The sequence below is a fragment of the Nicotiana tabacum genome, chromosome 13, assembly GCF_000715075.1.
Source record: "Nicotiana tabacum cultivar K326 chromosome 13, ASM71507v2, whole genome shotgun sequence".
Taxonomy (NCBI): Eukaryota; Viridiplantae; Streptophyta; class Magnoliopsida; order Solanales; family Solanaceae; genus Nicotiana; species Nicotiana tabacum.
The window spans coordinates 29,016,880-29,085,957 of NC_134092.1; the positions used below are offsets into that span (position 1 = coordinate 29,016,880).

At 37.9% G+C, this 69,078-nt stretch overlaps 3 protein-coding genes across 3 annotated transcripts; 1 reads left to right on the forward strand and 2 right to left on the reverse strand.

The window, feature by feature from the left end:
- Positions 1-25,591: 25,591 nt before the first annotated feature.
- Positions 25,592-38,964, forward strand: LOC107765649 (U1 snRNP-associated protein usp106-like). Its single transcript, XM_075227860.1, has 13 exons — positions 25,592-25,878; positions 29,632-29,684; positions 30,242-30,410; positions 30,535-30,598; positions 31,027-31,106; positions 31,251-31,404; positions 32,460-32,521; positions 32,695-32,757; positions 34,649-34,707; positions 35,054-35,135; positions 37,445-37,488; positions 37,593-37,811; positions 38,728-38,964. Exons 1-13 carry the CDS (start codon positions 25,732-25,734, stop codon positions 38,744-38,746), a joined length of 1,215 nt encoding a protein of 404 aa, XP_075083961.1. The 5' UTR covers positions 25,592-25,731; the 3' UTR covers positions 38,747-38,964.
- Positions 38,965-40,465: 1,501 nt separating this feature from the next.
- Positions 40,466-46,871, reverse strand: LOC107765648 (biotin carboxyl carrier protein of acetyl-CoA carboxylase, chloroplastic). Its single transcript, XM_016584317.2, has 7 exons — positions 46,593-46,871; positions 44,338-44,391; positions 44,099-44,244; positions 43,712-44,021; positions 43,429-43,500; positions 40,840-40,905; positions 40,466-40,744 (listed from the first exon to the last, which is right to left on the reverse strand). The coding sequence occupies exons 1-7, from the start codon at positions 46,782-46,784 to the stop codon at positions 40,721-40,723; spliced, it is 864 nt and encodes a 287-aa protein (XP_016439803.2). The 5' UTR covers positions 46,785-46,871; the 3' UTR covers positions 40,466-40,720.
- A 1,690-nt stretch (positions 46,872-48,561) lies between these two features.
- On the reverse strand, positions 48,562-51,724 carry LOC107765647 (thioredoxin F-type, chloroplastic). The gene is made up of 3 exons (XM_016584316.2): positions 51,321-51,724; positions 48,951-49,050; positions 48,562-48,863 (listed from the first exon to the last, which is right to left on the reverse strand). The coding sequence occupies exons 1-3, from the start codon at positions 51,611-51,613 to the stop codon at positions 48,729-48,731; spliced, it is 528 nt and encodes a 175-aa protein (XP_016439802.1). The 5' UTR covers positions 51,614-51,724; the 3' UTR covers positions 48,562-48,728.
- Positions 51,725-69,078: the final 17,354 nt, after the last annotated feature.

A 69,078-nucleotide genomic window follows, 5' to 3' on the forward strand; every position in this document is an offset into this window, starting at 1 on the left:
AGGAGGCCCAGCTCAGCAGAGGAGCCAGACTATGACTTCAACACCAGTTACATCACCACCCGCCCAACCAGCTCGGGTGGGGCTCAAGCAGCTAGGGGTCGCCCTAGAGGGGGAGGCCAATCAGGTGGCGGTCATGACCAATTCTATGTTATTCATGCTAAACCAGATTTTGTTGCTTCATACACAGTGATCACATGTACTGTCTCAATATGCCACAAGGATGCTTCAGTATTATTTGACCCTGGTTCCACTTATTCGTATATATCATTGTATTTTGCTCATTATCTAGGTATGCCCCGTGAGTCTTTAGTTTCATCATTCATGTATTTACGCCGGTGGACGATACTATTATTGTGGATCGTGTATATCGGTCGTGTGTAGTGACTATTGGGGGATTAGACCCGAGTTGATCTCTTATTGCTTAGTATGGTTGATTTCAACATGATCTTGGGTATGGATTGGTCGTCTTCATGTCATGTTATTCTGGATTATCACGCTAAGAACGTGACGTTTGCGATGTCGGGGTTGCCAAGGATTGAGTGGAGAGGTTCTCTAAACTATGTTCCTAGCAGAGTAATTTCCTATTTGAAGGCCCACCGGATTGTTGGGAAGGGTTGTTTATCTTATTTATCCTTTGTGAGGGATGTTGGTGTTGATACTCCTTCTATTGATTCTGTTCCGGTGGTGCGAGATTATTTGGATGTGTTTCCTGCAGCCCTGCCGGGCATGCCACCCGACAGGGATATTGACTTGGTACCGGGCACTCAGTATCATATGGCACCAACTGAGTTGAAGGAATTGAAAGAGCTACTTCAGAAACTTCTTGATAAGGGATTTATTAGACCCAGTGTGTTGCCTTGGGGTGCACCAGTCCTTTTTGTGAAAACGAAGGATGGTACTATGCGGATATGTATTGATTATAGGCATTTGAATAAAGTTACAATCAAGAACAAGTATCATTTGTCCCACATTGATGATCTATTTGACCAGCTTCAGGGAGCGAGAGCATTCTCTAAGATTGACTTGAGGTCTGGGTATCACCAGTTAAAGATTCGGGACTCGGATATTCTAAAAACGGCATTCAGGACCCGTTATGGTCATTATGAGTTCTTTGTGATGTATTTTGGACTGACCAATGCCCCAGCAACATTTATGCATCTGATGAACAATGTGTTTCAGCCTTATCTAGACTCGTTTGTCATAGTATTAATTGATTACATCCTGGTGTACTCTCGTAGCCAGGAGGAGCATGCCTAACATTTGAGGATTGTGTTGCAATGAATATGGGAGGAGAAGCTTTATGCCAATTTCTCCAAGTGTGAGTTTTGGCTTAGTTCAGTGGCGTTCTTGGGACACGTGGTGTCCAGTTAGGGGATTCAGGTGGATCCGAAGAAGATTAAGGTGGTTTAGAGTTGGCCCAGACCGTCCTCAGCTACGGAGATTCGGAGCTTTCTCGGCTTGGCCGGTTATTATCGTCACTTCGTGGAGGGCTTCTCGTCTATTGCATCGCCATTAACCAAATTGACCCAAAAGGGTGCTCCTTTCAGATGGTCGGATGAGTGTGAGGAGAGCTTTCAGAAGCTCAAGACTACCTTGACCATAGCTCTAGTACCTTTAGCTTCTGGCTCTTATACAATGTATTGTGATGCTTCTTGGATCGGTATTGGGTGTGTCTTGATGCAAGGGGGTAGAGTTATCGCTTATGCTTTGCGTCAGTTGAAGCCCCATGAGAAGAACTACCATGTTCACGATTTGGAGTTGGCTGCCATCGTTCATGCATTGAAGATTTGGAGGCATTATCTCTATGGTGTGTCTTGTGAGGTGTTTACAGATCACCGGAGTCTCCAGCACTTGTTCAAATAAAAGATCTAAATTTGAGGCAGCGGAGATGGTTAGAGCTGCTAAAGGACTATGATATCACTATTATGTATCATCCCGGGAAGGTCAATGTGGTGTCTGATGCCTTGAATAAAAAGGCGGTGAGTATGGGTAGCCTCGCATTCATTCATGTTGGTGAGAGACCTCTTAAAGTTTATGTTCAGGCTTTGGCCAACCAGTTCGCGAGATTATATGTCTCGGAGCCTAGTCAGGTTCTAGCTTGTGTGGTTTCTCGGTCTTCCTTATATGATCACATCAGAGAGCGACAATATGATGATCCTCATTTGCTTGTCTTTAAGGACACGATTTAGCATGGTGATGCTAGAGATGTTACTATTGGCGATGATGGGGGTATTGAGGATGCAGGGTCGGATTTGTGTGCCTAATGTGGATGGGATACGTGAGTTGATTCTTGAGGAGGCCCACAATTCGCGGTTTTCCATTCATCCGGGTTCCGCGAAGATGTATCACGACTTGAGGCAGCATTATTGGTGGAGAAGAATGAAGAAGGATATAGTGGGGTTTGTATCTTGGCGCCTCAACTGTCAGCAGGTGAAGTATGAGCATCCGAGACTGGGCGGATTGCTTCAGAGGTTAGAGATTCCAGAGTGGAAATAGGAGCGGATCACCATGGATTTTGTAGTTGGACTCCCATGGTCTTTGAGGAAGTTCGATGCTATTTGGGTGATTGTGGATCGGCTGACCAAGTCCGCGCACTTCATTCCAATTGGGACTACTTATTCTTCAGAGCGGTTAGCTGAGATTTACATTCGAGAGATTGTTTGCCTGAACGGTGTGCTAGTGTCCATCATTTCAGATCGGGGCACGCAGTTTACATCGCAGTTTTGGAGAGTCGTGCAGCGAGAGTTGGGTACTCAGGTTGAGTTGAGCAGAACATTTCACCCTCAGACGGATGGACTGTCTGAGTGCACTATTCATATATTGGAAGACATGATACGCGCTTGTGTCATCGATTATGAGGGTTCTTGGGATCAGTTTTTGCCGCTCGCGGAGTTTGCCTACAACAATAGCTACCAGTCGAGCATTCAGATGGCTCCGTATGAGGCTTTGTATAGGAGACAATGTAGATCTCCGGTGGGTTGGTTTGAGCAGGGTGAGGCTAGGCTATTGGGTACTGACTTGGTTTAGAATGCTTTAGTTAAGGTTAAATTGATTCAGGAATGGCTTCGCACGACGCAGTCTAGATAGAAGAGTATGCCGACAGTAAGGTCCGTGATGTTGCTTACATGGTTGGGGAGAAGGTGCTGCTCAAGGTTTCATCCATGAAGGGTGCTATGAGGTTCGGGAAGAAGGGAAAGTTGAGCCCCCGATATATTGGGCCGTTTGAGGTACTTCAGAGAATTGGGGATGTGGCTTACAAGCTTGCCTTGCCACCTAGTTTGTCGAGTGTGCATCCAGAGTTTCATGTTTCTATGCTCCGGAAGTATGTCGGCGATCCGTCTCATGTTTTGGATTTCAGCACGGTGCAAATGGATGGTGATTTTACTTATGATGTGGAGCGGGTGGCCATTTTGGATTGGCAGGTTCGAAAGTTAAGGTCAAAGGACATAGCTTCAGTGAAGATGCAGTGGAGAGGTCAGCCAGTTGAGCAGGCTACTTGGGAGACCGAGTGGGAGATGCAGAGCAGATATCCACACCTATTTGAGACTCCAGGTACGTTTCTAGACCCGTTCGAGGACGAACGTTTGTTTAAGTGGCAAAGGATGTAATGACCCGGCCGGTCGTTTTGAAAGTTATAGCCTCGTTCCCCCCATTTAATGCTCATTTTCAACTTTATAGATGTTATGTGACTTGCCGAGGTAGTCGGTTCGGGTCTGGAGAGATTTCGAAATGAAATGAGACACTTAGTCTTATGGTTGAACGCTTAGGTTGAAATGGTTGACCGGATATTGACTTACGTGTAAATGACTCCGGAATGGAGTTTTGATGGTTCTGTTTGCTCCGTTGGGTGATTTTGGACTTGGGAGTGTGTCCGAATTATGATTTGGAGGTCTATAGTGGAATTAGGCTTGAAATGGCAAACGTTAGATTTTTAGGAAGTTTGATCGGGAGTGCACATTATGATGTCGGGGTCGTATTCCGATTCTGGAAATTGGAGTAGGCCCGTAATGTTATTTGTGACTTGTGTGCAAAATTTGGGGTCAATCGACGTGATTTGATAGGTTTCGGCGTCATTTGTAGAAGTTAGAATTCCTTATTTTCAATAGGCTTGAATTGGGGTGCGATTCATGTTTTTGAAGTTGTTTGATGGGATTTGAGGGCTCAACTAAGTTCGTATGAGGTTTTAGGAGTTGTTGTTAGAGTTGATTACGGATGGCTAACGGCTCAAAAGTTGAAGTTATGAGATTGCTAAAACTGGGCTCTGATTCATGTTTTTGAAGTTGTTTGATGGGATTTGAGGGCTCGACTAAGTTCGTATGAGGTTGTAGGACTTGTTGGTATGTTTGATTGAGGTCCTTAGGGTCTCGGGTTGATTCCGGATGGTTAACGACTCAAAAGTTGAAGTTGTGAGATTGTTAAAGTTGGGCTCTGCTGGTGTAACAGCACCTGCGGAGCTTTAATCGCAGGTGCGAGCCCGCATGTGCGACTTGGAATGCACAAGTGCGAGTTTGGAGGGGGTATGCAAGCGGCCGCAGGTGCGAGGGAATTGTCGCACCTGCGTGACCGCAGATACGGCAGGGAGGCCGCAAAAGCGGAATTGGGCAGGTGAGCTTGGTTCGCAGAACCGCCTTGGATGCCCGCAAAAGCGAGTCCGCAGAAATAGAGTGAGGGACCGCAAGAGCGGAATGAGCTGCAGATGCGGGTGAGAGGTTCCTTCTACGATGCCGCAGAAGCGGAAGTGCTGGCAGAACACTTAAATACAAGGGTTCGCGATTTTGCTTTATTTTAAACATTTTTAGCTCGGGTTTTGGCGATTCTTGAGAGGATTTTCGAGGGTATTCTTGAGGTAAGTCCCTTAAGGTGTAAATTGAAGGTTTGAGGCTAGGTATTTGGAGTGGGGTGGGCATAATACCGGCCGAACCTAAAAAATCTGCTGAACCATAAATTTTGGTTTTTCGGTGTCGGTTTAATCGGTTATTCGATCGGTGTGCGGTTTATATATTATTAAATTTCGATATTCGGTGCGGTTAACGGTTTTGGTATTTCGGTTTTTCGGTTAACCGAAAAACTGAAAGTTTTGGGTATGAGAATTGAGAAATATAGGATATTAATTATTGGGTTTGGGTTATCACATTTGAACATATGGGCTCACCCACCTGGCCACCTCCTTTTTAGCCCAATTTACCCAATACCATCCACAAATCTAAAGCCCAATTTACCCAAGTCTACTTACGTTACTTCCTAGTCCTACTTCCTTAAAAATTAGAAATTGTCTTAGTTCTAATTAAGGTTCTTGAGTCCCGACTTCCTTCCTCTTCTTGCTGGCTGCTGCTGCTATGCCTGCTGTGCCGACTGCCGCTAGTCGCCTGCTGTTGTTGTGCATGCTGTTGTTGTGCCTGCTGTGACGCCTTCTTCCTCTTCCGCCACTCGTTTTGGTGTTATTTTCAATTTTTGGTCATCTTTCCTAGACTTATTTTGGTTATCTCTTGCTAGGTTTGCATATTATTGTTTTTTGTGTAACATATTAGTTTTCCAGACTTATTTTAGTTATTGTTTTATGGCAGTCCCTAGCACCCTGTAATCAGAGGCTACTAGAACCTAACTGCTCTACTCTTGCGATCAGCCTTCGTCCTTACTGTAATCTGGTGGTTGGAATGGAATGATAGAGTTGACTATATGAATAAGAATGGAATGGAATTCTTACAAATTCTGTGGTAAGGCACATGGAATGAATAACAAATTACGTAGAGTTCAGTTAACTATATGAATTGTACATAATAAAAATACGGATAAGTTTGTAACATGTATTTGATATGGTCTTTCTTATTCATTTCTCATCTTAGCTAGTTCTTAAATTCAAGGTTCTTGTCCTTTCCAAGGCAAGTAATATGATTCTTTAAACACCTACTGATATTCCTTTTGAATTTGGTGTTTTGGGTCAGTTAGTTAGGCTCTTCCTTGTATTAATGAGCACCAATTGACTCAATTGAATGATTGATACATAAAAATCTTGCACCGGTAATAATCGAAAAACAAAATCGGAAATAACCGAACCGAACCTTGAAAAAACTGTACCGAACCGTAAATACTTTGGTTTGATTTGGTTATTAATATTATAAAATCGAAAACCGCTAAATCGAACCGTATTTTTATACTAACCGGCTGAACCGACCGACGCCCACCCCTAATTGGGAGAGTTCGATTTAGAGATTGGGTGACGATTTAGTGTCGGATTTTGATAAATTTGGTATGGTTGGACTCGTGGTTTAATGTGCTTTCGGTTTTGTAACTTTTATCAAATTTCGAGACGTGGGTCCGGGGGCCGACTTTTAAGTCGATTTTTAACTTTTGATTAATAACTTAGCATTTTCTTTTGGAGTTGATTCCTCTAGCCCATATTGATTATATCGAATTGTTTATGGCTAGATTCGAGGCATTCAGAGGTTGTTTCACAAGGCAAGGATGTGTTGGAGTAGAGAGTTGCTCGGACTGAGGTAAGTAACACTTCTAGACTTGGTGCTGAGGGTATGAAACCCCTAATTACGTGTTATATAATTGATGTTGAGGTGACGCGCATGCTAGGTGACGGGCGTGTGGGCGCGCACCGTGTGAGTTGTGATTTAGTCGATTCCATGGAACTGTGTAGCCATCTTATCTGAACATTTTTACTGTACACTATATGTTAGAGCACTTGAGCTGTAATTTATGCTAGAAATCATGTTTAGGCTATATACTAGTACTATTGGGACCCACAGTGGTCATTGTTTGCTGTTGAGTTATCTGTTTAATTGCAGTCGTGAACTCAGTCAGATTCATTATTACATGTCATATCTCAATCTCTGTTATCGTATATTGTCACATCTCGTATCATTGATTAGGGCTGCTTAGCATGAGTGTTGTGAGCCCGAGAGACTGGAGAGATTAGTGACTGAGTTGGGGGCATGAGTGTCGTGTTGTGAGTGATATCTATATATTTACATATGTGGATCGGGTTGCACGCCGCAATGAGCCTCTGGCCATATATTGTGCTGAGTGACTGAGTGTGGTGAGCGAGGATTGAGACGGGCATATTGAGCGCTCTGAGAGAGTGAGTACTTGGGATTTCACTGTGTTGCATCACATATGGTATTCACCTTGGCATGTAGTCATATAGATGTCATTTTCATATTATCAGTCACACTTGGTCTCTTTTTTATCAGTGCTAAACTTAACTGTTGAACCTGGAACCATGTCTATTTTCTGCATTGTTAAATTATGTATCTTTACTGTATTTTTAGAGCTCGTCACTGCTTTCAGACCATATGTTAGACTTGTTACTTACTGAGTTGGTTGTACTCACGCTACACCCTGCATCTCGTGTGCAGATTCAGGTGCTTCCAGTCACGGCGGTTGCTGAGTCGCGGAGTTCGGACATTTAGAGATCATCGAGGTAGCTGATGGGCGTTCGCAGACCTTGACTCTCCTTCCTTACCTTTCATGTTATTTATTTCAGTTTTATTTTCTAGACGGAGTACCAGATTATATCTTTATGTAGATGCTCATGTACTCGGTGACACCCCAATTTTTGGGAGAGATTATGTATTGAGTTATGACTTCCTATCCTATTTTAAACGATTTTCCTTTAATTAAGTTGTTTTCATATCTTTCAAAGGTTTAAAGTGTTGGGAATGTTTGAATAGTCGGCAGAAAATGATACCAATAGTTACTACCAAGTAAAATACTTAAATACTTTAATACCAAATGGCCTTCTACCATACATGTTTGTTGTCAAGTTTGTTATTTCTTATGTATGTTAATGTCACCGTATATATAATAGACTAAGTTAAAATTGATCTTCCATTGTATATAGGTTGATTTTGAAAGAAAATATGCATGTCATGTTACTAAAAAACTTAGATACGCCGAATAGCTTATGTAATAGCACACTGATGGTATATATAAGTTTTGAAAATAACATTATACATACAAAACTTATGATACTGGTCAATGTGCTTCTAAGTATATTCTTATCCTTGAATTCAACTTTCGTCTTCCGAAACTAAGGAATATCCTTTTAAATTTGTGTAAACATAATTTTTACTTTGTTTGTATTTTGCAAATATAATAAATAAAGCATAAGAACAAACATCCTAAATATTAGACTATATTTATCGCAATATATTTTCTTGCACGAATAATTATATGTTGCACTTTCAAGATGGATATCAAGATCGACAACAAGAGTTCTGGTTAAGACACAGCAACTAACGCATTAGGAGGAAACATACTGGTGTCGCCCAAATTCACACCACTAATTGAAATTGTGAAGCGGTCGATGCAATTATAATTACCCAACGTTAAGTCGGGGTCGATTCCTCATAGAGCTTATATTGGATTAGGTATATAATTGGACTAGGTGTATGACGTGCCTAAAATGCACTTCCACATACTTGGTTGTTTCTTTCTACTTCTCAAATTTATGCTATTGTTTGTAAATGTAAAGCTATAGAATGATATTTTTGGTGTTTTTGTTTTTCAAGTTTATAAAAGATCTAGGGTCGTGACTTCCACCTAGGTGGTTACCTAACGAGTTGTGGGCTTTAGGGCACATTTCGTTGGTCGGGGTGTAATATAGCAATCAACACGCGATTTTCCACTCGATACCTCCCGGTAGTTAGAGTGGTTTTGCCCAATTTGGCTTTCTTAAGTCCAAATGGGTAATTCAAAAAATCGTTGATATATGCTCAAGTCGGGTCTTACTATCTCTAGATTCAACCCTTTAATTAGGGCTATCAATTTCTTGAGTTCACCCTAATTTCTTGTTAGCCAAGTTTTCCTAAACTTAGTCTCTGTTTCTCAAGTAGAAACTAAATTAATTAGGCATGAATCAATGTTTGCAACCATTAATTCCTAAATTCAAGCAAGAACTAGGCTAAATATCATACACCCAACCTTAAACAAACCCTAAATCAAACACCCATTAGGTACCCACAATAGGGTTGCGTCACAACCCTAGCTAGAGATTTAGCTACTCATAGGCAAAAATAAAGAAACTAGGGAAGAAAATAAGATTAAACTCATAATAGATGATAAAGGGATGAAATTCCAATGTTAAAATGATAAACTAATACAAAATTTCCCAAAGCAGTAAAGGTAAAACGGCTATCTACTTTATGGAGTTCAAAACTTAACCTAAATTTGACAAAAAGAACTATTTATACACAGCTAAAATTATCGGACAAAATTGCCCCTGCGGAGGTTCTGAGGCCGCACAATTCTATGTGCGGTCCGCATTTTGAAGCTAGGCTTGACAGGATGGACTTCTACGGTCGCACAATTCTGGGTTGCGGCCGCACGTCTTCAGATCCTGCGGACCGCACATTTCTGAGTGCGGCCGCACTCTTGAATTTGAGCTTGACAGGAGGGACTTCTGCAGACCGCACATTTTTGAGTGCAGCTGCACTCTTGAATTCTACGGCCGCACAATAATAGTGCAGTCCGCACTTATTCATGGACTTAGAACTCCATCTCTCTGAACCTCATCTTCTGCGGTCGCACAATAATTGTGCGGTCCGCACTTTGCAAAGGAATTCTATCAAAGGTCCTTCATAGTCTGCAGCCGCACTCAATATTGTGCGGTCCGCACTTTGCTCTTTTTCCTTGATTTTAGTCCTTGTCCAAAAATACTCCTTCTTGAGTTGAATTTCATCGTTTTGGCTCTTTTTTCAATGCTCCTGCAAGTAAGTACATCTTATCAGTTTTCGGGAATACCTTTAAGCTTTTTTGAGCTAAAACTAAAGTAAAAGAGTGCAAATAAGTAGTCAAAATTCCTACTTATTAACTCCCCCAAACTTAAACTTTTTCTTGTCCTCAAACAAATAAGGTAATTCTCACCTCCACAAGAAAAGAGCTATTTCAGCTGGCCTAAGTTGAATCAAACACACATCAATTGGGACCAACAATTACCCACACACTCATGAATTATCAACAAGGTCGTGTTTTGAATGTTAAAGCATAAATAGCTCTAATGTGACACTTGAGCATCAAGAGTTGGCTTTACTCATTAAGAAAGTTTGCACTTACGTGTAGGTCATTGTGGATCCCAAACTCCCCCTCCTATACTCTCTGTAAGCTCATCTCACTCAAGAATGTAGCACTCAATTCAATGATTCGTGAAAGGTTCGCTCATCACTCTCAAAAGAATATCACAAATACGACTCTAAGTACCATATACTTGCCCCTCATGTAGATCACCACTAATGTAAGCTTACTCGACTTGAAATCACGTAGTGTTTTTTCGGCTTGTAATGAGGGCTTTTGGACTAAGGAGGAAAATGTTGGAATGGAACGGGTTCATCTTTCCTTTAGCACTTTATTTTCTCTTTTTGGCCCATACTTTGCCGACTCTTTGAGTCATTTTCTTTTTCCTTAGAGAAACTAGAGAGACTTGACATCACTCTTTCTTGGTCATGATATTCAAATTCTCCTTCTTTATTTTCTGCATGCTTTGCACTTTTGCTTTCTTTTGAATCCCTTCAACCCTTCAAATTATTCACTTTCTTTTTGTGTTTATCTTTTGTTCTTTCTTTCTTTTTCTTTGCCTTTCCTTTTCTTCATTTCTTCTCTTCTTTTGCTTTGATACCACTTTCAAACTCCTCATCTCTCCCCCAAACTTATGTTTTCGCCATTTGTTTCTCATGAGTACTAAGGAAAGCTCGGGTGCCAAGAGAGGGTCACTATAGAACGGGTAAAGGCTTGTAACATGGTTATCGAATGAAAAAGGCTTTAGGCTCAAAAGGGTTGACTAAGGATAACATCATTGGTGGGCCATGGAAGGTTTCAAAACGGGTCAAGGAGAGCCTACAATCACTTCTCAAGCCAAGCAAACTTAGAATTTCGTCTAGAAACACATTCGGGGCAAGTTTTAGACCATTCGCACAGGTACTTGGACTTGTAACAAAATATCTCACCTATCACACAACCGGATTGTTAAAGAGGATAGAGGGCCCACAACAATTGTATTCAAGATTGAATATCGCTAATGGTTCAACTAAACCACCAGATGATTGCCTAAGTCAACACAAGAGTCACAAGGTCACTAACTAGAGCTATTTCTTTCCAAAAGCTTATTTTTAACCATAAGCATATAGTTAAGTATGTTGGTACCAAGTGAAGCATACTTGACCATTTTTTATTCATTAACACTACTCTTTCTACGTAAACATCAAAAACAGACTCAATCTCTTAAGAAGGTTGTCACTTCATCCATCGTTGGGAAGAGCCACCCGGTTCACACAAAATTTACCTTTGGAAAGAACCGTGGCATTAAGAATACCAAAGGCTTATTGCTCACTTAAACATAAAAGAAGATACAGAATAAAAAGAAGCTATTAACATAAATAAGAAGCTAGGCTACTAAGTAAACAAAATAAAGAAGCTATGAAATAATCTACTGAAAGTAAGACAAATGAATATACAAACCGAGGGGAATAGAATATATACATCAAAAGAGAGGGAGGAATACATACATAATGAAAGAGAAAATAAACCACCCCCTGAATAAAAATAAGCATTGTCCCCAATGCTTAGCAAAATCAAAATAAGGGAGGGTAGAGAGTAAATAAAACTCCCTATGTGGTCTCAAGGTGCATGGCAGCATCACCACCCTCGGGCTCTTCCAACTGGATCTCATCATCCTCTGCTCGGGGAACAACGGGGTTGGTGAACATCTGAAGCACCTCCTCGGCAGAATGGGCAGCAAGGTTTGGCTCGTCAGACTGGCCAGATGGTGCCTTTGCTGATGGTGCTGCTGGATATACTGGTACTGATGGATTTGTCTCCATCAGTAGGTCAAATGATAAATCACCAGCTACTGCAATATTTGTCACCTCCTTTCTCAATCTCTCCATTGATTTCTTCGAGGCTTGGTATTTCCTCATCCTCTTCACCTGTTTGCCCAACTCCTCAATAGCTCCCCCATGAGACACCAGTGTATCCATAATGGTCTTCTAGTTGTCCAGGATCTTCTTTAATGTTTCCTCCACTGACGGAGGAACCTATGGTGCTGCTGGTGTAGAAGATTGTGTTGTAACAACATTGGATATGTTAGACAACTTTGAAGTAGTTGTCTGCATCCAGTTGTTGAGACTCGCCAATGTTTGGGAGACTCGCAACGCAGTGAGTGGATATGTGGATGAGGCAGGCACTGGTACTGATGCTGATGGTCTAAAGGATGAAGATGGTGACATGTCAGCTGTCTCGGTGGAAGGACCGGCTGCTGTAGAAGGCATCGGAGTTGTAGAAGGCTCAGCAGCTGACTCTGTAACCACCACCGATGGTAGTTGCCTTACCCTTGAACTTTGGGTTTTCCGGACCTTGCAAGAAGTACAATGAGAAGGGCTTCTTAGCCCGCCCTTTTGTATCAAAACTCCTCGGCTCCACCTTTGCATTTGTGAAATATTCTGTGAGGGTGTTGGGATATAGGTAGGAGCTTTCACTTTTTTGGACAACCACTGATATGTTGGCCGACATGATAGCACCCACATTGATTGGGTACCCGGCCACAATAGACGCCACCAAAGTTGCTTAGGGGATTGGAAGATTGTTCTCATTCCGGCTTGGGTCAGTACGGCTGCACACAAAAGTTTGCCACACTTTTGCTTCAAAATTTAGGGTGGCCTGTGCAATAGGAACCCTTGTTGTGATCCACGATGATGGTGGTCCTGGAGGAGCCAAAATCTCTGCTAACCAAGGGCGATCTGCATCACCCATAGCAAGCTTCACCAAGTACTGGATTGCCTCTATCTCCTCGAATCCCAAGTAAGTGTTCAGAGTGCTTGGGTCGAATCTGACTTTCAAATTTCTTGCTTTGGTACCCTTCTTGATGTGTGCCACATTGGCATAAAACTCTTGTACCAAGTGCTCTTTGGCATCCATAACACTCTGGGTGAACCACATCCACCCTTTACGCTCCCTGAACTACTTAAGGACATTTGGATTGTATTTATCCAAATCCTTCAGCAAGAATTGTCGCTCAAGTGTGAGCGATCTCTGGGGCCACCACTCTCTAAACTTTGTGAAGGCGCTCAAACTCACGAACCTATCTTCCCACACTTCCTTCTTCTTCGACCTCTCTAGGCCGCCCACTCTAGTGTCACCTCCCCTACCATCATCAGGAACATCATCATCATCTACTGCAACTGGTATAGAGGGAGTGTGTGTAGAGGAGGGATCTGAACCCTACTACCGGCATCGGAGCCCTCAGAAGAACTTGTTGCGGTGGAGGGTTCGTTGCGCAGTTGGTATCTCCCAGTGAATTGTGGTGGTTAGGACTGGGCCTCAACTTGTACCTCCACTGAGTGACCCTTGGAGGCTTCCCTAAACGGGACATACGAGCTTGATTCTGAGGGCTCTGAGGCCCTACCTCTCCCATTAGTCGGCTTTTTGGCTATTGCTTTTGATTGCACTCCCAGAGGTTGAGTGACCTTTCCTCGGCCTCGGGAGGGTTCACCCCTCCTTTTAGATGTATCACCTCTGCCTCGTGATCAAACTATTGTCTGCAATACGAATCACATAAGTCAGTTAAAGTTCAGAAGCATGTTAACAGTTGCAGGAAATCAGTGTACAAAAGAGACAGTGCGGATCGCACAATATATGAGTGCGGCCGCCCACTGCCTTGTGCGGACCGCACAATTTCAAAGCGCGGTCGCACATGCTGAAGCGCGGACTGCACAATTTTATTTGCGGCCGCACAAAACCAGGTTCAGACTACTGGTTCTCTGAAGTTCTAAAGTGCGGTCGCACATATTTTTTCGCGGACCTCGCAATTTTTCTGCGGACTGCATAATTTTGAGTGCGGTCCGCACTTTTCATGTATCACATTTTGCCCTAACTCAACATCTGTGGACTGCACAATTATGTGTGCGGCCGCACAATTCAAAAATAAAATGGCACTAACTTAGGTTTTGTAGTTTTTGCACAATTTAAACATGGTATTTGCAAATTAAACATGATGAATGATCTACCGAGTCCCCAATGAGCACACATGAAATTACCTACATAATTTCAAGCACACATGAAGAACATTTGACATTTTAGGCCTAAAAATAACTATATTAATTAAGAACAAAAACTAAAATAAAAGAAAAAAAATTGAAAAATCTAAACATGAATTGAACATACCAGTGATGAAGAATGCAGGTAAGAATCTACACTGATGAAATGAATGTGGAGTGTGAGGTACTTTGTGTGCACTGTGCTTGCTTAGGTCTCAAAAGTTCAAAGTGTGTAAAGTTGTGAATAGTGCAATGAGGTCCTATTTACAGGTTGACCAAAGTCGGTCAAAATTGAATCTGAGTGCGGCCGCACAATTTTGAGTGCGGCCTGCACTCTTTACCTGAACCTTGCTGAAGTTTTGCGGTCCGCATAAAAGTGAGTGCGGCCACAGACTCTTTACGTGAACCTTGCTGAAGTTATGGGGTCCGCACAAAAGTGAGTGCGGCCGTAGAAATTTGTGTGGTCTGCACAATTTTGTGTGCTACCGTAGAATGGCCTTTTCTCTACAATTCAAAACTTTACAGAGTTAGATTTTAGGGTCTCCAGTTATGCGTCCGCACAAAGAATTGTGAGGCCACAGATTCTTCTCTGCTGTGACATACAAAATTGTGCGGTCCGTACAATAAATGTGCGGTCCGCATTATTTTCAACACTTGGCCAATTTTTTGAACACATTACCTACAATGCACACTCATTCCTGCAGTTAGCTCAATACAAAACCTATCTAAAAAAAAAGAAAATAAAAAATGCAAAAAAACATGAGTTGCCTCCCAAGAAGCGCTTGACTTAACGTAGCGGCACGACGCAGATTACCATCAATCACTTGAAATTAATTAACGCCACGATGTGGCCATCATCAACTTTGCCAAGATAATGCTTTACCCGGTGACCATTGGCTCTAAACACTTCATCATTTTTGTTCTTCAAGTCTAATGCACCAAAGGGTGTCACATTCACAACCTCAAACGGACCACTCCACTTAGACTTCAACTTTCCCAGGAACATTAGCAACCGAGAATTGAACAATAACACAAGATCACCTTCTTTGAACTCCTTGTTTCGGATGTACTTGTCATGGAGGTACTTCATCTTGTCCTTATATAAGGACGAACTTGTATAAGCATGGTACCGAAATTCATCAAGCTCATTCAATTGTGTCACCCTTAAGTTGGCGGCGACATCCCATTCAAGATTAAGCTTCTTCAATGCCCACATAGCCTTGTGCTCAAGTTCCACCGAAAGGTGACAAGCTTTCCTGAACACTAACTGGTATGGAGACATACCAATCGGTATTTTGTAAGCCGTCCTATAAGCCCAAAAAGCATCATCAAGTTTCTTTGACCAATCCATCCGGTTGGCATTCACTGTCTTTGACAAAATACTCTTGATCTCCCGGTTGGAGACTTCCACTTGCCCGCTTTCTTGAGGATGATAGGGGGTCGAGACTTTGTGAGTGACACCATACTTGGTGAGTAAAGTATCAAAAGCTTTGTTGCAAAAGTGTGATCCTCCATCACTAATAATGGCCCTTGGAGTACCGAATCTTGTGAAGACGTTCTTTTTCAAAAATGCCACCACACTTCGAGCTTCATTATTGGGTAAAGCCATGACTTCAACCCACTTTGACACATAATCCTCAGCCACCAAAATGTAAGTGTTCCCACAAGAGCTCATGAACGAACCCATGAAATCAATGCCCCACACATCAAAAATGTCAATCTCAAAGATGGTGGTGAGGGGCATCTCATTTTTCTTAGAAATCCCACCGGCCCTTTGACATTCATCATAATGCTTGACGAGATCGCTAGCCTCCTTGTAAAGAGTAGGTCAATAGAATCCATAACTCAACACTTTTGTTGCCATTCTAGCTCCACCATGGTGACCACCATATGGTGAAGAGTGGCAAACCTCAAGAATTTCCATTTGTTCTTCCTCCGGTACACATCGTCGAATCACACCATCGGTACAAATCCCGGAAGAGATACGGCTCATCCCAATAATAGTCAAGGCAATCCCGTTTGAGCTTCTTCCTTTGGTTTGAAGAGAACTCATTCGGTACAATACCACTCATAAGATAATTTGCTAAGTCGGCGAACCATGGAATCCCGGTCATTGGAATAGCTAGAAGTTGCTCGTCGGAGAAGGAATCATTTATCTCAAGGCCGTCGTGTGGCCTCCCCTCCTCCTCCAAACGAGACAAGTGGTCCGCCACTTGGTTTTGACTACTCTTGCGGTCTTGAATCTCTATATCAAACTCTTGCAATAGAATCACCCACTGCATTAACCTTGCCTTTGAATCCTTTTTGCTCATTAAGTACTGAAGCGCCGCATGATCAGTGTGGACAATCACCTTTGTACCTATCATGTACGTGCGGAACTTCTCCATAGCAAATACAATAGCAAGTACCTCTTTTTCGGTCACTGTGTAATTGACTTGGGCATCATTCATGGTCTTACTAGCATAGTAGACCGGATGGAAGATTTTGTTGATACGTTGCCCCAAAACTGCTCCAACCGCCACATCACTTGTATCACACATGAGCTCGAAAGGCAAGCTCCAATCCGGTGCGGTGATAATAGGAGTAGTAGTCAATTTGAACTTGAGCAATTCGAATGCCTTCATATAGCCCTCTTTGAAATGGAACTTGGCATACTTCTCCAACAGTTTACACAAGGGGTTCACCACTTTGGAAAAATCCTTGATGAATCGGCGATAGAACCCCGCATGACCCAAGAATCTCCTCACGGAAGTAGGGGTGGGAGTTTAGAGATCACCTCTATTTTGGCCTTGTCGACCTCAATACCATGCTTTGAAATTTTGTGACCGAGGACAATGCCTTCCTCGACCATAAAGTAATATTTCTACTAATTCAAAATCAAGTTTTTCTCCTCACTTCTTGCCAAGACCTTATCCAAGTTGTTCAAACAATCATCAAAAGAATTTTCGACCACGGAAAAGTCATCCATGAAGACCTCAAGAAAATCCTCCACCATGTCGGTGAATATGGCCACCATACACCGTTGAAAAGTCATTGGTGCATTGCATAACCCAAATGGCATTCGCGAGAATGCAAAAGTACTATAGGGACAAGTGAAAGTAGTTTTCTCTTGGTCCTCCGGAGCAATAAAAATTTGATTGTAGCTGGAATATCCATCAAGGAAATAATAGAAAGCTCGACCGGCCAACCTATCAAACATTTGATCAAGGAATGGGAGTGGGAAATGATCTTTCCGAGTGACTTTGTTGAGCTTCCGATAGTCCATACACACTCTCCACCCGGCCACCGTTCTTGTGGGGATCAACTCGCTCTTGTCATTTGTGACCATAGTCATGCCCCCTTTATTTTGGGACACATTGTACCGGAGAGATCCACCAGCTATCGGAAATGGGGTAAACAACCCCGGCATCCAACCATTTTATGATATCCTTCTTCACAACCTCTTGCATTGCTTTATTTAATCTTCTTTGATGTTTAATTGAGGGTTTGGCATCCTCCTCCAAAATAATCTTGTGCATGCAAAAGAAGGGGCTTATACCCCGAATATCTGCCAATGTCCATCCTATAGCTTTCTTTCTCTTTTGTAGCACCACCAAAGTAGAGTCTACCTGCACGTTAGTCAAACAAGAGGAAAGAATAACCGGTAAAGTAGAACATAGCCTAAGGAATTCATACCTGAGATGTTGAGGCAAAGACTTTAACTCCAAAGTGGGAGGCTCATCAATTGAGGGCTTTGTTGGAGGAGTCTTCCGATTCTCAAGATCTAAGGACAATTTTCGAGGTTCATAAGTGTACGACCCCATTCCTTGAAATGCATTTACACATTCCACATAGCCTTCATTCTCATCATCATCATGATTAAGCAATACGGCCTCCAAAGTATCATCATCATTCATCATGGCACTAGCATCATCAATAATCACCTCGGTCACTAAGTCCACAAATGAACAAACTTCATTGCTATTCGGTTGCCTCATAGATTTGCATACATGGAAAACCACCTTGTCATCGCCCACCCGGAAGGTAAGCTCACCGGCTTCCACATCAACAAGAGCCTTCCCCGTAGCAAAGAAAGGTCTTCCCAAGATAATAAGCACCTCATAGTCCACTTCGTAATCAAGAATCACAAAGTCCGCCAGGAGGATGAACTTATCAACACGAACCAACACATCATCAATAATACCCAATGGTCTCTTCATATTACGATTCGCCATTTGTAACCTCATATATGTGGGTCTTGGTTGCCCAATTCCCAAAGTTTTGAACACCGAGTAGGGCATCAAGTTGATACTCGCCCCTAGATCACATAGAGCTTTGGCAAAGTCGGCGCTCCCAATAGTGCAAGGGATTATAAAAGCGCCGGGATCTTCCAATTTTGGAGACATTGAGTGCACAGTAGCACTCACTTGATGTGTCATATTGATAGTCTCACAATTCATTGATCTTTTCTTTGTCACCAAATCCTTCATGAACTTTGCATAGCCGGACATTTGTTCCAACACCTCAACCAATGGCACATTAATGGATAAGCTCTTCATCATGTCAATAAACTTCTTGAATTGGTTCTTGCTATTTTGCTTGGTGAGCCTTTGAGGGTATGGAGGAGGAGACCTTGGCATTGGTGCCTTGGCCTTTGGCACTACCGGTTCCAGTATGTCAATCACGTGTTCCCTAGACGGGTTCACTTCTTCTTGAGTCTCCTCCACATTTTCATCAATATCAATTCTCACTTCTTCATTAGCTTGAACCACATTGCTTGGAATTTCATCTTCTTGAATCACTACATCATCATCCACAATTCTTCTTTGGTTTGAGGTTGTTACCTCCCCACCTTTTCCACTCCTTGTGGTTACAGCCATGGCATGTCCCGTATTGTTCCCACTTTTCGGGTTCACCACCATGTCACTAGGTAGTGCCCCCTTAGGAAGAGTGTTTAAAGCTTGCAAGATTTTCCCTAATTGATCCTCCAAATTACAGATTGAAGTGTTGTGGGAGGTTAGTTGAGCATCGGAGTCGGCAATTTTCTCCATCATTTGTTTGAACAGATTTTCAATTTGTCCCATCTCATTATTGGAAAAGCTAGAACCATGATACGGATAAGGAGGCGGTTTGCTTGGTTGTTGATACATCGGGGGCCTTTGGAAGCCCGACCCCCGATTCCCTTGGTTATTATTCCAACCCCCTTGGTTGTTGCCTCCCCAATATCCTTGATTGTTGCCACCCTAATTGCCTCGGTTTCCTTGATTATTCCAATTGCATTGATTATTCTTATTATTCCAATTAGCTTGATTGTTGTTACCACCACTCCAATTGCCTTGGTGGTTTTGATTGTTCCAATTTCCTTGATTTCCTTGAGATCGCCATTGTTGTTGATTCGGGCCTTGAGAGTTGTTTCTTTGCCATTGGTAGTTGTTCACATATTTCACTTCTTCCTCTCGCTCATTGTATGATTCGTCTTGGTCAAACCCACTATCATCTTGCACAAATTGTTCCACGCGGTTTTGCACTTGTTGACCCTTTTGCCTTCGCTTGTTCACCATCATGTTGACACCTTCCATTGCATTTACTTGCTTAGGACCTTGAACTTGTTGAAGTTGATCTTTGGCTAATTGATTCATTGTTGTGGTCAACTCGTCAATTGCTTGCTCATGATCATGCAATTCTATGTGTAGGTGAATCACATTTGGATCACCTTGAGGAACATTAGCTCTACTTTGCCATGCCGATGAAGTATCCGCCATTTCATCTAAAATCTCACAAGCTTCGGCATATGGTGTTGTCATAAAATTCCCACCGGCAAGTTAGTTGACCACGCATTGATTGGTAGTATTGATCCCCCTGTAGAAGGTTTGTTGAATCATAGCCTCGGTCATGTCATTATTCGGGCACTCTTTCACCATAGTACGGTACCTTTCCCAAATCTCGTGCAAAGGCTCATTGGGTTCTTACTTGAATGCTAGAATCTCGTCTCGAAGAGTAACCATATGCCTGGGAGAAAAGAACTTGGCAATGAATTTTTCCGCCAATTCATCCCATGTATAGATAGAATGGTTTGGCAATATTTCTAACCAATCCAAGGCTTTCCCCCCATAAAGAGAAGGGAAATAGCCTCAACCTTAGAGCATCCTCGGAGATGTTGGTCTGTTTACTCCCCCAGCAAGTGTCCATAAAACCTTTCAAGTGTTTGTATGCATTTTGACTCAGAGCCCCGGTAAAGAATCTCCGTTGCTCTAGCAATGTGAGCATAATATTGGTGATTTAAAAGTTGCCCGCCCTAATGCGGGGTGGGACTATGGCACTTACGTATCCTTCGTTTGGCAACACCCGGTGTGGAGCCGCTCTTGATGGAGGAAAGGGAGGGACGGGAATAGTGTCATGAGGCGGTCGGCCTCGCCTATTTGCTTGATGTTCAAGAGAAACCTCATCACTTTTGTCATCGTCCACTACCTCCCCCAAAGGCAAGTTTCCAAGAGGATCATTGTTGAGAGCCATTTTTGTACCTACAATCGATTTACAAAAAGTTTAGTAACTCGGAAAGAAAAGAATACAAGTCACACACAAAACCAAATATATAGCTAAATTCGTTTTTAGCTCCCCGGCAACGGAGCCAACAATTGGTGTCGCCCAAATTCACACCACTGATTGGGATTGTGAGGCGGTCGATGCAATTATAATTACCCAACTTTGAGTCAGGGTCGATTCCTTAGAGAGCTTATATTGGATTAGGTATATAATTGGACTAGGTGTATGACGTGCCTAAAATGCACTTCCACATACTTGGTTGTTTCTTTCTACTTCTAAAATTTATGCTATTGTTTGTAAATGTAAAGCTATAGAATGATATTTTTGGTGTTTTTGTTTTTCAAGTTTATAAAAGATCTAGGGCTGTGACTTCCACCTAGGTGTTTACCTAACGGGTTATGGGCTTTAAGGCATGTTTCGTTGGTCGAGGTGTAATATAGTAATCAACACGCGATTACCCACTCGATACCTCTCGGTAGTTAGAGTGGTTTTGCCCAATTTGGCTTTCTCAAGTCCAAATAGGTAATTCACAAAACCGTTGATATATGCTCAAGTCGGGTCTTACTATCTCTAGATTTAACCCTTTAATTAGGGCTATCAATTTCTTGAGTTCACCCTAATTTCTTGTTAGCCAAGTTTTCCTAGATTTAGTCTCTCTTTCTCAAGTAGAGACTAAGTCAATTAGGCATGAATCAATGTTTGCAACCATTAATTCCTAAATTCAAGCAAGAACTAGGCTAAATATCATACACTCAACCTTAAAAAAACCCTAAATCAAACACCTATTAAGTACCCACACTAGAGTTGGGTCACAACCCTAGCTAGAGATTTAGCTACTCATAGGCAAAAATGAAGAAACTAAGGAAGAAAATAAGATTAAACTCATAATAGATGATAAAGGGATGAAAATCCAATGTTAAAATGATAAAATAATTCAAAGTTTTCCAAAGCAGTAAGGGAAAAACGGCTATCTACTTTCTGGAGTTCAAAACTTAACCTAAATTTAACAAAAAGAACTATTTATACACAACTGAAATTATCGGACGAAATTGTCCCTGCGGAGGTTCTGCGGCCGCACAAGATTACGTGCAGTCCGCACTTTGAAGCTGGGCTTGACAGGATGGACTTCTGTGGCCGCACAATTCTGGGTTGCGGCCGCACGTCTTCAAATTCTGCGGACCGCACATTTCTGAGTGCGGCTGCACTCTTGAATTTGAGCTTGATAGGAGGGACTTTTGCGGACCACACATTTTTGAGTGCAACCGCACTCTTGAATTCTGCGGCCGCACAATAATTGTGCGGTCCGCACTTCTTCATGGACTTAGAACTCCATCTCTCTGAACCTCATCTTCTGCGGCCGCACAATAATTGTGCGGTCCGCGCTTTGCAAAGGAATTATGTCAGAGGTCCTTCATAGTCCGCGGCCGTACTCAATATTGTGCGGTCCGCACTTTGCTCTTTTTGCTTGGTTTTAATCCTTGTCCAAAAATACTCCTTCTTGAGTTGAATTTCATCGTTTTGGCTCTTTTTCCAATGCTCCTGCAAGTAAGCATATTTTATCAGTTTTCGAGAATACCTTTAAGTATTTTTGAGCTAAAACTAAAGTAAGAGTGCAAATAAGTAGTCAAAATCTCTACTTATCACATACACACACAATAATATTATCCACAAAGAAGTGTTCGTTAAGATACCATCACATTAAATACGTTTAAATTATAATACATAATTATCTAACTAACATGACAAAATTGATCATTTGTGTAAGCTTTGATGATGTTCTTTTATTTTAAATTCATGTATTATTTTAAATTCATGTTCTATATATTATTATAAAAGCACGAATGTTTCACGCTAAATGTTGAATGACAAAAATATTCCTGAAATATTAGTTGACTTTTTAAACCTTAATAAATTAAATAAAGCTTCATTGAATCTTAGATAAAATAGTAAGAATCGCAAATCAAATTCCTAAAATTAAGGTCTTTAAAGTCAAGTATAATTTATTTTACATGGAATTCTAATACCAATATAATCAGTTGTCCTATCTATTGTTGAAGTAGCTAAGACACAACCCACGTGATTAAACCACTATACAAAAGGGGTAGTATCAACATTCCTCTTGTATTTTACGACAAGGTGCAAGCTTCAATGATTCGCTCCAAATTTGTACGAAACCTAGAAGTAGTTTATGTGGTATTACAATTAAATTTTTTTGTTTCCTTTGGTGCTCCTAATCATCTTTCTATTTTCTAGCATAACTCTTTTCTAATGTGTGGTTTTAGTTTTGCTTATGTCCCATCTCTTTATTTTTTGATTGCTGATTTTTTTCCTAACATGGATTGCTTTGTGTGTAATTGAGATAAATGTCTTTCCCTTAATATTTTTTCCTTTTTTCCTTCTCTTGTCCTTATTTAGGTTTCTAGGGTCTTGAAGCTAGGTTTTAGACATCAATTATGGTTGGTGGAGTAAATTTACAATGGATCGAATCTTAAAGGCGGCAATCAACAACATAATCAACCAATTTTTTTTAAGAATAACATCATTAACGGTTTAAATTTCAATAGAGTTTACTAATTTTTGGGGAACAAATATTTAATGTTTTACTCTCAGTGGTGATGTGTCCTTTTTTTTTTCTTGTAGAAGAGGAATACCTATGGTCAAGGAGAAAGAAGAATGAACAACATGTCTCATCAAGGAGACGTCAAGACCGTATGTTTGTTGCATTGATATGAGGTCAAGAATTACACCTTTGTGAAGCAAAACCGTATACGTTCAATGATTTAATAATTTTGGGATAGTTGCAAAGATGATGTAGAACATATTATTCATATAATTTTTTCTGATTTCTTATTATCTATAGATTATAAACAATAACTATGTATGTATGTTGTAGACTTTATGTAATTATGTCTACATAGGTAAGTGGATATGATTCGAATGGCAAGGTCTCAACATGTATATGTTTGTGTGTATTTTGTAGGAAAAATCATAAACATCTTTGACTTGTACGAGAAAATATCATATTTTTATTAATTGCTTTGTCAAAGTTATTGAATTATTTTCTAATCTTAGTTGGATAGTGTTAGCAGATATGTATAATTTTATAGTGGAAGAATAATATGATTTAGGTGTAATAGCGAATATCTGAGATTTGTTCATACAACTCCGTTATATATTGAGACAACAGTGAAGTCCCTTGTCACTTTAATTTCTTTTTTATTTCTTTTTTGAAGTGATATTTGTTATAGAGTGTTGTACACATCTTTAGATGGATTTGAAGAGTTTCTTGAATTGTTCAGAGCCAAAATAATTCTTAAAAGAGGAGCAATAAAATACGTCTAATTATAGTCAAAGAAAAGTCAATATCAAAAGAAATAAATGCTCAAGGTTAACAATCATATGTATAATCACATCATCAAATTCTGTCTTCATAAAAGCAGTCATTTTCACTAGTTCACATAATTAAACTACTTTCAAGGAGAGTAATGGGAAAAAAAACTATAGATGGAAGGAAAAAATCAATAGTACATTATCCTCCGTAGAATATATTCTAAAAGAATGACAAAAAGGTAAACTCATAATTATTTTGGTCGAAATATTCAAGCTCTAGACGACAATGATCTGACGGGACTCTATGGTGCCATTATTTTTCTTCGTACTTACATTTAGGTATAGAATTTCGTCTCTGGTTATTTGTATGTTTTTAGGAATGGAAGGCAATTTGATTTTCTTTTTGAAACAAACCTTTATCACTGATGCACGAACGTAGAGACTAGTACTATATTAAAAGCATGCGAAACGTCGTTCGCCCTTTCTATCCTTTAAAAATATATTTTACATTGGATAAATTATAAACTCAAAAAACTTTCCTACTATTTAGGAGTTCGAAATCAAATAAGTTTTGTCCAAATATAATTTTTGATATCTTTTCCTAATAAGAAAACAAAATATCAAGACAATAAAAAGAATACAAAAAAGTTGGAGAAAAGTTTCCTTTTCCAACCAGGGAAGTCCACGATTTGTGAATTTTTTTTATTCTTTGTCCTTTAATCATACAACACCAATTTTGCCTTTTTATTTTCCTTTCTTATGAAATATTTACTGTTTTTAAAATTTAAATGATATATATTTCTTTAGCAGCTTTGTTGTTGAATCGGTTATTTTCTATTCTTAAAATATAAGGCAAGTGTTGATATGAACTAATATCTACCATTATTGTTAGAAATATTGACAAGATTGAGTTGCTTTAGTGGTAAACACCCTTCACTTCCAACCAAGAAATTGTGAGTTTGAGTTATCCCAAGAGCAAAGTGGAAAATTCTTGGAGGGAGGGAGCCGAGGGTCTATCAGAAACAGTCTCTCTACCCCAAGGTTGTTAGAAATATTAATTATTGTTGTAATAATATATTTGTGAATTTACAGCTTTAACTAAATTACCGTAATGCATAATAGCGTTAAATAGATGGACAAAGTTTTGGCAAAAAACAAACTAATATTATTACTAAGATAGTTTATTACATAAACTGACTAAAAACAAATAAGAATTAGCTATGAAATTCATCTTATAACTAATAGAATCATGTATAAAATAATTTGTCTGTTGCTAATTTTTTTTAATATATAATTGACATGTCTGTAATATATGGTACGTAGACGATCATTTTGATACAAAATTATATTAAAAGAAGGGGACACATAAAAATTCACCAAGCCTCTAAAATTATGTTGATTGTTTCATGCTTAGCTAGGCCATCCGCTACTTTATCAACTGAATATGATAAATATTCACCATTTTCAAGAATTTTTATTTTGTTCAAATTTTATTTTCAAGAGCTTATAATTTTTAAAAAATTATACACATTGTTATTGGATACGTATCCTAAAACTAATATAAATAAATATTTAAACTACAACGTGTCATTATTAATTTGCTAGTTATTATAACAAAAAGTCTATACTGCTACCTTAATATGACAGGAAAGGGGAAATATAGTACTATTTTTCACCAAAACGAAAAGGAAAAAACTATACAAAACAGCCAATTTGCCAAACCCTATAAAACAAGCGCACTGGAGAACTGAAAAGCTTCCAAAGAGGAAGACTGAAGGAAAAAACCCTTTCCATAGACTGAGCAACTCAAGCCTGAATAGCGGCGAATTTCAAGCGTTCATCATCAATGGACGCCATAAGGAAGCAACTGGATGTGTTAATGGGAGCCAACCGAAACGGCGACGTAACGGAGGTCGATCGCAAGTACTATGACCGTGAAGTTTGCCGTCTCTTTCTCTCCGGTCTCTGCCCTCACGAACTCTTCCAACTCACTGTGCGTAACTGATAACACCGCTCTCTCTATCTCTGCGTCTACCTGTTTCCTCATTTGTTTGTTTGTATTTGAATCCCTAGGTCATTTAATTTTTAATTTTGATAATTAAATAAATTTGAAGTCATAGATTGAAATATTGTTGCTCTATAGAGATCTTACCGTGTGAAAATTAGGTGTTCTTCGACTACTGCCGGGTATGGGAGAGTGAATGTATGTACAGCTTTTCCCTTGCATTTCAGCTGTTTTGTTACCTTGAGTTCGTGTGACTTACAGGTCACGAAAGGATAACCTTAACCGCTCTGTGCGTGCATTCGTAGACTAGGCATTTTTGGTGCATTTTGGCTGGAAAAAGGAAAAAAAGAAGAAGAGGTTGGAGTTGGAACAACTAGTTTGCTACATAATTGCTAAATTGAACTCATAATAAGATGTTTTGGTTGAAAAGCTTTATTCAAAAAATATACATACGAAGCCCTATGCTAAGGTTATATTGGGTTTGTTTAGCTGGAACACCAAGAACATGTGTTAACATGGTTTCAGGCAGTGTCACACCTTAAGATCAACTTTCAGGAAAAGATCATACTAGTTGGAGAGGTGAAGTATGTTGCAATGTTATCACATATTTTGAACTCTAAGGCTGGGGCTTATCACACTACCTACCTTGGCTTGCCAGTAGGTGCTTCAAATAAGGATCAAACAACATGGAACCCGGTACTACAAAGGATTGAGAAGAAGCTTGTAGGATGACAGAAACGATATTTGTCCAAAGGAGATAAAGAAGTACTTATTAAGAGCACATTATCAACCATTTTCACTTATTTTATGTCCTTGTTTCAAGCTCCGGGAAGTGTCACGTGAAAGTTGGAAAGACTTTAGAGAAACTATCTATGGGGTTTGATGATAGGGAGGTTTCCACATGGTTTGATGGGAGATCGTTCTTACCCTTAAGTGTTGGAGTGGTCTTGGAAGATCTAAGGGGTTGTTTGATTACAAGGATAAAGGATAATAATTTTGAGATAAAATGTGGGATTAGTTTATCTGCGATTTGGTTGAACTTTTGATTCAGGTAAAAGCAGCCCCGAGGTTGTTTGTACCACACTATATTTGGGATAACTATCCCAGGATAGAATAACAAAATGACACATTTTCGCTTCTCGAAAGCGCTTCTCCCAAAGACTTTTAAGAAATCCAAGATTAAAATTAGATAAAAGTTTATTCAAACTTATTTAATGTATTTATCCAAGCCTTGGTGGATAGAGTTACCTGGTACCTGTTGTTGGTGGGAGGTGGCAGGTATCCCGTGGAATTAGTCGAGGTGCGCGCAAGCTGGCCCGGACACCACAGTTATAAAAAAAAAAAACTTATTTAGTGTAAAACCAAACAGTGTATTATATTATATTCCGTATGTTCATTTTTAGTTCAATGAACCAACCATCCCCAAATAATTATAATTATAAGTACATCAACTAGATAATCCTGTCATTCCCGCCCCTAATTATAATTCTAGCTTAACTTGTTCACAAATCAATTGACTCTAATGGTGTTCAACAAGGTAGTATTAGGTAAATGGTTATGGAGATTTAGGATTGAAGAATATTCTTTTTTGAGGAAGGTAGTAGTGGAAAAATATGGGACCTTGGAAGGGGTTGGAGGACTAAAAATGTCACTATTCTTTATGTGTGCGAACATTGGAGGAATATTTAAGGGATGGAAAGAGTCTACTGCCGATGCGTCATTCAAGGTAAGGGATGGGAGGAGGATGAATTTTTGGGGCAGAAGTGGTGTATGATAACATTTTGAGGATTATTTTCCCAAATATTTACTGAATTTCATGCCCTATCCATCTGGTCCGATGACTACAAGATGGAGTAGTAGTTATAAATTTGAGGTTTAGGAAGAATTTTCAAGTAGGAAGTGGTAGAGTTCCAAAGCCTGGTTGGTATGCTCCACAATGAAAGCACATTACAGTAGTGTATGGAGCGGTGGTGTGGGGAATAATGGAGTATTTTATGTCAAGTCTTATTATGAAAAACTTCTCATTACGGAGGAGGTTGTCTTTCCATGTAGCTCGGTTTGGTTTTCTAAAGTTTTGAGTAAAGAGTGCTTTTTTGTCATGGCTAGCAGTAGAATGGGGTGGTCTTGATGGCTTAAAATGTGAGGAAAAGGAAGGTTGCTTATCTCAGCTAGTGCTTTATGTCCAAGTGGTTTGGTGCTTATGTCCACCATCTCTTGATGTTTTAGAATCTGACGAAAAGAAAGGTTGCTTATCTCAACTAGTGCTTATGTGCAAGGGGGTCGTGAAGATGTCCTCCATCTCATCATACATCGTCCTATAGCTCTAAGGTTATGGTGGGGAACTCTTAGATGGCTTGGCATACTTTGGGTGATGCTAGACACTATGAAAGAGGTAATGTTCAGCTGAAATTATGGTAGAAAAAGGTGAATATGCAGAGAGTGGAGTATTGCGCCACTAGCACTTATGTGGGTCCTTTCGAGAGAAAGAAATATGAAAGCTCTTAAGGGTGTAGAGAAGAATTTTGTACAATTGAGGAGTAACTTCTCATCCCTTATTTCTTTTTGGTGCGCCCATGAAATTTCCTTATGTATAGAAGATCGGGTGTCGTTCGTAAAAAATCATATTTTTTTTTGTAGGTTTTCTACTTTTTTGGTATACTAGTATACGTATGTTTTTTGCTCAATCTTTGATAATTTATTACTTTATAAAAAATGCTGAGTTTGTAGAATTATGTACTATTTATTTTGTTTTTAGCACGGGGTTTTTAATTACATGGGTTTTGGGAGCTCTTTGCGGTTGAAAGACCTTAGACTTTTGATATTTCGCCGGTCAAAATAATAAATTTAAAAAGACCTTAGTTTTTAGATATTTCAAAACACATTTGGTAGGGAGCCCATCAGCTAGATGTGATGCTTTTTATTTGCATTTAAAAATATTTAGAGACTTCTCCTGTTTGCGGCTGGTCAATTTTGTTAAATTTCATCGTAAATGAAAATTCTTCTAGAGTTTTTTCTTTTTAATTTTTTGTTGATAAAGTCATACTACTTCCGTTTCATTTTATGTAATTAGTTTGACTCCGCACTTTGTTTTTCTTAGTTTGTTTATGCTTGGAGTTTAAGAATGTAAAAAAGACTTTTGAATCTTGTGGTCTTAAACCTAAGGTGTGTATAACATACCAAAAATACCTTTTAATCTTGTGGTTTTAAACATGGCATGTCATTCCTATAAAAGAGTGTCATTAAGGTTTAGGGATAAAATGGTCTACTTTCTCTACATCTCAATGCCCAGCTAAACATGACATAATCTACAGCAGCTGTCCTTACCCGTTGGGTACCATATAGGTTAAGTGTTGTCCACCATAATTGACTCGTTCAAGTATGAAGATGTGAACTAGTGAAACGACAAGTTTTAATCAGTAATGCTCTATGCTTATAAAGGAAAATGATCCAATATTGTTCATATGATACCAAGCTTTATTTAATCTAAATGCAATAATTTTTGTCAAGCGAAATTAGTCAATAATTTTTGGATAAGGTGAAACTAGTCAGTACTAAAGGGTCAGCTGCAGATGGCATCCTTACTATTTAAAAAAAAAAGAATATACGATAGTAAATCCTTGGTGGGCTGGAGGGTGGAGTTGTTCAGTTTTGTTCTAGGTCTACGCCCTTCCTCTGCATTTCCTTGTTGGTTATAAATTTTGTGCACTGATTTTTTATTTTAATTTCTTTCTTGTTGTGCAGAAAATGGATATGGGGCCATGCCCTAAGGTGCACTCTTTGCAACTGAGAAAAGAGTATCCTTCTTTGACGTGTATACTATGATTTTGCAAGTGTTCCATATTCATGTTTTCATGGCCATGCATGGGCTATTAAGTAAAACTAGATTATTTTTTTTGTCTCGATACATACTAGATAGGCTGGCTGTTGTCGCAGGTTGTTTAACTATACAATTTTGTTTTTTCATACATTCTGTCATTCTCCTTTTTCTTTGATTTATTTACAGTTCAATGAATCACTGTTCTATTTTATTTAGGTCAAATGATTGTAGAAACTATTACAATATTGCTGGCCGACTGCCTGCCTAGTTGCTGAACTGAGTCATTAACTAGACGTCTGTGAAATATATTATGGTCGTTGTTAACACGGATTTTCTGTACATCAGTGCAGTCCTTTCCCCTCACCCCCCCCCCCCCAAAAAAAAAAAAAAAATTAAAAAAACCATCTGCCCAAACATAAAAAAAAAGAAGAGAAATGTCAAGATATGTCCTTATTGGGAGAAAAAAGGTTGCACAAGAGATGCTGCATTCTTTGATCAATATTGCTTCTTGATCATTACCTTAACCTTTTCTAGATATGTCGAAGCAAAAGAAAAGGGTCAGGATAACTATGACAGGGACTTGGAGGATGCAATTGATAGGCTGATTGTTGAGTGTGACAGGAAAATAACTAGAGCCCTTAAACGGCTTGACGAGGAGGATGCCAAAGCTGCTATTGCCATATCAGTATCTGAAGTTACTCTGGTAATAGTCAACTGTTGGGCTCCAAGCTCATTGTTTTCTTTTATTGGTCACTGGCACTTCCTCTTTGCCCTTCCTCTGTTTACTAGTCCTTGTTACAAGTGTTGTCAACTCGCCTAAATTGCAGACACCGGAGATTGATGAGTTGTCAAAGCAAATCAAGGAGAAGTTGAAAGAAGCTGATGTATATGGTAAGTTCTTTTAGGCTCTCTCTCTAAGAAAATGGTAAGTTCTTTTAGGCTTAGCTGACTGCCTGCATCGGGAAAGCATGCTTATGTGGTCTTGATTGGCTATTTGCCAATATAAGGTTGCTTATATTTTACTTTTTTCATTATATATGAAAATGACAAGTTGGCTTGCTAATCTATATACTGCTTGAGCATGAAACAGTTTAAAGGAGTAAAATAGGCTTGATGATTGGTGGTGATATGATAACATTCGTTGTCACTTTGTCTGAATTTACATAGTTCAGTTTCTTACTCGGATCTAGCCTAGTAAATTTGAGCGAATTGAATTGTTGAGGAATAAAATGTAAAGTGCTATTATTTTATGCCATTTTCTATCTGGTGAAGATCTTTTTGAGTTGGCAAAGTTCTTGAACAATCTAACTTCTTTGCAGATCTTGAAGGCAAGACAGATATGAAAATTCGAACTCTGGAAGAGGTTGAAGAACTCAGAACTAAGAGAGCAGACAAACAGGTACAGAGGGAACTTGGAGACATTGAATTAATTTGCTAATTAGTCAACATAGGCAAAAACTAATGACATTGCGATACTTAATATTCATATGGCTGTAGTGTATATGGTTAGAACTCATAGGTGTTTTCTTTTATCCAATGGCAGTCAATGCTCCTTTTGGATGCATTTAACAAAGATCGAGCATCTTTACCACAGCCACTTCAGAACGGTCCACAGTTAGCACCTTTGCCCGCAGCTGCTCCAGATCCTCGCATACAAGAAATGATAAATGAGAAGCTGAAGAAAGCAGAAGATCTTGGTAAAACTAAATAGCTCTAAACTGGGTTGCTTTACAACCTCGAAATATTTCCACTCAAAGAGTTAGAATTCACTCTTTGATATGCTATTGACTCTCTCTGGATATTGTATCTAAATAGCTCTAAACTGTGTTGCTTTACAACCTCCAATTTTTCCACTCAAAGAGTTAGAATTCACTCTTTGATATGCTGTTGATTCTCGCTGGATATGGTACAGTCTCATTATTTTGGTTTATGTCCATGCACGAGTGTATGAGCAGGTCAAATGGAAAGTAACACCAGGAAAAAATAGTGACCAAGTTTGGGTTTTATCTTACCCAACACCCATTACTTATTAAAAAAAAGTGTCTGTATTTGAAAAGGCAACCTTGAGATTATTATTAATAAATACTTATGGAAATGGCAGGCTGATTATGTGACTAAAGTGAAAAATAATGTGCTTTTAACTAGATATTTGAACTCGAAAATAGTTATCATCCCTTGACATCAGAGGAGCGATATTCTGCTGTGAATCTTGTAAATATACCTATGCTAATTCCAGTTCATTTGGTTCTGCATTGGGGAATCATTTTCAAATCTCAGTGACTCAGTGTATGATGCTCATACCCATGGTCTCAATTTGCGATAAAAACACATTTAATGGGAGGTAACGGGTACGCGGTGAAATAGTCGAGAATTATGTTAATAGAAATTGCCTTAAAAGTGATTTAAGCACGATGGGAGCATGTGTTTTATAACCCTCAAAGTGAGTAGTACACTAGAATTACGTTATGATAGCTGCTCTATCTTTGCAAAAAAAAAAAAAAAAAAAATGTCTTGTTGTATAGGTGAGTTATATTTTGGAAGCTCAATGCTGAATATTATACCTTTTACAGTATTTTGGTACCTTGGTGCACCTTTTCTTCTTCTTTCAAAGTTACCTTAATTTATAAAAAGGATGTTATGTAGCATGACACGATTTTGCTGAATCTTTTCTTGCTTTATATGTAGCATGACACGATTTTGCTGAATCTTTTCTTGCTTTATCTTACATTTTTCCTCTTACTGGGTTATCTAGGTGAGCAAGGAATGGTTGATGAAGCTCAGAAAGCATTGGAAGAGGCGGAAGCTCTTAAGAAGGTTGTCGAACAGTTCTTTCTGTACTCAATTGTGCTCAAATATAACTTTTTAGAATTTAATTTGCCCTTCTTATCTTTCTTTGTTAATTTTATTTTGGGGCTTAAAAAACTTACCCTTGTAGTTCGACTACATTTAACACTTCTCTCCTTGATATGCCTGTCTTCCTCATTCAGCTGCCTGTGAGGCAAGACCCTGGTCAGGATTCCTCAAAGTACACTGCAGTTGATGTGCGGATTGTAAGTCTACTTTCTACAACTTTGATGAGCATTATTTGTTGTATTTGTTTCTCCTCAATTATGAGTTTGTGTAAGTACTTTCACTGAATTTAATCTGAACGAAAAGCAATTTTATTTTGAAAATCTAGCCAGACGATTCCTTGAAAGAGGGGCCAAAATATTATTCTCTCCGTTATATTTTATGTGTCTTAGTTTTGACTAGGCACAAAGTTTTGAAGACTTTGAATCTTGCGGTCTTAAACTAAAGGTGTGTATACAACATCAACAACAACAATAAAAAACCCACTGTATTCCCACAAGTGAAAACTAAAGGTGTGTATAACATACCAAAATTATCAATTGGATCTTGTGGTTTTAAACATGTCATGTCATTCTTATCAGGATGTGTCATTAAGGATAAAATGAGAATGATGGAATTAAAAAAATAAAAATATAAAAAGAAGTATTTTCTTTGGGAACATACTAAAAAGGAAAGTACGACACATAAATTGAAAAAAAGAGTTATTTTCTGAAAGCATGGTGAGGCAGTGGGTGGGTTTGCTTGCTCTATATGGTGCCTAATGCTTGACATCCTCCTCTTTATAGCGACCAACACCCTTCTCTAAATTTTTATTTCCTGTCATTCTTTTGCCAATTTCAAGCTACATTGATGATGTGCTGGACATATGCTACAATTTTCTTCTTTTCGTTGCTAGTGCAAAAAGTATCTGTTACCAGTGACTTCTGGAGGAAAGAATCTTAACACTTTTTTGGTGATTATGTAATATAGTGAGATTTTGATGGCAACTTTTTATATTTCCAAATTAGAAAATTCAAGTTGGTTTTCTCACTCTTAGTTTGAGGGGTGTATTGAATATTAAGAGAACATGTGTCTAGTTTCACACATGTATAGCTAAGAAATAATTAGTAAATATTTGTTATAAGAAAATATTACAAAATATTTAGCATCCAAAGGTGTGACCTGGTGGTCAAGAAGCTGGAATGGACCATGGGCCAGGTTCAAGGCAAAAAAAGCATGTGTTTTGTTCTCGTCTGTTTAAGCTTTGGTGGATAGAGTTAGTTTATACATGTGTTGTTGGGTGGTAATAGGTTCTCATGATTTAGTAGAGATGCCCAAACACCACAATTACAACCAAAAAAAGATCTTACAGATTATTAAGAGTGCCTATCAGTGTGATTGACCAAATAAGGATAGGAAGTTCCACTCAGTATGTTTTTTTGGTCAAACACAATTGTTACCATTATGAAAAAAGCTTGGTCAAACACGAATTTAGTGCTCAAAAGTGCTTTTCAAATTGATTAGCCTCATATACTGCTTGCAGTATTTTTACGCAAAGCACTTTTAGAAAAAACGCTTTTCAAAATAAGCAAATTTTAGAAGCTTCTTTTTAGATTTCTAATCAATCAAGTCAATAAGAACTAAGAAGTTCTCCTCCTTTTCATACTTTCCGAAGCTAATGGAAGTGTCTCTAACATTTTCTTGAAATGAACTGACGGTTAAGAATTTCTTGAGTACCTAAGTCAAAGAAAGAACTGAAATGTTTTTTTAATTGGGTATTGTGTTACTAGAATCACTGCCTCAAGTGGGCACATATATGCATATACATAGAGGTTCTCTTCTCCTTTTCATAGTTTCCGATGCTAATGGAAGGCTTAACATTTTCTTGAAATGAACTGACTATTAAGAATTCCTTGAGTACCTAAGTCAAAGAAAGAACTGAAATGTTTTTTAAATTGGGTACTGTATTACTAGAATAACTGCCTCAAGTGGGCACATATAACAATGACTGTTCTTTGTTTCTATTCTTGCATATATTCCTGCTGAGAAATCTCAGGATGTGGTCTTGACATGAATTTGCTATCTCTGACATGCTGTTTATAACTTTTGCAGACTGATCAAAAGCTCCGTGTGTGCGACATCTGTGGAGCTTTTTTAAGTGTTTATGACAGGTGAATGTTCCTTTTTCCTTTTCAGCTTTTGGAAGATATGCTAAGTAGCTTTTAGGGAAATAAAGAGCTACTTTGAAGTTTTGAGTGCTTCAGTTTTTGACATGGCGATTGTACCTCCTTGTCACCAGCAGGCTTTTTTGGGCCCAGTTTTTCGAGGATAAACTTTTGCCGCTAAATAATGTGCGTCTTTTCTGTGTTAAATTTTATTAGTCATGTTATGCTTAGCTAGAAAGTTATGGGGCAACCTCATTTTTTGTTATCTCTACAATTTTTGTTTCTTAAAACTAATTGGATAGCGTACTAATAATATCCAGCTATCCTTGCTTTTCTCATCTTTTCTTTTCAGTGACCGTCGCTTAGCTGATCATTTTGGAGGAAAGCTTCATTTGGGTTATATGCAAATCCGTGAGAAATTAGCTGAACTTCAGGTAAAGATAAGAATATCTATTTTTCAAGATTTCTTTGTTGCAGCGCAGGCCCATTTATTGGAAGTATAACAGTTGTGCTTGTTTCCTCATTTATCTGGTTGCATAAAATGATCTCTGATTGAGTGGCTTCTGCGGAACAGTCATCAACTTAGAAATTTAAACAAGTATTTGATTTTAGTGGCTCAATTGGTAATTTAAATATTTTGATTGAGGTCCTGCTGTTTCAGTTTCTTCTGTAGAAATTTTCAATATGTATGTTCTTTTGGAGTTTTGCTATCCTCAGATATTTTCTTTTGTAGAGATTTTCTATTGTCTTTTACTGATCTTGTAGGTCCATAGGGAAAATAAGTTCTCATATCACCTCATAATGACGTGAAATGTGTGCTTAGAACTATAAATATTTTTTTATGGAACTTGTATTAGGGTATAATTTAAGACATGATAGAATAGTTGAATAAGTGACTTCAACTTGATTTTCTTTGAGAGCAGGAAAGAGTTAGTAGTTATGTAAAGGAGATACTCATACAACTACTACACCTCAATCCCAAATTAGTTGGGATCAGCAATATGAATCCTCACTAATCATGTTTTCTCCATTTTAATTCATCTTGGGTTAGCATTATACAAAATAAGTTCTTTTTTTCCCCAACTGGCATGAAAATCCCTAATAGACCTAAAAGACTCCTAGAAAGCATAAGACCTAAAGTAAGCATATTAACTTGACTACAACACATCAACTAGTTGGCATCACTTATATAGATCTTTTTATCCATTGTGTCATATCTTTTGCTAAGTCAGCATGGCTACCAAGAGATTGTAGATCTTTCGAGAAAAATTCATTTCCATATGATTTAGATCTACCTCGTCCTTTTCAAAAAAAAAAAAAGATCTACCTCGTCCTTTTTAAATATTTACACTCATCATAGTTTCACATTTGTGGACCGGTACATCTGGAGGTCGACACAGGACCTGACCAAACCATCTCAAAAGACTCATTTTAGTCTTTTTATCCTCAATGTGCATTGTGTGCTACTTGCTCCTTCTGGCAGATGCAGTTATTTTTAATCTTGTTTGATCTACTATGACCACACATCCATGTTAACGTCCGCGTCTTTGCTGCACTTAGGTTATGTTGAACTTTAGCCCAACATTCTCTCTTGCATAACATTGTGGGTCTTGCAAGTGTTCCATAGAACTTACCTTTCATTTTGGTAGGCATCCTTTTATCATAACATGATATCTGAATTTGGTAACACTTCTCCATTCAACCAACTGATTTTAGTACAATGTAACGTCTTCATCTACCATTACATTCTCATGGAAAAACAAGACATCTGAATTGTTTTCATTTAGGTTCAACAATCCCGTCTAATTTCACCTCAACTTCACTCTTCTTAAGCTGACTAGAGTTGCAGTGCATATACTCACTCTTACTTCTTATCCTAAAATCCTTACTCTTAAGTGCTTCTCCATGATTCAAGTTTTTTTTACACCCTTGCTGGTTTCGTCAGTTAATATCGTCAGCAAATAGCATACACCAAGGGACGACATCTTAAATTGTGTTGGTTAACTCATCCATAACTAGGGTAAACAAGTATTGACTCAATACCGATAGAGGTGTCAGGCCATAGTTACGAGAAACTCCTTTGTATTTCCTACTATTGTTCTTATGCTATAGCGACTGCTTAATACTTATCCTTTATGACGTTTATGTATTTAAAATATGATTTTATTTGTTGAAGTGTGACCATCTCATCTAAATGCTTAAGCTGTTAGAGAGAACACATTTTTATTTACTTAATTATGTCTTTAACACGCTCCCTCATGTGTGGGCCTTAAATTTTTTCATGGGCCAAGCACGTGAAAATTCGTTTTGATCATGGGTGGCAGTGAGACTCGAATTCAGGACTTCAACGTGCTTCGATACCATGTTAAAGTGTGTGGCCCTTTCATCTAAAAACTTAAGCTGTTAGAGAGATCACACTTTTATTCATTTGGATGTGTCTTCAACACTTTTCTTCCAGCTTTTAATTGCTGAAGCATAAGTACGGATGTGCATGTTCCCAACTGATTTATATAAGTATTTCTTATTATTGAACTGACTCTCCCTTAGGCGGGGCATCAAAATACATATATCTTTACTGATTGACCAATTACCTCGTCAATAAAAGAAGGGAAAAACATTGTTTATCATTCTTTACATTGCTAGTTTATTCCATGAATATGTGTTCATTCTAATTTTGTGGACGTAACTGTGGGAGTTTGTTATATGCTTCAATTGTGCTATCTCAATGATGTCAAATTGCCAGGAAGAAAGAAACAAGAAGCGGAAGGCCATAGAAGAAGATAGGAGGTAGTGTTGGATCTCCTATTATGAAATGCTTATTCAGCATTTTTTACTTTATCTGTTGTTGCTTTTACTATCTTGTGGTCAAGTGTTGAATTTAATATATGCAGATCTAAAGAAAGAAAAAGCAGGGATTGTGATAGAGAATCAAGCAGGGACAGAGTTGATAGCCGCGAAGCAGGGAGAGATCACGATCGCAGGAGTAAAGATCGCAACTATGATCGTGAGCGTGACAGAAATAGAGACCGCTCTCGCAACTATGATTCAAGAAGTCATAGGCGATCACGTTCACGGTCAAGAGAACGGTCAAGGGATTATGATCGCCACAGGTTCTAATTTTTTCCACTAAGCTGATTGCGTTATATATAGTTTTATTTTGTGTGGACTTAAAGGTGTGAGGTTGTCATGTACCGTATAATGAGTAGCTTCCAATTCTTTGCGGAGGGCTTCTGATTTTAGTGAAGGAGATTTGCTAGGGATGTTGGGTTATTTGCCCCATACAATTTTAGTGAAGGAGATTTGCTAGGGATGTTGGGTTATTTGCCCCATACCTCCCACTAATGTGGTAAAAATTTTTGGGGAAGGCACTGTCATAGATTTATCCCCCATTATATATCATGTTCCTTTACATTAGTGTTTTTAATCAGTTGCTAAAGGCTCGCACTAGACATGCTTAAGCCGTAACAGCTCAGGCTTAGTGCTGGTGCACATGGGATTCGTCTTATAAAGGGCAGCACTGAACAACAAATATAATTGATGTAGTGATATTTTGATTGTTAAACAAACATTCTGTATGAATATGTTAGTAATTAGGAGTAGGAAATAAAAAATTTACTGCAAGTAGATTAGTTTTTAATTAGAGGTTTAGAATTAGAAAATCTTTTACTAATTTGTCTTAGATATCAAAAAGTTAAAACTATATTTGTTCATTTGAATAAGAAGTTTAAAATGTTTTTTTTAATTCAAATACTTTATCAAAATGGTATTTCTTCATATTTCATTTAGTTGCATTTTTTTCGTTTACTCCATGCGAATTAGAATTTAAAGCTACTACATATTTCCACCTAAGTGCAAAACTTATAATGATTTTAGCAGATATAGATACTTGATGCAGTCACTAGTACCTTCTCTTTAGTTTATAACAGAAATGCATTTGAGAAGGGTTTTTGATTAGCTTGATGTGAGTGCACCCCCTGCTGGTAATAGGGGTTCGATATATGCTAACTGTTTCTTTTCTGTCTCCAGGCGATATGATCGTTACTAGGTGAAAGCTGCTGTGGCATGGAGAGCTGGAAAAGTTGTGTCGCGACTTGTTGGATGTTTGGTACTTTGTAGTATCCAGGAGACGATGCCATATGTATTGCTGTCTTTATTTGGTCAGTTTTTGATTCTGCAGTGTTAGGTGAAATTTGAGATTGACCTTCAAAATTACATGTGCGTTTTATGCACCAGCTAAATTTTATGACAATGCAAGGTTTTGTATTTTTGAATGCCGCACTTTCAGATTGCACCTTCATGACGGAAGTAAATAGCTCAATGGAAATTTAAATACAAGCATCGACCAAAAACAAACTCTCGGGAGTCCGCCGGTGTGTTTCTGGCTAAAACGTATTGATGGGTAAATTATACTTGATTGGCGAGTTACCTTGTGAGTTCCTGGAAATGCTTGTACTTGTTTACTATATGAACTTAGCACGCGACAAATTGAGATGAGAGTTTATATTGACTATGGTTGAGGTGTGCAGCCACGATATGCATCCTGGTTTGGTGCAAACACTAGTTGTGGACGAGTGTTTTTAAAGCTAAAATATACTAACACAAGTAATTGAATTCCGCGCTTATCTGAGGCTTCTACCCGTCTTTAAAGGGGCTTTTTTCCCTGAACGGGTCGTATTGGGTTAGCGGTTCCTTTCATTGGAGGACTGAACTTGGTTAATGTTTGTGTTATAAGTTCAACGTTGGTGTTTCAGTTTGGTAGTTGGGCCAGGTCTGAAGCTCAATGTGGATTTCATTTTCTATTGTAAATCACCAAGGGTAGCCGGCCTCATTATTTCCTTCTTTTGTGCTTTTGTTTTTAAGTTGTAATGTTGTAAGATAAATAAAAATAAAGAATAAGAATAAGGGAAGATAATGGGTGAACAGTATTTATGCTTCATTTGGAATTACCTACTATATAAATTGTGTTTCTCAATTTTTATTTTTTACCACCAACTACGTTACAATTCCAAACAAGTTTTGATTGGCTATGTGAATTTTTGGATCATGTAGCTTCACTTAAGTCCATCTCAGGCATATATTACACAATAAAAATAAAAATATTAGAAGTCTTATATATTTTCTACTGTTACATAAATTTTTATTAGGAACAAAAGACCCTTAGAAAGCATATTACCTATTGCATAAGTACTAATATAACTAGAATATATTTCTAGGTAATTATGATTACTTTATATAGAATTCTTCCTTTATCCCCTATTTTTGTGAAGTGTTGCATGGGTTACAAGAGTGTAGATCGTTCGAAAAAAACTTCATTCCGTGTAATTAAGTATACGTTGCTTTTTTAACACCTTCACTCGTTTACATGTATCAACTAATGCATCTGCTTGATATGACCAAACCATCTCAAGCGGCTTCTCATTATGTTCAAAAGTTGTTTGCCGTTTGAAAATATATTATGCGAGTAAAAATACAAGTACTTGAATGGGCGTACAGCAGTAGCTAATGAAGCTAAGCGTAAGATAAACGAACTGTAAACAACCGAGGAAATTAACTGATGATTTCTGCAGAATTGTAGGAGATTGGAGCCGCGTCGGACAACTTTTTTGAAATTTTTTCACTAAAGATTCTTTTGAAAAGTTGACAAATTGGTTGTTCTATGAAGGTTTTACGAGCGTTCCAGAGGCAATTTTTTACGGTTATTTTCTAGGCAAATGATAACAGAATGAAGAGAACGAGAGGTGGCTAATCCAACTGCACAAAATCCTTAATTTGCTAAAGGCACAAACTTCACTATGTTAAAAGACTGGAAAAAAGTAAGCCAGTACCCATAGAATGTCAAAGAATACTGCGGGGTTAAATAAAAAATCTCCTAATGAGTTCATCAAGGCTCAACCATTCCTTCATTGTCGTTCATTGTAACATGCCATCGCAACTGAAATACTGCAAGATCTCACGGAACAAAAGTAGCACCTTCCAAGTTTCTCTGCTTATTGTTTACTGGGTTTTACTCTGAACAATTCTAAGGTTTGATGACAAACAGAGGCTGCACAGAGATAAATATGGAATTAGGAAGGAAATGTTGTTAAGATAAACTGAAATACCACTGAATAGTTGGATTAGATTAGTCAAGAAACTGACCATATCAACACTGACAGGCTTGCCATCTTCAGCAAGGATATCAATGATGGTTCCTGATTGATCAGCCTGAAGGAGATAGTGAGAGCATAGCAGTCAAATTAAGCAGAGCAAGACAATTAAAAGAAACTAGAAATAAAATCATTTTAGATCCTACATTTGTTATGGTGGAACTAGAAAAGCACATTAAGAGGACAGTGTAAAAGTAGGAGATAAAATCAGGGTGTTCCCTTTCTGTAGGTTTTCTACTTTTTGGTTTTCTTCTTGTATATGGGCATCTTTTGTCCAAACTATTTTTAAAAATTATTACTTTATCAGAAAAAGGAAATCAGGGAGTTCCACGGACAACCCTAGATGTTGTCCTTGAGCGAAAACTACAAATAAATGCTTTAACAAAATGTTACCGCAAGGTTTTCTATGCCATCATTCTCTCATCAGCTCTCAAGTATCAGATATAAAGGAACGGGTGTTTTATGTCAATATGATGAAGATGGATAACACAGGTAAAATAGTGACAGGAGTCATAACTACCATTAATTTCCATAAAATGGCATCACATTGCCAAGAAAGGATTTTTGACAGTAAGGAAACATGAAATCTCTGCCGCTTGTTTAGAGTTTTTTTTTTTTTGATAGATATGCCAAGAGCATTAGCAGATAGTCATCAAAAGTGACTATTGATCTATACCCCTCTATATTTGCATATCAAAGGAAGGCACAATCCATATAGAAGCATTTTATTGAAACAGGTATAAGATTATCTGTAGAAGAATTTCCGCAGAAATAGAACTTCTGATTTTTTTTTCCCGATATTAAAGGGCAGCCCGGTGCACTAAGCTCCCGCTATGTGCGGGGTCCGCGGAAGGGCCGGACCACAAGGGTCTATTGTACGCAGCCTTACCCTGCAGCAAGAGGCTGTTTCCACAGCTTGAACCCGTGACCTCCTGGTCACATGGCAACAACTTTACCGGTTACTCCAAGGCTTTTTCCGTTATTAAAACTCCCAACATATTAGAGAAGGGAGAATGAGGGGCCTACAGAGTATATCGAATTAGGGATTTCCAGTGTAGTTACACCATAAGAAACACTGAATGGCCCTTCCCAGAACAGAGTCTGTCCAGGTATAATCTTTAAGTTATATTTTCCCCTCAAAATGAGGCAATGGTGAATTATTAAAGACCATGGATATTTCTCTTTATCTCTAAAATCCACCAGCCCCAACCATTCTTAGGAACACTAAGCCCCCTAAATTTCTCTTATATTGGCTTCCTTAATTGGTTGAGTAGCTAACTGCCAGAAACTTAGTTCACTTCCTAAAATAAGATTACCTTGGTGACCAGTAAAGAGATACACTTACACTCAACTTCTTGAAAAGAAGACCACACTTGATTACCTTGGTGACCTGTCAAGACATACACTTATACTCAACTTCGTGAAAAGAAGACCTCACTTGATCTCTAATCCCTCTAGCAGTACGACCTCTTGCCAATGACCAGAATTTGACAATTGATTCCTGTTTCCTCGATCAAATTCATCCTTCGATGTTACCAAGTCTAAAATGACTGGCAACTGGTATAACCCCAATCAAATGCTACTATCACAACCACAAGATGAATCACAAGCGCAGAAAGAGGTGTTTCCAAACATTCTGTACATTTCACAGCAAAATCCAAACTTGATCCACAAAGTTTAAGCATGCAGCATTTTCCAAGCAACCTACAAGGATAAAAATCTAAGTTTGTTGCACCATGCGATCAAACCCTCAGGATCCTTTCGGCATCTTCCTTACTACTTTTACTAATCCAATTATTCTAAGCAGAATTTCTTAGTTTGTTTGGTAGAGCAGAAACAGATATTTTGTCCAATATATATAGGAAATGGTCTGGGCTAGTAGAGTAGAAACATATAAATTTAGGGATACTTAAGATTGTCTCTCTTTTTTTTCTTGTAAGCTCTAGCAAAACCACTGGACATCATTTTGGAAAGGAAACGCAGATGGTACAATGGCAAATCAAAAGTTCTTAGTCTAAAACCAGCTTATGCAAACCTCCACTAATCCATACGGCAGCCTGATCAGCCTACAAGTTTAAGTTGCCAAGGAAATCCTACCAACCACCGCAGGAGCATGGGGTCACACAAGTGTTGCAGTTAGGATTCAGACCTGGGATCACCAGATATTTACTCTCATGCCTCAACCACTAGGCCATCCCCTTGGAGACCTCATCTCTTATTTGTTTATGCAGAAAGCAGGTTATACATTAGAAACCAATTGCAATCTCGATCTCAGAACTTTTTGAGTGTTATGATGCTAGTTTAATTCCACACAGGACTAAACAGCTGAGAAGTATGAGCTGTAAGATAAATATTCATTGGTGAATGAGTATATAATTTCTAATCATGCTTTCAATTTGACTGAATGCCTTTCTAATAGTTGTGCAGGTAAGAACCAAAAATTCTTCGGCATCATTTTACAAGCAGTAGCAGATATGTTACTCAAAAACAGTTAAAAGTCATGAAACAGAGTTCCTACATTAGTACAAGAGAGCAACAGCAAGCAAGGAAGTTATAGCAATAGGAAAAGAGAAAAGATTACCTCTATTTCATTCATCAATTTCATTGCTTCAATAATACAAAGAACTTGACCCTTCTGCACTTTGTCACCAACCTGTCGTAATGCACATCGTGCAAGCCAAAAGAATTAGAGAGAGAGAGAGAGAGAGAGAGAGAGAGAGAGAGAGAGAGAGCATCAAACCAGCATCTTATTTGATACAGTGTTAACTGTATTTTTTCCTTTTCTTCTTTTTCTTTTCCTTTTTTTTTTGATTTTTGAGGTTTCCATATTTGAATTCATTACATAAAAGGCGGACATGCAGTACCTTCACAAATGGTGGTTCACCAGGTCCTGGACTTCGATATAATGTCCCTGCCATTGGGCATTTGAGTGGTGGAACAGATGAGTCAGATGGCTTTGCTGCAGCTGGAGAAGGTGCAGGGATTTGAACTGGAGGAGGAGCAGGTGCGGGAGGTGGGCTAGATTGTACAGATGGCACATGATATGATTGTAGAAGTGGGGTGTGTGCAGGGGCAGGAGGCGGTGGTTGTGGTAGTGCCTCCTTCTTACGGATTAAAATTTCACAATCAAGCTGTTTTAAATGTAGCTCCACAACATCCCTAGAATCAACTAGCCTGCACAAAGAACAGTCTGTCATGACTATTCATGAAAAGTCTCTGTAGAGAACTAAGAAACAAATGGGAGCACTTACTTGACAAGGCTTGAAACTTGGCTAATAAAGTTAGATATTGATTCTTCCGATACCGAAGTTGCTGATGAAGTCTCACATGGCGATTTCACCTCTTCCGACTGAGTAATTGGAGTGGCTGCATCATTTGAAGATCCACCAACAGCAACCTTGAAGGCAACAGATGGCTCCAAAAGGTTTTTCACAAATGACACAACATTTGAAAGAATTTCCTCCAATGAAAACCACTGAAAGAATCTTACCTCATTCAATTGGGCTCTTGCTACGGCTGAATGATTCCGACTAGTTTGCAACCCCTATAAAAAAAAAAAGATTATTGCCACAACAGTCTTCTTTATCTGGTACTAGTAAACAGTAATAATAAGTGTCATCTTTGGTAATTTGGCTCTTCTATTGGGAAAGTTATCTGTTATACAGAGTATTATTTGGCCACGGGGGCTGGTGGGCCAAATAACTCTTCCATATGACAAATTCTTAGCATATATTAATCTATCACCATTTTCCAGGAAAAAGAAAGAAGATGAAAAGAACTCACCAACAGATGCACCAAGTGCAGCAGAATCAACTGTAATGATCTAACTTCCAAGATAAACTCTTTACTTTTTAACAACTTTTAAAAGCAAATGCACTCAAAAAAGAAATTAAATTCTACCCAATGCTCTTAAGAGGTGTTTCCTCCACCAAATTAATGCCCTGGAAGTGCAGCTCTGAATGATTCTTTCAAGTTAAACAAATGAATTCCATCATTATTGAAGATACAAAATTGTCGATGAAATAATTGTGTCCGGATAGTTTAAAAAGATGGTATAATGCAGGTTTTGCTAACGATTTAATGTAATGCTGGACTTTGTGGAATCCTTACAGCTTTAGAGGATCCCTACCTCGTTTTGTTGATGTACTTTGTCTCAGCTTGGTACTGAGTTTATTTCAATAAAAAAAATTGGGTCCTGATGGTAACAGAAAACCTAACGAGAAAAGAAGATTTCAATGGGCTCAACTAAGCCCATTACTTCTGTCCATAAGTACATACGCAAAAAAAAAAAATATGCTTTACACACACTGTGTGTATCACTCATTTTGACCCCATTGACTATAAATCTGAGATTCGGAACTGCTGCAACAAAAGTGTAGAACCAATAGTAGAAGTGTTGTTCATTAATTGTTTTGAAAATTTCTTAGGTTTTCTCAAAACATGAAGGAGTTTCAAAATAGTTTTTGTTGCTGTTTATTCTGCCAACTTCGTAGACCCAGGTCAAATCAGTAATAAAGGTTTCTAATACTCTTCTCTCATTAATATTAACAACGAAGAAGAAAAGAGAGTAACAGAAGAAATAAAAAGAGAAACATTGACACAAATTTACTAAAGACGAAACCTTTAATTTCCAATCAATTAGCTAGACCTCATTCATAGCATTTAACAAAACAAATAAGGTATCTTTTTTATTTACAGTTTCAATTTCAGCTTGTAGATTTCACTTCTTTTGACTTTTAAAGTTCATGGATGAAATTTGACAAGCAAACGAATACCCAAAAGAAATAAAACTATACTGATAATATAAATAAAACCACGGCGAATGCATCCTTCAGCAGTGAGCTCCACTCAAACTATACAACTACAGCTGAAAATCTTTTTATACCAACCCCAACTAGTTTGGAACTGAAGCGTAGTTTTATTGTATCATAAACCTACACTAACAGAGTCCCGACTAGCTTGTGATTGGGACATAATAGATGTTTTTTTTGTATATTTTACAACAGTATGTGTACATGATACTCTGCATACACTGACCTAAAATTGTGAATGTGGCTCCAACTAAAACAAAGTAGAGTTTAACTATATAAGTACATGCGGGGTGGAGCTAGTAGCCCGGCTACGAGTTTGGGAGAACCCAATAGCTTTTGCTCGAACAGTGCATTTGTATTAACAAATTCATTAAATATGTACAATTATTAAATTTAGAACCCAGTTATTAACACTTGAATCGTCATTCTAAAATCCAGAATCCATAAGATTGAAATTCTGGCTCCGCCTCTGATTACAACTGAAATTTTTTTTAAAATTTATACCAACCCAACTATAGACCCTTGTGGTCCGGCCTTTCCCGGACTCGCGCATAGCGGGAGCTTAGTGCACCGGGCTGCCCTTGTACCAACCCAACTAGTTTGGAACTGAAGGGTAGCTTTATTGTATACATTCATAAAAGAGTCCCGAATAGTTTGTGACTGAGGTGTCATACATGTTGTTCTTGCGTAGTAGTCTACATACTGACTTAAAATTGTGAATCCAGATCCAACTAAAACAAAATATAGTTGAACTAATATCAACCGACACTGTAACGAATTTTTAAACTATCATTGTTGCGCGATAACCTGCCTTATTTATTTACAGCGTCGGTTTATACAACTTATACTCAAATAAATAATAGTTCATGCATGACACTCCGCTATTTACCTGCATACATAAAATATACACAAATAAATTTTAAAGCGATAATACCTTACAGGAGAATTGGAGTTTGGGCGCTGTAGCAAACCGTAAGGATAATTTGGAACGTGAAGGATTGTAACGGCGATGATGGCAGAACGGTAATAAAGTTAAAGACTTCGGGGCATTTTTGGCCGGAAATACAGCCGGTGAAGCTGAGGCCGCCGTTTTCGGCGTCGCCGTTGTTCCGAACGACGTCGTCATTTGCTCGCCGATATTCAGAGAGAGAGAGAGGAAAACGGAGTGCGTCGATGAAACCAAAGAGAGAGTGTGGAGATAATGGCTAATGAATAAAACGACACAGTTTTGGAGTTTTAGAAGAGCCTAATCTAGACAAATCAGCATGTGGAGCCCTTTAGGAGGTAGAAGCAGTAAATCAAGATGACGTGGCAAAATGAAAGGATTTTTTTTCCTTTTTCTTTCAAGAAGTAATATTTAAATATTTGAGATCATATAAAAAATAAAAATATAAGGATACAAGTTGATTTCTTTCCTTCTTCCAATACAATAAATTCTGATACGAAAAATCAGCACGTTAGGGAACCATACTTCAAGAGAGGACTAAGTAGTTCAAAATCGAACCGAAACCGTTAATCGAACGTAATCGATGGCTAATTGGTTTATTGGTATCGGATTATCGGGGTAATGGATGATGAATGGATTGAGATTTTATAATTAACGACTTAATGGTTTGGGGACAGATTACTCAATTTTCTTATCGGGTAAACCGTTAACCCATTAAAAATTTTTATATTTATACTTTTACTCCTATGTATATAAAGTACTATTAAAACCCCTATGTATTTATACTTTGTTTGACCAAAACAAGCTTGATGTCAATTTCTATCAACCATAGGTACTTAAGAATGCATTACATATTAGATGGAAAAACTGTCAAGACTTGTATCGGTTGGACTTCTTCCCTCACAGAACAAACAGAATAGGAATTCAAAGGAAAGGTTATCACTGAGGGGGTTGAAGTATGATGATCCTTTCTCAGACAACTCTTTGTCATGCAACTTAGCAAGTGTGTACAGTCGGTGGCCATTATATGTTCTAATACCTTTTGTTAGATGAACAGGAGGATGATTGATAAGTTTTATAGAATTGATCGGTGATCGTAATGTAGTGCATTGAACTAGAAGTACTTGACTGGATTGTCTGGTTTTATGTCCTTTTTTAAAGTCTACTTTTCTGGAAGAACAGATGTCCTTTTTTGTCTTGTGAAGAACGAATGTTTGATTGATTACTGAACTTGGTTAATACGTGTATGAGTAGACTTGAATATTCTTCAATTCAAAAATACCGTTTGGTTAGATCTTAGATGGTATTAAAAATTTGGTATTGATTTGAAACTATTTGGTATTTGATTGAATGATTATTCAAAAATTTACTATTTGATTTAGCTGATAAGCCGCCCGATAATTATTAATCTGATACAAATCCGCCCGTTGTCTTATTGGATGGCTAGCGGATTACTACATTTATAATCCGATAACCGTTAAGCCGAACCGTTAAGCGTAATTATCCGCCCGATCCAGCACCCCTAGGACCAATAGAAAAGTTCAGGGAGATTATTGTTTGGGAGCAAACTAGAGAGAGAGAGTGTGGTTTAGAACAATATCGTGCTTTAAAATAATTTTTCCTCGTGCTGAGGGGGCGTAACTAGTAAAGTTGTTGTCATGTGACCAGGAGAACACGAGTTCGAGCCGTGGAAATAACATTTTGTAGAAATGCAGAGTAAGACTACATACAATAGACCCTTGTGGTCCGGTCCTTCCTCGTACCTCGTGCATAGCGGGAGCTTAGTGCATCACTAAGATGTTTTTGCCTCTTATATTTCTTTTCCGCATAACTAATATCCACATGTGTTATACCATAATCTATGTATTATTTTATGTATAACAGAATGTGAAATGAAAATGTGGGTATTTAGCTTTCTTGACTACTATTCACCAAGGAAAAATAAAACATTGCCGAGTGAAATTTAAAGACAATATTTATTGCTGCATACAAAATACATCACTTCCGTCTTCTCTAATGAAAAATTCATCATCCACGGCTATACACTGAATTTAGTTAGAACTAATTATGACATTGATATCGTTATAAACAAATAAGCAGAAGAAATAATAGAAAAGAATACTATTAACTTGACCGCACATCCTCAATTGCCGCTATTAAATTATCAAGTTTTGCTCCAGTGACTTCTTTAACGACCTTATTATTCTTCAGAATCTTGAACGTTGGAACCACCTTTATGCCAAGTTCCTTGGCTAGTGGCTGCCAAAAATTGTCACATTAATCAATTTTGTGTGTATGTGTGTATTGTTTCATTAGAAGGGAATGGTGGGTTTAACGAATACATACCCTATTATCCTGGTTGCAATCCAGCTTCAGAAAGACCACGTCATTATAATTCTTCGACAGCTCTTGAAACTTTGGAGCAATCACTTTGCAAGGACCACACCTGCAGGTGGATTGAAATCAGAAATCGAGAGATAGAAAACAAAGAAGAAATGGAGAAGACCCTGTAAAATGCTGTTTCTCAGAGGCATAAAGTTATCAATTAAATTGATGATAAAGATGAGGTGCAAAAAACAACTAGTTCAAATTTCAAATAAACATTCAATCAAGTAGCTGCATATGAGACAGGCGACAGTGTATGGATATGACAGGAGGGCATGATTAACCCCCTTAATACTTGGACCATTCTTCAAATCCTACATCTTAAAGCATACAAAGCCTCTCCAATCACTTAGACTATTGGTAACATTCTAGACTGCAACATTTGCTCTGTTTGTAGTAAATTCAACATACATTGTCACTTTGATCAAAACTTGTGTTACTCACTGTTGAACAGTGTTATCAAAGGCGAAAAACGCAAAAAAGCTCTAAGGCCCGTTGGGGCTTTAAGCGCAAATAAAGCGTGGGCTTTAATGAAAAAAGGCGCATGTGGAGAAAAAGTAAAAATATGTATATGTAGTTTAAGACCAATAATTAAAAGCATGAATAAGAAATATATGGACAAGAAAATTACGATAAAGTAAAATATCAATGGTTTAGTGTTGCCTTTTCAGGATTACATTCATTGGCAAGGAAAAGTATGCCTTAGAACTTTGATGCGACACCGAAACGCCCGTAAGCGAGGCGAAGCGCTCAACATGTTTTGAACCTCGCTTCAGGGCTTAAGTGCGCCTTTGGCAAAATAGACCACATGCCTGAAAGCATGGGTCTTGATACCCATGAGGCGATAATTCGTAGCACAAAGGTGAGTCAGAACGTATGCCCCTGTCTACTTTTTTGGATGAATACACAAGATATCCTTTCATGATGATCAATAGTGAAATATTTTGCAAATTTGGCGTTTTCTCTCCCTATATTTGTATTTGGTTGGCACAGGGGGTGGAGGGTGTAGCTTCATTTGCAAGGTGTAGGGCTATGGATGTGAGCAATTTCAGTTGTACCAACTACCCACCCAGGTAGAATCTGTCCCATCTTGGAAACAATTTTGGTGACAGCAGAAACTTACAGAACAGCCGGTTAACATTCGTCCTGTGACCGGCAAATACGATTTTCAAATACATCCCATAAGGTCAAGAGAAGCAGTGTAAAGTGAAATTGCTTTAGCCAAGAAACAAATAGTCTTTGACAGTAAAGAGTGAAAGGGAAGCAAAGTGCCATTTGACCATTTGTACTGCTCTTAGGCACATTTTCCACTTAGGTCATAATCGTTCTGAACTATCCATCAACATAGATATCAACGGTCACTTCACTTAAGGAGAGAACAATTGAAGAACACTACCTAGGCTAAGCCAATAATGGGATTGTGAAGATAACTTTCTCTCCAAAATTGTCCAATAACAGGGTTCATCTCTTAAACAAGATTTATAAGAATCTCCCTTTTAGAAGAAAGGTTATATATATGTCAATTCTCTAGTGGTGGCGGAGCCAACCAAGATGTATGTCTGACCCGACCCATTTGACTCTCTAAGCGTAGTTATTTAGGCTGTATTATGAGATCGAATTCCTCAGGAACACATGAAACAAAGATATGGAACGGGTAAAAAGAAATGGAAAAGAGATGTTTCTATTTCATCCAAATAAGAAGCTTTTTTTTACATCCATGTGCTACAACTAGTACTAATTTGAAATCTGAAACAATATCAGCTTAATTAGTTCTCCTATTCCACGATCTCCCAAATTACAGTAGTAAGGCAAACTTCTCATCAATCATTTATACTTTCACTGCCTCACAGAGGTGGTTTCTTCCCCCGAAGGCATATGAAAATAAATTGCCTATCATTTTTATCTCTACTGTACTTTCGAACCATGTTCAACATTGGTCTTCTTCTAGCTTCATTGACCGGGTACGCCACACACTTGGGTGCTACGTATCCCAGTCTTAATAATTATAGATTTAAGTTATATGCACTGACAGTGTAATGATTATGTCATCAGTGTAAATGCTAGTATTAAAAAAGTTATATACAATTACCTGAAGAAATTCTTTACACTGCTAGCGCACAAAACTTAAACCCTATTATTACTACCTTAACCGTCTAATTACCCCAATCCTCCTCCTTATCTTTATCTTGAGACAAACTATACTTTATGAATCTCACATAGGCAGAATTATCAGGATTACGCTAATATTGAGCAAAAAAAAGGAAAAACTTAATCATAATTAAGCATGAACTTTATCAATCTACAAGGAAAAGGAAGTATATGTAATATTACCACTGAGTGTACATGTCAACTACGACAGTTTTATCACCGGCAGCTTCAACAATAGGCCAAAAGGTATCTTTACAAACTTCCGTCACCTGCCCTACCGTCACAGTCGTAGTAGCAGTAGCATCAGAGCTACACTTCACCTTCAAACTCAGCCCCCTGTTGGTAAAAACCCTAGGTGAGAAGCCATAATCTCCTGCAACGCAGACCACTGATTGCTTGCTGGACTTCCATGCAGAAGATGAAGGCACCGTTGAAGGCTTCAAGGATACGCCGTTTACTTGTACTTGCAACGCCATTCGCTGTAACTGTTTGTGTGTATAGCTATGTGTATATGTGTACGTATAGGTAGAGAGAGAAAGTTAAAAGAAAGTGAGAGAGTGAGCGCAGTGTGTGTGTGTGAGAAATGGCGGAGGATTTGAAGGTAGAGGAGGAGAACAGGGATCATTTAATTTGATATGTGAAATGACTATATTATCCCTTGACATATTCTTTTCTTTTTTTCTCCAGCTCTAGAGATATTCCGTTCAGGGTTGTTTTGGTAGTTTTGGGTTGATATGATCTTGTGGTTGAAACTGCATTTGATAAGATGAGTCCAAAAGGGGTTAGGCAGCGTGGGATACTTGGTCCAGATAAACGATTTTTTGGTCCCTTTTTTTTTTTTTTTTAGGAAAGAGAAAAATTGATGATTTATTTTTTTTTCTTCTTCTGATTATCCTCTTGTAGAATGTATTTTTTCCATTTAGGATTTTAGAGGTATAAATCGCATCATTTATTTCTCGAGGCATGGCTGGCAAGGTGAAAGGTACGTTACATCATACAATTGGTGGCGGACACACATGGTGGAAAGAATTAAACCCGCTTTGTCAAAAAATAATATTATATATATGTATAAATTACGATTAAAGCTGCATAAATTTTGTATAAATATTTTATTTGAACCCACTTGACAACTACTATTTTACGACTAAAGTTATGTACTTCTAAGATTGAACCCGCTTGCACAAAATCTTAGGTCCGCTACTGCATACAATATATTATAAGATTGATACATGAATTCAAATGAGCAAAGCCACGACAGTTCAAAATTAGTTAGAGGCAAAGCCACGTCAGCTCAGAGTTAGTTAGAGTCGTTACAAGTTGTTAGAAAGTTAGTTAAGAATCATCTAGTTAGTAACATTGTACAAGCTGTAAAGTCAATTAGCATTTCATTCCATATAAATCATTGTATTACAGATATTTCATTTTCATAATAATGAGATTCAACTTGCTACTCTACTCTTCTTCTTCCTTCTTTCTTCTTCACAATTTCTCTTCTCAAACCTAGCTGTCCTCTCGAGCTTCACTGCTAAGCTCCTGATCAACTGCTAAATCCTCGAGTTCTTGGGAATTCCTGCAATTCAGTAATATTGGTATCAGAGCGTATCGTTCCTTGGTAAAATCATGGCGGAAGGTACTCGATCTATTGACAATTCCAGCAATGAAATGGGGGAATTGTGTGAGATGATGCAGAAACTTATGGAAGATGTTGGAGCTTTGACTGGAGAAGTTTCGAATTTAAAGCATTTAGATCAGACAGTGCTCGAGCTAAAGGAGCAACTGACTAATCCTGGAGAGAATCGAAGGGACAAAACTCAATTAGAGCCTGAAGATAGACCTTCGATGACGAGACAATCAGAAGAAAGATCACATAGGGACGGGAGTCCTGCCAGGTACAATCGTAACTCAAATTCTTCTAGATGGTCGATAGTGAAATTCTCGAGGTTCACAGAGGATGATCTGAGGTCTTGGCTATTCAAGATCGAGCAATTTTTTTCTATGGAAAAGATCGCAGCAGAGGAGAAGATGGAGGTGGCAGCGATGCAGTTGGAAAGGGAAGCCATCCAATGACATTTATCGTTTATGAGATACAGGCAGTACCTACAACCAGCTACATGGACTGAGTATATCATGGCTTTGGTTGAAAGGTTTAGAGTCGATTTTGATGATCACATGGAAGAAATAAAGAAAGTTAGACAGACTGGGAGTGTGAGGGAGTATCAAGCCACTTTTGAGAGGCATGTGACAAGAGTGAGTTTATCTCGAGAGAATGCAATTAGTTATTTCCTTGGTGGATTGAAGCATGAGCTGAATATTGTAGTAACAATTACAAACCCAACCACCCTATCTCAAGTATATAAGCTGTTAGAATGCAAGAAACCTACATTGCTGCCATTAGACAAACTTTTTATTTTCCTCCCACTCAAAATATAACCACAAAAAAATATACAGACCATAGAAACCAAAATAAACCTCTATTGCCAATACCAAATGTTGGATATTCTGCTGCTCTCAAAGGATTTAATGGGAGAACTATTAGTCTAGAAGAAATGAATGAAAAAAAAGGCTTAAGGATTATGTTACTTCTGCAATGAGAAGTATGCACCTGGTCACAAGTGTAAAAAAAAATTCAAACAACTATATCTGTTGGAATTAGAAGAGCAGGTAAAGGAAATCACTGAGGAAGAGGAAGGTTCTTGTGAGTCAAAAAGAGCAGAATTGGAGTTAAATCAACCTATGGAACAAATGGAGATTTCAATTCATGCCCTGAATGGATCTCTGGGATACAGAACCTTAAAGGTAACTGGCTATCATTCAAAGAAGCCACTACACATATTAGTTGATACAGGTAGTTCCCACAATTTTATAGACCCTGAATTGGTACAGAAATTGGGATGCCCTATCAAGAAGACTATGCCTTAGTTAGTAGCTGCAGCAAATGGCAACATGATAAAGGTTAACAAGATGTGCAGAATATCCTGGCTCCTTCAAGGTTCTGAGTTTTTAGCAGAATTCTTATTGCTGCCTTTGGGGTCTTGTGAGGTTGTATTGGGAGTGCAGTGGTTGCTTACTCTGGAGACATCAAGATGAACTTCAGAACACTCACTATAGAATTTGTGTACAAAGGCAAGAAACATGTCCTTAGAGGTACAGGGAAGCAAGTGTAAACTTCTGGAGCTGGGAAGTTGACAAAGCTCTCAGGTAATCAGTCACAACTCTACATGATACAAGTAGTACCTGTTATGTGTAACAAGTTACAGTGGTATTCACTAGAAACTAAGGGGGAACATGAAAAAGATCCTAGGTTGCTAAAATTGTTAGAAGAGTTCAAGGGGATATTTGAGGAGCGTACATAATTGCCACCTTCTAGGGGGGGTGACCACAAGATTGTGTTACAATCTGGGACTGAACCTATTAATAAAAGACCATATAGATATCCTTCTATTAAAAAGGATATCATTGAAACATTGGTGCAACAGATGTTAGATCAAGGAATAGTCCAGTCAATCAGCAACTCTTTTGCTTCTCCTGTGATTTTAGTGGGGAAGAAAGATAGTACATGGAGGCTGTGTGTTAATTATAGGGACTTAAACAAGTACACTGTAAAGAACAAATTTCTAATACCTATTGTAGAAGATTTGCTAGATGAATTGGGGGGTTCTAAGATCTTCTCAAAAATTGATCTTAGATCCGGATATCACCTATTGAGAATGGCAGAAGAAGATATTCCTAAGACTGCATTTAGAACATATTCAGGTCATTTTGAATACTTGGTGATGCCTTTTGGATTGTCAAATGCACCAGCAACATTTCAAGGCCTAATGAATTCAATTTTCCATGATTTCCTTAGGAAATATGTGATGGTCTTTTTTTATGACTTCTTAGTGTACAGTAGGAATATGGAAGATCATTTAGTACACCTAAGATATGTGTTCTATGAGATGAAGAAACATCAGCTCTATGCCAAAGAGAGCAAATATTTCTTTGGTGTGTAAAGGATAGAATATCTGGACCGCTTTATTACTGAAGAAGGGGTGTCCACAGACCCTTAAAAATAGCAGTTGTGCAGAAATGGCCTACACATACTACTCTTAAGTAATTAAGAGGATTTCTGGGGTTGGCCGGCTATTACAGGAGATTCATCCAAGGTTTGGCATTATTAGCAAACCTTTGACAGATCTTTTGAAGAAAGATAACTTCAAATGGTCTCCAGGAGCTTCACATGCATTTGAACAACTGAATTAGGCATTGTCTAAAGCACCAGTCTTAGCTCTTCCTGATATGAGCAAGACCTTTATTTTGGAAACTGATGCTAGTGGCTATGGCACAGGGGTTGTGCTCATGCAACAAGGACATCCTATTGCATTCATTAGTAGAGCCTTATCTCCCACGCATGCTGCTCTTTCAGTGTACGACAGAGAATTACTGGCTATAGTGCATGCAGTTACCAAATGATCTCAGTATCTTCTTGGCCAGAAATTCATCATTAGAACTGATCAAAGAGCTTTGAAGTTTTTAATGAAACATAAGCTTCACACTAATTCAGAGTCGATATGGCTAACTAAGCTAATGCCCTTTGACTACGCCATTGAATACAAGAAAGGAGTGAAAAATAAAGTGGTTGATGCACTAACTAGGATTCATGGTGCTGAGCTTATGTCATTGGTTATTTCAACCACTAACTATGACTTACTGCATGCTATAGTTGAAAGTTGGGAAACATATAATGAGTTGAAGACCATATTTGAACAATTGCAAGCTAATCCAACATCTCACTCTCAGTTCACTTGGAGTAACAACCAGCTAAGAAGGAAGGGAAGGTTGGTATTTGGTAAGGTTCTACAACTAAGGAAAACCATCATTAACTTATGACATTCTACACCCCAAGGAGGCTATTCAGGAGTTGAGGCTACAATAAAGAGACTACTGACATTGTTTTAATGGAAAAGGTATTAGAAAATATGTGAAGATATTTGTGAAGAACTGTGATGTATGTCAAAGAAACAAATCAGATCTTGCTGCATATCCTGGTTTGCTACAACCACTTCCAATCCCATATGTGGTTTGGTCTTAAATTAGCATGGACTTTATCGATGACCTTCCTAAGTGCCATGGCTATGAGGTCATATTGGTAGTGGTGGATAGATTAAGCAAGTATGGGCATTTTATACCCTTAAAGCATCCCTATTCTGCCCAAAGTGTAGCCAAGGTATTCATGGATACCATTGTTAGATTACATGGATTACCTGATAACATTACAAGCGACATGGAAGCAATGTTCTTAAGCTCATTTTGGCAAGAGTTGCTATCTTTACAAGGGGTACAACTCAACATTTCTTCAGCTTATCATCCATAGTCTGATGGCCAGACTGAGGTACTAAACAGATGCTTAGAGACCTACTTGAGATGCTTTTGTTCTGATGATGCTACTGGGTGGTATTCTTGTCTACCTATGGTCGAATATTGGTATAACACCTCTCATCACTCTGCCATCCAACCACTCCCTATGAGGCCCTTTATGGCAGACCACCTTCATTGCACCTCTCTTATTTACCAGGAGAATCCTCTTCTGCTGAAGTAGACAACACACTACTTAATAGAGAGGTGAAGTTGCAGTTGATCAAACATTAATTGATGAGAGCCCAACTCAGAATGAAGAAGCAAGCTGACTCCCACAGGAGTGACAAGAACTTTAAGGTGGGAGATTGGGTTTATTTCAATGCTCAACCTTACAAACAAGTCACTGTTTCAGCACAGCCTCACCATAAACTTGCTGCAAAATATTATGGACCATTCCAAATTATTAAGAAGGTGGGACCAGTAGCCTATACTCTCCTATTTTCAGCTTCTGTCAAGATACATCCTACAGTACATGTATCTCTATTAAAGAAATGCTATAAAGTGTCAGACCACATATCATACCCTACAGTCATTTATATTGTAAACCCACATTGACCTAATCCAGAGTTTATATTGCAGAGGAGGATGGTTAAAAAAGAAAACAAGGTTGTGGCCCAAGTCTTGGTTAGATGGGAAGGCTTACCTGCTGACAATGCTACCTGAGAGTTCTATACTATTCTGCTCACTAGGTTCCCAAATTTTGATCCTTGTGGTCAAGGATCTTTTGCATGAGGGAGTATTGATACATGAATTCAAATGAGCAAAGCCATGACAGTTCAAAGTTAGTTAGCGGCAAAGCCACATCAGCTCAGAGTTAGTTAGAGTCGTTACAAGTTGTTAGAAAGTTAGTTAAGAATCATCTAGTTAGTAACATTGTACAAGCTGTAAAGTCAATTAGCATTTCATTCCATATAAATCATTGTATTACAGATATTACATTTTCATAATAATGAGATTCAACTTTCTACTTTACTCTTCTTCTTCCTTCTTTCCTCTTCATAATTTCTCTTCTCAAACCTAGCTGTCCTCTCGAGCTTACTGCTAAGCTCCTGATCAGCTGCTGAATCCTCAAGTTCTTGGGAATTCCTGCAATTCAGTAACAAAGATCAATAGTACTATATTAACAGAGGAGTATCCTAGATTTAGAGGGTTTGGGTGCTACACTAGCCGATTCGATCAACTTTGGATTTGGGTTTAGGTTTGGGTTTGGGTTCGGGTTCAGGTTCGGATTCGGGTTTGAGTTAATCTTTTTCTGTTTATCAAGACAAATGGATCGAACAAGAAAATATAACAAATGCAAGAGAACAAACTGATAGACCTAGATTACTAGCAACATTTAGGATGGATGAATCAATAAGAACAAGCTTTAGCACAGTGCCGATTAAGGCCACTGTAATCGAGCCAAAGACCATAATGTACTAAGGGGTCGTTTGGTAGGATGCATTAGATAAAATAATGTATGCGTTAGCTTTGTGTATTTATAATATCTTGTTTGGTACACTTTTGAATATATGCATTAGTTATGCAAACATTAGTTATGCAAACATTAGTTATACACCCTATTTGATATTATTCTATGCATATTTAATGCATAAGAAACCATGGTATTAACAATGCAATGGGTTTTAATGCATGCATTAGCTTAGTTAAAGACAAAATTATCCTTGAAAATTTATGCTTAATTAAAATATGTTATTATATTAATGCAAGTTTGAAATAATCCAAAAAAGTAAGAAATAAAATTATATCCCTAGTAAATAAATAAATATTTGGCATATTTTCTTTTTTATAAATAAATATTCAGTTCTATGCTACAATATAGGTAGATAAATCAAATAATTTTTTTAAAACCTTTTCATATAAAAACATTTCTCAACATATGTTTTTTTTTAAAAGATAAAGTAATGGACTGATTATGCGGGTATTTTTATAAACAAATAATTCTATTAGAAATTGTGCAATGCTTTAATACATCAAACCAAACAATGGATAAGAAATATGCCGGCATAACTAATACCAGCATTACTAATACATCATATTTAGCATTATTCTTATACACCCTACCAAACGACCCATAAGCATGCACTAATAAGAGGTCGTTTGGTAGGATGCATTAGAGAAAATAATGCATGCATTAGCTTTTGGCCCTATGTATTACTAATTCAAGTATTAGTTATACAACCTATTTGATATTATCTTGTGTATAACTAATACATAACAAATCACGGTATTAGCAATACCAAGGCTGTTAATGCATGCATTAGCATGGTTAAAGACAGAATTATTCTTAAAGTCCCTTAAAGCTAAAGAATATGGAGGACATTTTTGTAAACAACTAATTTTCTTAAAAATTATGCAATGCATTTTAATTGTTAATACACCACACCAAACAATGGATAAGAAATAGTCTTTGCATAACTAATGCTTACATTATGGTCACGCCCAACTCTAGTCCTAAAAAGGATAAACGGTCGCTGCAATTATATCCGGACTAAAAGTTCGGAGTCGAATCCCATAGAGAACTAAGATTTCGCTATAACTGTTCAATATCACCAAGAAGGCAAGATTGAACAATTTCTAAGTTATAAATATTAAGATTCATATGTCTAACTAATTAACTAACAAATTAAAGTAGTAAATTAACAACTAAAGATACTAAGGGTAGGAGACAAAATTGAAAAAGCCTAGAGTTATGATTTTCTCAATTGTCTGAATCCTTCCCGCTATGTCTCCTATAATTTTGTCTAAGTATTCTCTACTGATCATGAGTACTCGACTTATCGTATTTCTCTCTTGAGAAACTACAATAATATACTAGTCATATTCTCTCGAACTACGCTAGATCGCACTTTTTCACCGCTCATTATGATCACGTCAAAGCTTTGTTATCTCTAATCCTGCTTTTAAACCCGCCGTATTGATCTCTCATATATCTTGGGGTGACGTTGTTTGACAACAACCTAAATATGCACTCTTTTTCAAGTAATACATAATAAATAGGCACAGTCAATTAAGAGCTCTTCAATTATCTAAAATAAACACGTAGTTGAACAAGTAGGGATATTCAAAGGCAAATTATATTAAAATATAACGGGAGTTCATCCTCCAAAAGGTTCAATCAAAACCTAAATGATAAATTAGCTATTCATAAAAGTATGTGAAAACACAATACAAAAATTCATAACCAACAATGAAAAATAGAAAGGAGAAAGGAAAAAACTTGTGGTTGAATCTTCCTCCTTAATCCTAGCGTGTTCTCGCCTCCTTAGGTGTTGTCTAACCCTGAAGTAGTGCATCTCCCTTCAAAAGGACATTTTATTATGTATTTATATCAATTAGGGTTTGTATGGAGCGACTTTGAGCACTTCTGTCTCGAAAAGGAGAAGTTGAGTCGCGTGCTGGGGTTTGGAGCAACGCGCGACCCCTAGGCACGCTCCCAGTTTTTTTCCTCTTTGTTTCTTTTGCGTGCTGGGGTTGGTGCCAAAGTGCCATACTTTACTGCTTTATAGTCACTTTCTAGGCCATTTCGTGCCTGTATTTCATGCGATGCACCATGTGGCACGCTCCCAACTCTTGCCTCTCAAGTTATTTTTGCATTAAATTATTTGATTTTTGTCGACTTCCATCCAAACTCATCTCTACACACAATAAACACGTAATGAGCATATTTTATGTTTATAAGCATGTAATCCCATGCGATTCACATAAGAAATAATATGCAAACATACTAAAAATATGCACTTTTCATCATTTATCACATTACTAACCCATGCATTACTAATACACCTTACCAAGCGACCCTTCCAAACGATCCCTAAATTTTTATATAGAAAACGTCACTACAATGAAAATTATATATATTGGAAAATTGTAGTCTATATACGCAAACAGTTAACCTATAACTTCCTGGAATAAAATAAAGCCTTTTTTGAAAGTTAAAGTAATATAAAGGAAAAAGACATCTTAGAATACTTTATCTAAGTTTAAAACTCCACGATGCAGACGTATATGTCTTCGATAATTTACAAGAGAATACAATTCCCGCAAATGATTTTCACACTTCTAAAATTTAATGGTGTTAGCATAGGCCAATCAATAACATTATCTACACAAAGAGCTATATAAACTAATCAATTCCTATGGCTTCAACTGTGGCTCCATAAGTAACCAATTTTGAGTCCATTTCATGTATTGTTTTGGGTTCTATTAAGCATCCTTATCTTATCACTTATTATTGTTACAGATTATGATTAAATCTCCAACTATTTAGGAGCATTTCTAGCAGTAGTTAGTATTTTTGAATTAGTCTTCATGCTAATTGTTTGGGAGTATAGCTACCAGTCACTTTCCTTTACTTTAGTTCTAGGTTGTTATTCTTTGGTGTATTTAAAGCTTGGCTGTTGAATGAGTAAAATCATCCTTTGACTGCTTTCCTTATCAGATTTTATATGGTATCAGAGCTCTCATAAGCTCTAACGAGTCAGAACCATTTTTTTAAACTATGGTTGCACTAGGAAATACAGTCACTCCGGTTTTTATCAACTCCGGTGATGCTACTCCTGCCAACAGTAATGCACCTGTAGCTTCATCTACCACTCATGTCATATAATTTAATCCAGCTTCTCAGCTACCTATCAAACTATAAGGTAACTTCAATTTCTAAACCTGAAAAGCACAACTTGTGATGCTACTCAATGGCCATCAACTCATGGGACATCATGATGGAACAAAACCTACACCACCCATGACTGTTACACAAAATGACCTTACGATTCCAAATCTCAAATACCAATTATGGTTCTCTCAGGATCAACTGATCCAACAAGCAATGATGGCACATGTGGACCCTACCATTGCTCCTATTGTTGCCATTGCTTTATCTGCTTAGAATGCTTGGGAACTTCTTCACACGGCTTACGCCAACAAGAGCCACACTCACATTTTTAGCTTGCGAGACCAATTGCAAAATATTAAGAAGGCCTCTAAGTCTGTTGCAGAATACCTACAAGAGGTTCGCACTCTCTATGATTCACTCAAAGTTGCTGGATCCCCAGTAAATGATGACGAACTTATCGTTAAGGTTCTAAGCGTCTTGGGCCCTGAGTACCGTGAAATCTCTACTGCTATAAGAGCACGAGACTCTTCTTTGAGTTTTGAGGAATTATTTCACAAGCTCACATATCATGAGATTTTCCTCATATACCAAGACCTTGAGAAGTCATCTTCCATCATCTCAGTTGGTGTAGCCCAGAACACCAACCTGCCACCCCAGGCTAATAGGAACAATCATCGCTTCAACAATCAGCCATGGAAACAAACCCCGTCTTGACAATCAGGTTCCAACAATCAGCAAAATTGGAGACAATTTGTTAGATGTCAACTATGCCAAAAATTTGGTCACACTGCAGATGTATGTCGCTCCAAATCACACAATCACTTTGAAGCTAAGGCCAACTTTGCTTCAGGTTTGCAGCCAAACGGAAACTCCTGGGTTCTAGATTCTGGTGGGACACATCATGTCATGGCTAAACCTCAAAACTTTGAGGAGTATACATGTAATGAGGAAATATCCATGGGTGACGGTAAAACCATTCCCATTACTCATACTGGTTCAACTCAAATAGAAGCATCTAATTCTGCTTTCAAGCTTTCTAACACTCTATGTGCTCTATCTATTTAAAAGAATCTAATTTCTGTAGCTAACTTCTACCAAGACAATCTAACATTTGTTGAAATTTTTTCCTTTTACTTTTCTTGTGAAGGACCTGCATACTCGAAAGCTGCTGGTACAAGGCCGGAATAAGAATGGGCTCTATGAGTGGCCGCATTTGCAACCCAAACTACCATCAACCTCGCCTCCACAAAAGCGCCCGTTCAGCTGTGACATTGTCGCTTGGGTCATCCTCATTTGGCAATTTTAAACTTTATTTTGAAGAATTGTTACCTGTTGCTACTAAGGACAAATTTGAATTTTGTAATACATGTTCATCTAATAAAGCACATCGTTTCCCATTTCAACGATTCACTTTATCTAGTAATATTCCTCTTCAGGTTATTTTTAGTGATTTATGGGGACCATCACATGTTTTATCACTAGACAAAAAAATATATTACTGTATTTTTGTTGATCAATACACCAAGTATTCTTGGTTGTATAGAATTAAAAATAAAAGTGAAGTCGCATCTCTATTCCAAAAATTTCATCCTTTAGTAAAAAAAAATTCAAAAGAAATATTACTTTAATTTATACATATAGAGGGGGTGAGTACACAAGTCTTCAGTCTTATCTTCAACAAAATAGCATTGAACACTTAATTTCACCTCCATATACGCCACAACGTGTTGCCATAACTGAACGTCGACATCGCCATATTATTGAAACAACTAAAAGTCTTCTCGACGAAGCTTCCCTACCACCAGAACTATGATTTTTTGCCTGCCATCTTGCTGTCTATCTCATTAATTGGCTTCCCACACCCATTCTAAATAACAAGTCACCGTACCAAAAATTATTTGGTAAACCACCCAACTACACCACTCTTAAAATCTTTGGTTGTCTATGTTACCCATGGCTTAAACCCTACACCAAAAATAAGTTAGAACCTAGGTCTACCCCTTGTGTGTATTTAGGTATTTCTCAAAGCCATCGTGCCCATATATGCTTTGACCCAATCCAGTCAAAAATCTTCATAAGACGTGATGTTATTTGTTTTTGAAAATATTTTTCCTTTTAAAACAATGTTTCTTAATATAAGGAAAAAAAATTCAAAACTCATATGGGAAGAAATTGACTCGAGAGAGGACACTCCTAAGCTGGTTCAAATTCAAAATTACTCTCTAGATATACCTCCACCAATGACAGTCTCCTTAGAGTCCAATTTACCTAGTCCACTATTAAGTGATACTCGTTCCTTCAGTTCTGGCCAGGTACCAACAACTGCTATAGAGAATCCAGGTAATTCTCAACTCTCTCTTCCTTCTTTCCCGGGTCACACAACTTCAGAAACCCAGCCTCCACCTTGGCTAACATACCAAAGACGTAAATCCAGCACCAACACTCTAACTTTGACCCCTGCTGCAACATCCCTAGCCACCTCTCCACTGAGAACTTCTTCACTCCTTGGCAACACACATTCATCCAATCTATTGTACAGTAACCCTTTACCAGAACAACCCCGCATGCCAACTCCAAATCCTGCATCAAATCGTATAGCCACTAGGTCCCAGAATAACATTTTCAAGCCCAGAAGAGAGTTCAGTTTGCTAACCCATTTATCTACTATGCCAACAACCTTTAAACAAGCTAATATCCATGAAGAGTGGAGACAAACTATGAAAGCAAAATACAATACTTTGATGAGGAATCAAACTTGGGAATTGGTGTCAAGAGACCCAATGAACTGCATCTAACACACTGTCACACCTCATTTTTTCCGAGGGGAATAGGGAAGTTTTTTCAATTTAAGTGACGTTTTTCAAAATAGGATTATCTATTTATTTCATAGTCGCCACTTGGAATAATTTTATGGTGTCCCAAGTCAACGGTTTATTTTAAATTCCAAATCGAGAAAGTTTGATTCTATTTTTTGGTCCGCGAACACAGAAGACCGGGTAAGGAATTCTGTTAACTCGGGAGAAGGGATGAGGCACTCCCGAATTCCGTAGTTTTAACACGGTCGCTCAACTATTAATAATTGGCTTAATTATCTGATTTAATACATGTTTTAAACCTATTGCATTTCTGCTTTTATATCGCTTTTAATTATTTTAAACAATTATGGAATTTATTTGAACAAGTCGCGATGTCGCGCACTCGCTTGTTTTTGTACACATTGCGAATTGCGCCACGTGAAACGCACCCGTGATTTACAACATATTTATTTTATTATTATATGAAGTTATGGTCGGGTCACATTAAATGCACACCCGAATTGGGATTATGTATCATGACTATGCCATAGGAACCGTACCCATAGTCACAATGATTTATTATTAATCGCGCCTAAAGCAACTACATAGGTTTATGAGTATGATCTATTACTTGGCCCAAATCTCAAACCCCAAACTCACTTTACATATGAGCATGGTCCATTTTGCTTAAACAAATTGTTGTCTTCCTCCCTCGTCACTATTTTTAACTTTGACAAGAAGTAATCAACGAAACCTGATTAATACCATCTACTAATTCAACTTAACAAGACAAATAAATTATAGCGGTAAAGGATCCGCCGAGACAAGATTAACATGATTAGAGTAATTAAACAAATAATAGAACTTAGCAGGATTTAGGAAATTGGCCTACCAAATACTAATTCAACATCTCTTAAATTAAACCCAAGGAAAACACAACCGAACAATAGAAAAAATATCATGCCCTCTCACCATAAACTTGTTCAAAAATAACAATGAAAAAGAATGGACCAAAGCTTTCAGTAACAACAACGAGTTATTACCCAATACATCTTCTTATGAACACAATACTAACGCAAATATTCACAAAAAAAAATATATAGAGTTGATAAGATATTAAAACATTCTACAAAGTAGAGCAAGAAAGAACTAGTTCGACATTTATCGAAACAGAGTGAAGAAAAATACTAAAAACAACAATTCAATATCCAAAAGATAAGAAAGAAATTGACCTTTTGTATTTAATAATTTTGCATCGAATGTGATTGCACTTCAAATTCGAACAAAGCACATGATACTACGGACCGGATCTCGACACGATGATCAAACTTAGAACAGAAACGTGAACCGAACCACGAACGACACCTCGAACTCATCAGCTCCAAACAGATCTCACACGACTCAGCCTCAATCGAACTCCATAATTTGAGAACGAAAATTGAAATTGAGAAGAGGAAACAGCAAAATACTTTCGTTTGTAATTTTTTGTTTTGTTTTCTGTAATCTTTCAAAAATCAACAATGGAATGGAGAAACAGAAGTATACATTTCAGTTCTCTCTTGTGTATGGGAGAATATCAGAGGTAAAGGGGGTAGGGCGCTGCTGGTGTGTAGAAGTTTAGGAGATTAAAAGGTAGTGATGGAAAATGGGTTTACTAGAGGAGAGAGGATGGCTTTTATGGCTAAACCTAAGTGAAGAAGGAGGAGCTGCTAAGTTCAGAGAGACGATCTCTGCTGCTTTGCTAGGTCTCCTTTTTGTTTTCCCAGATCTGTTCTCCCCAATTTGCTCTCACTCTTCGTCCCTCCGTTTTTTCGTCTGTGCGTGTGTATATGATGATGTGCGGCTGCTTTCTCAAATCAGAGTGTGAAAGATCTGATGATTCGAAGAGATCTCTTAAGGGGGGATCCGCCAGGGAGAGGATGGAGGGGCTGCTAGTTTTTTTTTGTTTTGTTTGTTGGTGTAGGAATTTAGGAGATTAAAAGATAGGTTAGAGTTTGGTTATAATTGGGTTTAAATATGGGTGTAAGAATTGACATGGGCCATTAGATTGGAGGGGAATCGATAGCTAAGATCAAATCTTGCATTTAAGTGGAGAGTAGGCTAATGGGTTGGGAAGAATGGGCATTTGTCTTGTTGGGCCACTAAACCCAAAAATGAGCTCCCAATTGGCCCAAATTCAATTCTTTCTCATTGAACAAAAAATAAAAATAAAAATAAAAAAATTACCAAATATACTAATTAATAAGAGAAGAAGTATTATAAAATTATTTTTGTATTTTTAAACTTATATTTTTTTTAAAATTAAAAGTTGATTGAAATCCTATTAAAATGAAAATAAGTAAATATTACTTTTAAAAGTTGCGCGGGTCAAAAATTATATGCTTACACACACCAAAGACACTAAAAGAAAGAAATCTCTATTATTTAATTCTATTATTTTATACTTCTTTTAACAAAAAAAATCAACAATCAATTAAAAATAAAAGATTGTGAACAAGTATATAAATGTTATCGTATAATCATGTCTGTATATAAGCTTATTTGTGTTTCAATGTCTTGTCTTTTTAGTTTCAAAAAGCTAAAAAAATTAAGCAACGCAGCTAGCCAGATTTGAACTCTTGCCAGCTTTATGCAAAACCCAACCCCTTGTCATTGTCACCTTGGCCACTTTTAATATTGGGGGTGACAGTATAAATATTTATACGACTTCTTACATATATATATAAAATTTTGCTGAAGTTGTAGGTCACACCTTCCTTAGTAGATCCGCCCCTGATTATATAAGAGTAAAATATTTGAGCCATTAAAATTCAAACATATTCACATGATGATTATCGTAGAAATATAAATGTTAAGATGAATGTATGACTATACAAGATTGTACGAGATTAAAAATGATCATATTGGGCAGAAGATGCAAGTAGCACGCATTGAGGATATAAATATGAGAAATAATATTTCAAATGGTTTGATCATGTCATGTATCAACTTCCAAAACTATCGATTTGTATGTGTGAAATAATTATAAATGAATATGTTAAGGAGTCGTTTGGTTGGGGAATAAGTTATCCCGAAATTATAATGATAGGATTATAATATGAGAATTAAATAGTGACAGGAGTATTTACTGAATATAGTTTTAGTAGTAGATATTTTGTTCATTTGACTAAAAATGAGATATACGAGATTTGATGCACACTAGATAAGTTGGTATTAAGTTTTTATTTTCAATTTTAACCTTGGATTTATTAAAGGACTTTAAGAAACATAGTTGATAAGATGTTAAAACATTCTATAAAGTAGAGCAACAAAGAACTAGTTCGACATTTATTGAAGCAGAGTGAAGACAAATACTAAAAACATCAATTCAATATCCAAAAGATAAGAAAGAAATTGACCTTTTGTATTTAATAATTTTGCATCGAATGTGATTGCACTTCAAATTCGAACAAAGTACAGGATATTATGGACCGGATCTCGACACGACGATCAAACTTCGAAAAGAAACGCGAACCGAACCACGAACGACACCTCGAACTCATTAGCTCCAAACGGATCTCACATGACTCAGCCTCAATCGAACTCCATAATTTGAGAACGAAAATTAAAATTGAGAAGAGGAAACAACAAAATACTTTCGTTTGTAATTTTTTGTTTTGTTTTCTGTAATCTTTCAAAAATCAACAATGGAATGGAGAAACAGAAGTATACATTTCGTTTCTCTCTTGTGTATGAGAGAATATCAGAGGTAAAAGGGGTGGGCCGCTGCTAGTGTGTAGAAGTTTAGGAGATTAAAAGGTAGTGACGGGAAGTGGGTTTACTAGAGGAGAGAGGATGGCTTTTATGGCTAAACCCAGGTGAAAAAGGAGGAGCTGCTAACTTCAGAGAGACGATCTCTGCTTCTTTGCTAGGTCTCCTTTTTGTTTTCCCAGATCTGTTCTCCCCAATTTGCTCTCACTCTTCGTCCCCCCATTTTTTCGTGTGTGTGTGTGTATATGATGATGTACGGCTGCTTTCTCAAATCAGAGCGTGAAAGATCTGATGATTCAAAGAGATCTCTTAGGGGGGGATCCGTCAGGTAGATGATGGAGGGGCTGCTAGGTATTTTCTTTTTTGGTGTAGGAATTTAGGAGATTAAAAGGTAGGTTAGGGTTTGGTTATAATTAGGTTTAAATATGGGTGTAAGAATTGACATGGGACATTAGATTAGAGGAAAATCGATGGCTAAGATTAAATCTTGCATTTAAGTGGAGAGCGGGCTAATGAGTTGGGAAGAATGAACCTTTGTCTTGCTGGGCCACTAAACCCGAAAATGAGCTCCCAATTGGCCCAAATTCAATTTTTTCTCATTGAACAAAAAATAAAAATAAAAATACTACCAAATATACTAATTAATAGGAGAAGAAGTATTATAAAATTATTTTTGTATTTTTAAACTTATATTTTTTTTAAAATTAAAATTAAAAGTTGACTGAAATCCTATTAAAATGAAAATAAGTAAATATTACTTTTAAAGTTGCGCGGGTCAAAACTTACGTGCTTACAGCTGCCCCTCTTTGCTTGAAAACACGAAGAGTTTTCGGAGCAAAGAACAATAAGCAACGTAATTGATTTATGACCCGGCGCTTATTCAAAATGAAATAAAGGCGGACAAAAGATTGTGACCGAGTCCTTGTATTTGAGTTGCCTACATAAACTAGGCTATAAAGGAATCAGGCCACGTGTAGTTCAGAGGTGAATGAAGTGATGGAGTGTGTGGAGAGGATGAGAGAGTCGAGTGAGGTACCATTTTGTCGAGGTTTCGGTCCGCGGTCCTGTTATTACATCAAAATCAAAAATGAAAAAGACTAACTCATCCTGTCAGCTATGAGTTACAAGATTCCTATCTATAAGTCTTCTGAAGCTTGATCTTGAGTCTTGAATGATTCTTCATGCAGACTTTTGATTTGAACCTTGATGCTTGCTAGTTGCAGGTGCTAGTTCATCTTCTTCAGCTTCTTCGGATCAAGACCGGACATGCAGTGCTCGTGACTTCAGCCATGTCTTGAGCAGTTCACATCTTTCATCGGCTTCTGCATTTTGGATTCATTTCTTTTTTTTTTCTTTTATTCTGGATTAAGACTTCTTCCTTTGG

Excerpts from the sequence above, each read along its gene's own strand:
- LOC107765647 (XM_016584316.2), bottom strand. The coding sequence starts at position 51,613 with ATGGCGTTGCAAGTACAAGTAAACGGCGTATCCTTGAAGCCTTCAACG. Across the intron at positions 49,051-51,320 it reads GTTGACATGTACACTCAGTG|GTGTGGTCCTTGCAAAGTGA; the intron begins GTAATATTACAT and ends ATCCACCTGCAG. Across the intron at positions 48,864-48,950 it reads ATTGCAACCAGGATAATAGG|CCACTAGCCAAGGAACTTGG; the intron begins GTATGTATTCGT and ends AATTTTTGGCAG.
- LOC107765648 (XM_016584317.2), bottom strand. The coding sequence starts at position 46,784 with ATGACGACGTCGTTCGGAACAACGGCGACGCCGAAAACGGCGGCCTCA. Across the intron at positions 43,501-43,711 it reads GTGAACCACCATTTGTGAAG|GTTGGTGACAAAGTGCAGAA; the intron begins GTACTGCATGTC and ends GCATTACGACAG. Across the intron at positions 40,745-40,839 it reads AGCCTGTCAGTGTTGATATG|CCTCTGTTTGTCATCAAACC; the intron begins GTCAGTTTCTTG and ends ATCTCTGTGCAG.
- LOC107765649 (XM_075227860.1), top strand. The coding sequence starts at position 25,732 with ATGGACGCCATAAGGAAGCAACTGGATGTGTTAATGGGAGCCAACCGA. Across the intron at positions 35,136-37,444 it reads AGAAATTAGCTGAACTTCAG|GAAGAAAGAAACAAGAAGCG; the intron begins GTAAAGATAAGA and ends TCAAATTGCCAG. Across the intron at positions 37,489-37,592 it reads GCCATAGAAGAAGATAGGAG|ATCTAAAGAAAGAAAAAGCA; the intron begins GTAGTGTTGGAT and ends TAATATATGCAG.